The sequence below is a fragment of the Papaver somniferum genome, unplaced genomic scaffold (assembly GCF_003573695.1).
Source record: "Papaver somniferum cultivar HN1 unplaced genomic scaffold, ASM357369v1 unplaced-scaffold_57, whole genome shotgun sequence".
NCBI lineage: Eukaryota > Viridiplantae > Streptophyta > Magnoliopsida > Ranunculales > Papaveraceae > Papaver > Papaver somniferum.
Window position 1 is genome coordinate 3,611,109 of NW_020648415.1, and position 72,089 is coordinate 3,683,197.

The following is a 72,089-nucleotide window of genomic DNA, read 5'->3' on the forward strand; positions in this document are numbered from 1 at the left end:
ATACTCAACCTTGCTGACTGGAGATTCCAATAACAAGTTTTCGAATGAGAAAACTAATTTATGGTGGGTAAAGGTAAACACTATCAGAGAATTTCATTCTCAGTCCCTTCCCTATGGTGTTGATGTGATAGTATGACTGCATGTGGAGGATGACTTTTAATTAAGTCTTAATGAGTTCTATAGTTTCAATTTAAGATTGAAGTGGGATGTAGCAGTAAACACTCTTGATGGAACTCACCTATCTGAATGAGGAAGTGGGTCGCTTCCAATGAGAATGGAGCCGATTCTCTAAAGCATTTTGAGAAACAGGATATGTCCAGGGCCAAAATGGACAAAACGACACGAACTTAGCAACACTTTGAGGATATCATGCATGGATGTTATTATAATTACACCAAACGCTAGCAGTTCAAGACATAGTTCACTGTCTAGCTAGTAGTTCCGGTAACTTCTCACTAAGCAAGGTTCAAGACCTCATGGACACCTTTGCCTAAATGGTATTTTCCGTACTCTGATTTTTCGTTTTTACCGAGATTTCATTCATGTGGGGGATTGTTGGAGAAAATGAGTTATTTAATAAATGATTTTTTGGTCTTGGTGTGGTTTGATCTCATGACCTAAGGGTCTAAAGATACTCGCTCATTTTTGAGTGAATGAAATGGAACTTTTAGTCCCACATTGTAAAAAACTAAAGAGGTTCTCCACTATATTACCATGTTCTCATGGATATGTTGTAAAACAATGTGTGTGGAGCGGGTGGGGCGTACATGTTTCGACCCGTGCCCATGCGCGTGTACCAAGCACCAAGTCCGTGTCTACTTGAAATTATTTTTTGCAAGTTTTTTAACTTGATAAATAGTTTATTTAAGAGTTTTATTTATGGAAAAATTCTTTTTTTGTGTTTAATTGTTTTACAAGAAACAAAACTCGTTTTATAAGAAAAAACCTAAACCTAACTTGATTTGCAGGTTAATTTTCCTATAAATACAACTCGAAAATCTTTTTTCAATATACACAAGCAGCGACCATCTCTAGGTCTTCTTTTCTTCATCTTCTTTCTTTTATTTTCGTGCGGCGTTTTACTTCCATCCCCGTTGCTGAGTTTAAGAGCGGGTAACTTGTATTGTGCTAATACAAGTTATATCGGGCAGTCTTATCCTGGACACATCTTCGCACGTTGGGGTTTAGCATTACTTTAGAGTATACCCGCGAACTAATGTGTTAAGGACAACTTGTTGAACCTGTGATTCTGCCCTCATCAATTTGTTCGTGGTAGAGTTGTTTGGTACGGTTCTTTATATTTATTGTTTGATACATCTAACGTTTCTTCTATTGTTGCAAGACTCCAACAATCTTAACACATTACTTTATTCCTTGTAACAATGGGAAAGAACGACGTTGAAAGACCACAGAAGTTTAATGGAAAGGATTTCAAGAGATGGCAATCCAAGATGTTGTTTTATCTAAGCCATCATGAACTGGATTATGTACTTGTTCCACATGATGAATTGATGAATCCTGAAGCTTTAACTGAGGAGGTGATCGAGTATAACAAGCGGTGCAATTTTCTGGCGAAAAATCATATCATGAATGGTTTGGAAGATATGATGTATGATTTTTACAATGCTAAAGAAAATTTCAGTGCTTATGATTTGTGGACTGCGTTAGAAGAAAAGTATCAAGCGGAGATTGCAGGGAGCAAGAAATTTCTGGTGGCGAAGTTTATGGACTTCAAGAAGAGGAAGATGAACCAGAAATAGAACCTAGAAGAGGTAAAAGGGTTAAAACTTTGAAAACCTATCCTGGTTTCATTTCATACCTAGCCGAGTCTGATTCCCATACTTATAAAGAAGCCATGACTTGTCCTGAAGCTCCGAGGTGGAAAGAAGCTTCAATTAGTGAAATGGATTCCATTCGAGAAAACGGTACTTTTGAACTTGTAGATTTACCTCCAGGGTCTAAGGCCATAGGTTTTAAATGGATTTTCAAGAGAAAATGTAATATAAATGGAAATATTGAAAAAATACAAGGCTAGGTTGGTAGCGAAAGGCTATAAACAGATAGAAGGTATAGACTTCTTTGATACATATTCACCAGTAAGTAGAATTAGCTCCATTATAATGTTAATTGCTATAGCTTCTGTCCATAACCTACAGATACATCAAATGATTGTAAAGACAGCGTTTTTGAATGGTGAATTAGATGAAGAAATTTATATGGAACAACCCGAAGGCTTTGTAGTTAAAGGTTGTGAGAAGAAGGTTTGTAAACTGAAGAAATCTTTATATGGATTGAAACAAGCACCTAAACAGTGGCATGAGAAATTTTATCATGTGATGATTTATAGTGGTTTTAGAATTAATGAATCTGATAAGTGTGTTTATACTAAACTTGTCAAGGATGCCTGTGTGATTGTATGCTTGTATGTTGATGATATGCTTATACTAGGTACAAACATGGATGTTATTAATACCACTAAGAAAATGTTGAATGAGAACTTTGACTTGAAAGACTTAGGCCCCGCTGATGTCATATTAGGGATGAAGATTGGAAAAACTTCTAATGGCTATAGTCTGAGTCAGTCTCATTATGTTGAATCCATACTTAAGAAATATAATCAGTTTGACTGTAAACCTGTTTGCACTCCATATGATTATTCATGCAAACTCATGAAGAATAACAGTGTAGGTGGTAACCAACTTGAATACTCGAGAGTCATAGGAAGTTTGATGTATTTGATGAATTGTACGAGACCAGAAATTGCTTATGTTGTGAGTAGGTTAAGCAGGTATACTTGTAATCCAGGGCAGAAACATTGGGATGCACTAAATAGTGTGCTAAAGTACTTGAAGTAAACAATGACCTTTTGTTTGAATTACGAAGGGTATTCGGCCGTCCTTGAGGGATTTTGCGATGCGAACTGGATAGCAGACTCAGAGGAGTTTAAGTCCACGAGTGGATATGTATTCACTCTAGCAGGTGCGTCTGTATCTTGGAAGAGTTCCTAACAGACATGTATAGCTCGCTCAACTATGGAGTCGGAGTTTATTGCGTTAGATAAAGCAGGAGAGGAGTCCTAATGGCTAAGAAACTTTTTAGAAGATATTCCTCTCTGGTATAGGCCTGTGCCAGCTATATCTATACATTGTGACAACAAATCTGCAATAGGTAGAGCTAAGAATAGCTTCTACAATGGAAAGTCTATACATATGCGTAGAAGACATGATTCTTTGAAATTACTAAACTCCACAGGCGTTATTTCCATAGATTGGAAAAGGTACAAGGAGAATATCGCGGACCCTTTGACGAAAGGTTTGCCCAAGGAGATAGTTAGTAAAGCATCGAAGGGGATGGGGCTTAGGCTCAAATAATTAAACTTGCCATGAAGGATACTCAACCTTGCTGACTGGAGATTCCAATAACAAGGTTTCGAATGAGACAACTAATTTATGGTGGGTAAAGGTAAACACTATAAGATAATTTCATTCTCTGTACCTTCCCTATGGTGTTGATGTGATAGTGTGACTGCATGTGGAGGATGACTTTTAATTAAGTCTTAATGAGTTCTATAGTTTCAATTTAAGATTGAAGTGGGGTGTAGCAGTAAACACTCTTGATGGAACTCACCTATCTGAATGAGGAAGTGGGTCGCTTCCAATGAGAATGGAGCCGATTCTCTAAAGAATTTTGAGAAACAGGATATGTCCAGGGCCAAAATGGACAAAACGGCACAAACTTAGCAACACTTGGAGGATATCATGCATGGATGTTATTAGAATTACACCAAACGCTAGCAATTCAAGACATAGTTCACTGTCTAGCTAGTAGTTCCGGTAACTTCTCACTAAGCAAGGTTCAAGACCTCATGGACACCTTTGCCTAAATGGTATTTTCCGTACTCTGATTTTTCGTTTTTTACCGAGATTTCATTCATGTGGGGGATTGTTGGAGAAAATGAGTTACTTAATAAATGATTTTTTGGTCTTGGTGTGGTTTGATCTCATGACCTAAGGGTCTAAGGATACTCACTCATTTTTGAGTGAATGAAATGGAACCTTTAGTCCCACATTGTGGAAAACTAAAGAGGTGCTCCACTATATTACCATGTTCTCATGGATATGTTGTAAAACAATGTGGGTGGAGCGGGTGGGGAGAAAATACATGTTTCGACCCGTGCCCATGAGCGTGTACCAAGCACCAATTCTGTGTTTACTTGAAATTATTTTTTGCAAGTTTATTAACTTGATAAATAATTTATTTAAGAGTTTTATTTATGGAAAAATTATTTTTTTGTATTTATTTGTTTTCAAGAAACAAAACTCGTTTTAGAAGAAAAAACCTAAACCTAACTTGATTTGCAAATTAATTTTCCCATAAATACAACTCGAAAATCTTTTTTCAATATACACAAGCAGCGACCATCTCTAGGTCTTATTTTATTCATCTTCTTGCTTTTATTCTCGTGCGGCGTTTTACTTACATCCCCGTTGCTGAGTTTAAGAGCGGGTAACTTGTATTGTGCTAATACAAGTTATATCGGGCAGTCTTATCCTGGACACATCTTCGCACGTTGGGGTTTAGCATTACTTTAGAGTATACCCGCGAACTAATGTGTTAAGGACAACTTGTTGAACCTGTGATTCTGCCCTCATCAATTTGTTCGTGGTAGAGTTGTTTGATACGGTTCTTTATATTTATTGTTTGATACATCTGACGTTTCTTCTATTGTTGCAAGACTCCAAAAATCTTAACACATTACTTTATTCCTTGTAACAATGGGAAAGAACGACGTTGAAAGACCACAAAAGTTTAATGGAAAGGATTTCAAGAGATGGCAATCCAAGATGTTGTTTTATCTAAGCCATCATGAACTGGATTATGTACTTGTTCCACATGATGAATTGATGAATGTTGAAGCGTTAACTGAGGAGGTGATCGAGTATAACAAGCGGTGTAATTTTCTGGCGAAAAATCATATCATGAATGGTTTGGAAGATACGATGTATGATTTTTACAATGCTAAAGAAAATTTCAGTGCTTATGATTTGTGGACTGCGTTAGAATCCAAGTATCAAGCGGAGACTGCAGGGAGCAAGAAATTTCTGGTGGCGAAGTTATTGGACTTCAAGAAGAGGAAGATGAACCAGAAATAGAACCTAGAAGAGGTAAAAGGGTTAAAACTTTGAAAACCTATCCTGGTTGCATCACATACCTAGCCGAGTCTGATCCCCAGACTTATAAACAAGCCATGACTTGTCCTGAAGCTCCGTCGTGGAAAGAAGCTTCAATTAGTGAAATGGATTCCATTCGAGAAATCGGTACTTTTGAAGTTGTAGATTTACCTCCAGGGTCTAAGGCCATAGGTTGTAAATGGATTTTCAAGAGAAAACGTAATATAAATGGAACTATTGAAAAATACAAGGCTAGGTTGGTAGCGAAAGGCTATAAAAAAATAGAAGGTATAGACTTCTTTGATACATATTCACCAGTAAGTAGAATTAGCTCCATTAGAATGTTAATTGCTATAGCTTCTGTCGATAACCTACAGATACATCAAATGGATGTAAAGACATCATTTTTGAATGGTGAATTACATGAAGAAATTTATATGAAACAACCCGAAGGCTTTTTAGTTAAAGGTTGTGAGAAGAAGGTTTGTAAACTGAAGAAATCTTTATATGGATTGAAACAAGCACCTAAACAGTGGCATGAGAAATTTGATCATGTGATGATTTATAGTGGTTTTAGAATTAATGAATCTGATAAGTGTGTTTATACTAAACTTGTCAAGGATGCCTGTGTGATTGTATGTTTGTATGTTGATGATATGCTTATACTAGGTACAAACATGGATGTTATTAATACCACTAAGAAAATGTTGAATGAGAACTTTGACATGAAAGACTTAGGCCCTGCTGATGTCATATTAGGGATGATGATTAGAAAAACTTCTAATGGCTATAGTATGAGTCAGTCTCAATATGTTGAATCCATACTTAAGAAATATAATCAGCTTGACTGTAAACCTGTTTGCACTCCATATGATTCTTCTTGCAAACTCATGAAGAATAACGGTGTAGGTGTTAACCAACTTGAATACTCGAGAGTCATAGGAAGTCTGGTGTATTTGATGAATTGTACGAGACCAGACATTGCTTATGATGTGAGTAGGTTAAGCAGGTATACTTGTAATCCAGGGCAGAAACATTGGGATGCACTTAATAGAGTGCTAAAGTACTTGAAGTACACAATGACCTTTTGTTTGTATTAAAAAGGGTATCCGTCCGTCCTTGAGGGATTTTGCGATGCGAACTGGATAGCAGACTCAGAGGAGTCTAAGTCTACGAGTGGATATGTATTCACTCTAGCAGGTGCGTCTGTATCTTGGAAGAGTTCCAAACAGACATGTATAGCTCGCTCAACTATGGAGTCGGAGTTTATTGCGTTAGATAAAGCAGGAGAGGAGTCCGAATGGCTAAGAAACTTTTTAGAAGATATTCCTCTCCGGCATAGGCCTGTGCCAGCTATATCTATACATTGTGACAGCAAATCTGCAATAGGTAGAGCTAAGAATAGCTTCTACAATGGAAAGTTTATACATATGTGTAGAAGATATGATTCTTTGAAATTACTAATATCCACATGCATTATTTCCATAGATTGGACAAGGTCCAAGGAGAATATCGTGGACCCTTTGACGAAAGGTGGCCCAAGGAGATAGTTAGTATAGCATTGAAGGGGATGGGGCTTAGTCTAAAATAATTAAACTTGCCATGAAGGATACTCAACCTTACTGACTGGAGATTCCAATAACAAGGTTTCGAATGAGACAACTAATTTATGGTGGGTAAAGGTAAACACTATCAGAGAATTTCATTCTCTGTCCCTTCCATATGGTGTTGTTGTGATAGTGTGACTGCATGTGGAGGATGACTTTTAATTAAGTCTTAATGAGTTATATAGTTTCAATTTAAGATTGAAGTGGGGTGTAGAAGTAAACACTTTTGATGGAACTCACCTATCTGAATGAGGAAGTGGGTCGCTTCCAATGAGAATGGAGCCGATTCTCTAAAGCATTTTGATAAACAGGATATGTCCAGGGCCAAAATGGACAAAACGGCACGAACTTAGCAACACTTGGAGGATATCATGCATGTATGTTATTATAATTACACCAAACGCTAGCAGTTCAAGAAATAGTTCACTGCTAGCTAGTAGTTCCGGTAACTTCTCACTAAGAAAGGTTCAAGACCTCATGGACACCTTTGCCTAAATGGTATTTTCCGTACTCCGATTTTTCGTTTTTTACCGAGATTTCATTCATGTGGGGGATTGTTGGAGAAAATGAGTTATTTAATAAATGATTTTTTGGTCTTGGTGTGGTTTGATCTCATGACCTAAGGGTCTAAGGATACTCACTCATTTTTGAGTGAATGAAATGGAACCTTTAGTCCCACATTGTGGAAAACTAAAGAGGTGCTCCACTATATTACCATGTTCTCATGGATATGTTGTAAAACGATGTGGGTGGAGCGGGTGGGCCGAAAAATACATGTTTCGACCCGTGCCCATGCGCGTGTACCAAGCACCAAGTCCGTGTCTACTTGAAATTATTTTTTGCACGTTTTTTAACTTGATAAATAATTTATTTGAGAGTTTTATTTATGGAAAAATTCTTTTTTTGTGTTTAATTGTTTTCAAGAAACAAAACTCGTTTTATAAGAAAAAACCTAAACCTAACTTGATTTGCAAGTTAATTTTCCTATAAATACAACTCGAAAATCTTTTTTCAATATACACAAGCAGCGACCATCTCTAGGTCTTATTTTCTTCATCTTCTTGCTTTTATTCTCGTGCGGCGTTTTACTTCTATCCCCGTTGTTGAGTTTAAGAGCGGGTAACTTGTATCGTGCTAATACAAGTTATATCGGGCAGTCTTATCCTGGACACATCTTCGCACGTTTGGGTTTAGCATTAATTTAGAGTATACCCGCGAACTAATGTGTTAAGGACAACTTGTTGAACCTATGATTCTGCCCTCATCAATTTGTTCGTGGTAGAGTTGTTTGATACGGTTCTTTATATTTATTGTTTGGTATATCTGACGTTTCTTCTATTGTTGCAAGATTCCAACAATATTAACACATTACTTTATTCCTTGTAACAATGGGAAAGAACGACGTTGAAAGACCACAAAAGTTTAATGGAAAGGATTTCAAGAGATGGCAATCCAAGATGTTGTTTTATCTAAGCCATCATGAACTGGATTATGTACTTGTTCCACATGATGAATTGATGAATGTTGAAGCTTTAACTGAGGAGGTGATCGAGTATAACAAGCGGTGTAATTTTCTGGCGAAAAATCATATCATGAATGGTTTGGAAGATACGATGTATGATTTTTACAATGCTAAAGAAAATTTCAGTGCTTATGATTTGTGGACTGCGTTAAAAGCAAAGTATCAAGCGGAGACTGCAGGGAGCAAGACATTCCTGGTGGCGAAGTTTATGGACTTCAAGAAGAGGAAGATGAACCAGAAATAGAACCTAGAAGAGGTAAAAGGGTTAAAACTTTGAAAACCTATCCTGGTTGCATTACATACCTAGCCGAGTCTGATCCTCGGACTTATAAAGAATCCATGACTTGTCCTGAAGCTCCGTGGTGGAAAGAAGCTTCAATTAGTGAAATGGATTCCATTCGAGAAAACGGTACTTTTGAACTTGTAGATTTACCTCCAGGGTCTAAGGCCTTAGGTTGTAAATGGATTTTCAAGAGAAAACGTAATATAAATGGAACTATTGAAAAATACAAGGCTAGGTTGGTAGCGAAAGGCTATAAACAAATAGAAGGTATAGACTTCTTTGATACATATTCACCAGAAAGTAGAATTAGCTCCATTAGAATGTTAATTGCTATAGCTTCTGTCCATAACCTACAGATACATCAAATGGATGTAAAGACAACGTTTTTGAATGGTGAATTAGATGAAGAAATTTATACGGAACAACCCGAAGGCTTTGTAGTTAAAGGTTGTGAGAAGAAGGTTTGTAAACTGAAGAAATCTTTATATGGATTGAAACAAGCACCTAAACAGTGGTATGAGAAATTTGATCATGTGATGATTTCTAGTGGTTTTAGAATTAATGAATCTGATAAGTGTGTTTATACTAAACTTGTCAAGGATGCCTGTGTGATTGTATGCTTGTATGTTGATGATATGCTTATACTAGGTACAAACATGGATGTTATTAATACCACTAAGAAAATGTTGAATGAGAACTTTGACATGAAAGACTTAGGATGCGCTGATGTCATATTAGGGATGAAGATTAGAAAAACTTCTAATGGCTATAGTCTGAGTCAGTCTCATTATGTTGAATCCATACTTAAGAAATATAATCAGTTTGACTGTAAACCTGTTTGCACTCCATATGATTCTTCTTGCAAACTCATGAAGAATAACAATGTAGGTGTTAACCAACTTGAATACTCGAGATTCATAGGAAGTCTGATGTATTTGATGAATTGTACGAGACCAGAAATTGCTTATGTTGTGAGTAGGTTAAGCAGGTATACTTGTAATCCAGGGCAGAAACATTGGGATGCACTTAATAGAGTGCTAATGTACTTGAAGTACACAATGACCTATTGTTTGAATTACGAAGGGTATCCGGCCGTCCTTGAGGGATTTTGCAATGTGAACTGGATAGCATACTCAGGGGAGTCTAAGTCTACGAGTGGATATGTATTCACTCTAGCAGGTGCGTCTGTATCTTGGAAGAGTTCCAAACAGACATGTATAGCTCGCTCAACTATGGAGTCGGAGTTTATTGCGTTAGATAAAGCAGGAGAGGAGGCCGAATGGCTAAGAAACTTTTTAGAAGATATTCCTCTCTGGCATAGGCCTGTGCCAGCTATATGTATACATTGTGACAGCAAATCTTCAATAGGTAGAGCTAAGAATAACTTCTACAATGGAAAGTTTATACATATGCGTAGAAGACATGATTCTTTGAAATTACTAATATCCACAGGCATTATTTCCATAGATTGGACAAGGTCCAAGGAGAATATCGAGGACCCTTTGACAAAAGGTTGCTCAAGGAGATAGTTAGTAAAGCATCGAATGGGATGGGGCTTAGGCTCAAATAATTAAACTTTCCATGAAGGATACTCAACCTTGATGACTGGAGATTCCAATAACAAGGTTTCGAATGAGACAATTAATTTATGGTGGGTAAAGGTAAACACTATCACAGAATTTCATTCTATGTCCCTTCCCTATGGTGTTGCTGTGATAGTGTGACTGCATGTGGAGGATGACTTTTAATTAAGTCTTAATGAGTTCTATAGTTTCAATTTAAGATTGAAGTGGGGTGTAGCAGTAAACACTCTTGATGGAACTCACCTATCTGAATGAGGAAGTGGGTCGCTTCCAATGAGAATGGAGCCGATTCTCTAAAGCATTTTGAGAAACAGGATATGTCCAGGGCCAAAATGGACAAAACGGCACGAACTTAGCAACACTTGGAGGATATCATGCATGTATGTTATAATAATTACACCAAACGCTAGCAGTTCAAGACATAGTTCACTGTCTAGCTAGTAGTTCCGGTAACTTATCATTTAGCAAGGTTCAAGACCTCATGGACACCTTTGCCTAAATGGTATTTTCCGTACTCTGATTTTTCGTTTTTTACCGAGATTTCATTCATGTGGGGGATTGTTGGAGAAAATGAGTTATTTAATAAATGATTTTTTTGTCTTGGTGTGGTTTGATCTCATGACCTAAGGGTCTAAGGATACTCACTCATTTTTGAGTGAATGAAATGGAACCTTTAGTCCCACATTGTGGAAAACTAAAGAGGTGCTCCACTATATTACCATGTTCTCATGGATATGTTGTAAAACAATGTGGGTGGAGCGGGTGGGGCGAAAAATACATGTTTCGACCCGTGCCCATGCGCGTGTACCAAGCACCAAGTCCATGTCTACTTGAAATTATTTTTTGCAAGTTTTTTAACTTGATAAATAATTTATTTAAGAGTTTTATTTATGGAAAAATTCTTTTTTTGTGTTTAATTGTTTTACAAGAAACAAAACTCGTTTTATAAGAAAAAACGTAAACCTAACTTGATTTGCAAGTTAATTTTCCTATAAATACAACTCGAAAATCTTTTTTCAATATACACAAGCAGCGACCATCTCTAGGTCTTATTTTCTTCATCTTCTTGCTTTTATTTTCGTGCGGCGTTTTACTTCCATCCCCGTTGCTGAGTTTAAGAGCGGGTAACTTGTATTGTGCTAATACAAGTTATATCGGGCAGTCTTATCCTGGACACATCTTCTCACGTTGGGGTTTAGCATTACTTTAGAGTATACCCGCGAACTAATGTGTTAAGGACAACTTGTTGAACCTGTGATTCTGCCCTCATCAATTTGTTCGTGGTAGAGTTGTTTGATACGGTTCTTTATATTTATTGTTTGATACATCTGACGTTTCTTCTATTGTTGCGAGACTCCAACAATCTTAACACATTACTTTATTCCTTGTAACAATGGGAAAGAACGACGTTGAAAGACCACAGAAGTTTAATGGAAAGGATTTCAAGAGATGGCAATCCAAAATGTTGTTTTATCTAAGCCATCATGAACTGGATTATGTACTTGTTCCACATGATGAATTGATGAATGTTGAAGCTTTAACTGAGGAGGTGATCGAGTATAACAAGCGGTGTAATTTTCTGGCGAAAAATCATATCATGAATGGTTTGGAAGATACGATGTATGATTTTTACAATGCTAAAGAAAATTTCAGTGCTTATGATTTGTGGACTGCGTTAGAAGCCAAGTATTAAGCGGATACTGCAGGGAGCATGAAATTTCTGGTGGCGAAGTTTATGGACTTCAAGATAACGAATGATAAGCCTGTTGTTGATCAATTCCTCGAATTTCAACAGATTTATTAATGAGATTCTTGATGAAGGTATGGTCATTGATGAGACGTTTCAAGTATCTGCGGTAATTGAGAAGTTACCAACTTCCTGGTCAGAGTACAAGAAAAAGCTAAGACATGAAACTGGCGAGATCAAAATGGTTGAATTAGGAAAGAAGATTCAAGTGGAAGAGTTGCTGTTCTCCAAAGATAAGAACGTGTCTTCTGCAAGGGACATGAATAATAAAGCTCACATGACTGAACATAGATCTTCCAAAGCTGGAAAAGGTGAGAGTAACAATCGTAACTCTAAGTGTGGTCCTCCCAAGAAAGGTATGTTTCGAAAACCAGAGTCTAGCATTACTAAAATTAAGGGTGCTTGTTATGCCTGTGGAGTTACTAGCCATATGGAAGTTCACTGTAGACATCGTAAGGACAATAAGGATAATGCAAACTTGGTTGAAAAGAACAAGGATGATTTTTCGTTGTAGTGCTTGAAGTTAATTTGGTGACCAATGTGATGGACTGGTGGGTAGACTCTGGAGCTACCAAGCATGTTTGTGGGAACAGAGACCTGTTCACCTCCTACCAGAGGGTAGGGGAAGTCGAGAAACTCTATATGGGTAACTCATCTGCATCAGAGGTTGCAGGAAAAGGAAAGGTCGGTCTGAAGCTCACATCTGGAAAGACTCTCACATTGAATGAAGTTCTTCATGTTCCAGACATCTGCAAAAATCTTGTCTCTTGTTCTGTTTTAGATGATAAGGGTTTTAAAGTTTCAATTGAGTCTGGAAAACTTATAGTAACTAAGGGGAATGATTATGTGGGTAAGGGTTATAAGACTGGGGGTCTTTACAAACTTAATGTAACCTGTCTTGAAGTGAAATTGAATGATTCTTCTGCTTACATGTGTGTGTCATCGAATGTTTGGCATGGTAGACTTGGTCATGTAAATTACAAATCAATGCATAAACTGGCTAGCGTAGGCTGCATACCCAAATTCACTTTAGATAAAAGTCATAAGTGTGAGATTTGCGTAGAATCTAAGCATGCTAAGAAATCATTCAGGAAGAATGTCCAGAGAAACACTAAACCCTTAGAATTGATTCATTCACACTTAGTTGACATGAAGTCAGTTCAAACTAGAGGTGGTAAGAAATGGTTTGTCACTTTTATAGATGATTGTACGAGGTACTGTCAGGTTTATTTGCTTAGAGGGAAGGACGATGCCTTAGAAGACTTTAAGATATATAAACGTGAAGTTGAAAACCAATTGAATGCTATCATTAAAACTTTTAGGTATGACCGTGGTGGTGAGTATCTAATTCCTATTGGAGATTTCTGTGAAGAACATGGCATAATACATGAAATTACAACCCCTTATTCACCTAAATCCAATGGTGTAGCTGAACGAAAGAACCGTACCCTTAAGGATATGATGAATGACATGTTGATTAGTTCAGGATTATCTTCGAATTTGTGGGGGGAGGCTATCCTCTCAGCCAATTACATCCTGAACAGATTACCCTTTAAAGGATCATATAAAACTCCATATGAGTTATAGAAAGGTAAACAACCATCTTATGATTACTTCAAAGTGTGGGGGTGCTTGGCAAAGGTGGCCATCCCTCCTCCTAAGACAAATAAGATAGGACCCAAAACCGTTGATTGTGTTTTTATAGGGTATCCTGAGCATTCTAGTGCTCATAGGTTTATGGTTGTGAGTTCTGAAATTTAGACATAGGGTTGAATGCTATCATGGAGTCTAGGGATGCTGAGTTCTTTGAGAATGTTTTTCCTATGAAACGTGATTCCCGAAAGAGATGTTTAGATGATCCCCTAAAATTTCCATCATCCAGTCAGTCATTACCTTTAGAGGAAGATGAACCAGAAATAAAACCTAGAAGAGGTAAAAGGGTTAAAACTTTGAAAACCTATCCTGGTTGAATTACATACCTAGCCGAGTCTGATCCTCAGACTTATAAAGAAGCCATGACTTGTCCTGAAGCTCCGTGGTGGAAAGAAGCTTCAATTAGTGAAATGGATTCCATTCGAGAAAACGGTACTTTTGAACTTGTAGATTTACCTCCAGGGTCTAAGGCCATAGGTTGTAAATGGATTTTCAAGAGAAAACGTAATATAAATGGAACTATTGAAAAATACAAGGTTAGGTTGGTAGCGAAAGGCTATAAACAGGTAGAAGGTATAGACTTCTTTGATACATATTCACCAGTAAGAAGAATTAGCTCCATTAGAATGTTAATTGCTATAGCTTCTGTCTATAACCTAAAGGTACATCAAATGGATGTAAAGACAGCGTTTTTGAATGGTGAATTAGAAGAAGAAATTTATATGGAACAACCCGAAGGCTTTGTAGTTAAAGGTTGTGAGAAGAAGGTTTGTAAACTGAAGAAATCTTTATATGGATTGAAACAAGCACCTAAACAGTGGCATGAGAAATTTTATCATGTGATGATTTCTAGTGGTTTTAGAATTAATGAATCTGATAAGTGTATTTATACTAAACTTGTCAAGGATGCCTGTGTGATTGTATGCTTGTATGTTGATGATATGCTTATACTAGGTACAAACATGGATGTTATTAATACCACTAAGAAAATGTTGAATGAGAACTTTGACATGAAAGACTTAGGCCCCGCTGATGTCATATTAGGGATGAAGATTAGAAAAACTTCTAATGGCTATAGTCTGAGTCAGTCTCATTATGTTGAATCCATACTTAAGAAATATAATTAGTTTGAATGTAAACCTGTTTGCACTCCATATGATTCTTCTTGCAAACTCATGAAGAATAACGGTGTAGGTGTTAACCAACTTGAATACTCGAGAGTCATAGGAAGTCTGATGTATTTGATGAATTGTACGAGACCAGACATTGCTTATGCTGTGAGTAGGTTAAGCAGGTATACTTGTAATCCAGGGCAGAAACATTGGGATGCACTTAATAGAGTGCTAAAGTACTTGAAGTACACAATGACCTTTTGTTTGAATTACGAAGGGTATCCGGCCGTCCTTGAGGGATTTTGCGATGCGAACTGGATAGCAGATTCAGAGGAGTCTAAGTCTACGAGTGGATATGTATTCACTCTAGCAGGTGCGTCTGTATCTTGGAAGAGTTCCAAACAGACATGTATAGCTCGCTCAACTATGGAGTCTGAGTTTATTGCGTTAGATAAAGCAGGAGAGGAGGCCGAATGGCTAAGAAACTTTTTATAAGATATTCCTCTCTGGCATAGGCCTGTTCCAGCTATATGTATACATTGTGACAGCAAATCTGTAATAGGTAGAGATAAGAATAGCTTCTACAATGGAAAATCTATACATATGCGTAGAAGACATGATTCTTTGAAATTACTAATCTCCGCAGGCGTTATTTCCATAGATTGGACAAGGTCCAAGGAGAATATCGCGGACCCTTTGACGAAAGGTTTTCCCAAGGAGATAATTAGTAAAGCATCGAAGGGGATGGGGTTATGCTCAAATAATTAAACTTGCCATGAAGGATACTCAACCTTGCTGACTGGAGATTCCAATAACAAGGTTTCGAATGAGACAACTAATTTATGGTGGGTAAAGGTAAACACTATCACAGAATTTCATTCTTTGTCCCTTCCCTATGGTGTTGATGTGATAGTGTGACTGCATGTGGAGGATGACTTTTAATTAAGTCTTAATGAGTTCTATAGTTTCAATTTAAGATTGAAGTGGGGTGTAGCAGTAAACACTCTTGATGGAACTCACCTATCTGAATGAGGAAGTGGGTCGCTTCCAATGAGAATGGAGCCGATTCTCTAAAGCATTTTGAGAAACAGGATATGTCCAGGGCCAAAATGGACAAAACGGCACGAACTTAGCAACACTTGGAGGATATCATGCATGTATGTTATTATAATTACACCAAACGCTTGCAGTTCAAGACATAGTTCACTGTCTAGCTAGTAGTTCCGGTAACTTCTCACTAAGCAAGGTTCAAGACCTCATGGACACCTTTGCCTAAATGGTATTTTTCGTACTCTGATTTTTCGTTTTTTACCGAGATTTCATTCATGTGGGGGATTCTTGGAGAAAATGAGTTATTTAATAAATGATTTTTTGGTCTTGGTGTGGTTTGATCTCATGACCTAAGGGTCTAAGGATACTCACTCATTTTTGAGTGAATGAAATGGAACCTTTAGTCCCACATTGTGGAAAACTAAAGAGGTGATCCACTATACTACCATGTTCTCATGGATATGTTGTAAAACAATGTGGGTGGATCGGGTGGGGCGAAAAATACATGTTTCAACCCGTGCCCATGCGTGTGTACCAAGCACCAAGTCCGTGTCTACTTGAAATTATTTTTTGCAAGTTTTTTAACTTGATAAATAATTTATTTAAGAGTTTTATTTATGGAAAAATTCTTTTTTTGTGTTTAATTGTTTTACAAGAAACAAAACTCGTTTTATAAGAAAAACCTAAACCTAACTTGATTTGCAAGTTAATTTTCCTATAAATACAACTCGAAAATCTTTTTTCAATATAACAAGCAACGACCATCTCTAGGTCTTCTTTTCTTCATCTTCTTGCTTTTATTTTCGTGCGGCGTTTTACTTACATCCCCGTTGCTGAGTTTAAGAGTGGGTAACTTGTATTGTGCTAATACAAGTTATATTGGGCAGTCTTATCCTAGACACATCTTCGCACTTTGGGGTTTAGCATTACTTTAGAGTATACCCGCGAACTAATGTGTTAAGGACAACTTGTTGAACCTGTGATTCTGCCCTCATCAATTTGTTCGTGGTAGAGTTGTTTGATACGGTTCTTTATATTTATTGTTTGATACATCTGACGTTTCTTCTATTGTTGCAAGACTCCAACACCTCCTACACTGAATATTCACTGTAATTGGAATATCTGGACAGAAAAAACAATAAATTTTAAGGAGGAAGGAAGAGAAATTACGGTTAGCTTGTCATTGCAGTAAAGTATACCATTTACAATTGGTCCAGTCTTATATGGCTAAGACTTTTGATAACATTCCTTTGAGCACTCTTATATGTAACTGGAATGCAGTATTGACATGACCTACTTGTAGCCATGTTTTTCTTTGTACCTTGTTGCACTCATGCTTTACGACTGTCTCATTTTCAATATAATTTGCGTTTTAGTCTAAAAAAAATTCCAGCATAATCACCTTTGATAACTATGCTCCAAACTGGATGAAAAGTGTCGTAGGTGTACATTTTAGTTTATAATTAAGAATATATCGTATCTTGGGCATGGTACTGTCTGTATCAACTACAAAATGTCTTTTTTTCTGAAGATTGAGAAAATGTTGTCAGTTTTATAGATTGAACAACGACAAGATCTATCTGCAGTTTACTGTAGCGATTTTGGAGTTTATGTCTGGTGCCGACGGGTTCACTGGTACCATATAAATTAGGTTTCCAGCAGAAGGCATTCATACTCTCAATAAATGGAAGTAGTTTGCTGATCTACTGCTAGTAGACAAAAGGCTGAAAATATAATGTTTATAGAGTGAAAGAAAGATGACCCATTGTTGTGCCAAAAAAAAAATTACTTTTTTTACGAGGGTTCGTGAGACCCTAGATAAAAATAAAAGCTAAAGTATTTAAAAAAACATTATTTAAAAAAACATTATTCTACCGATTATTAATAATGATAAGAGAAATATCAACTAGCCTGCTGATTCTACCAAATCAACAACTAGCCTTGTGATTCTACCAAATCAATAATGAAGAGAGAAATATCAACTAGCTCTCCAAAATCATCAACTTGTTTCCTCAATGGAAATGTTAAATTTCGTTCGTTAAACGTATCTTCACAAGCAACCGAATAGTCATTCGCACCAGTAATTTCGGCACGAGCATCGTAATAAACTTTATCTTTGAAATCTGTAATGGCATCTTCAACAGAACGAGTGGCATCCGCATAAACTTCCAAACAAGTATCTAAAGCTTGCTTAACGAACCGTTCTTTTTTTCCCTCTTCAAGAAGTTTACCAATATAGGGTAAAAGATTGGTTGCATTGTTTGCAATTAACTCCATTGATATTACACCAAGTCCCAAGAGATCTGAAGTCTTACTTTTAGGGTTTGATTCAAGAGCTGACACGCAGAAATCATAACTTAACATGCTATCCGGTGTTGTTGATGCATTCTTGCATAGATCAGCGACTACATCACCATTTGCAACAACGACTCTGTGAAGGTTGAGAACAAGCAGAAGGATTAAGAAAATTAATGAAGATGATTTATTCATGACATAACCTGATCAGTTATCTTTTAGTGTAAATGGAAATTTTGAAATATGGCTAAAAATAAGTCACGTTTAAACGTTATCACGTGGTGTGCCTTAAAGTTCTCTCGTTTATCATTGTTGCTTCATTTTGCCGTCATAAAAGTCATGACATAACCTGATCGGTGATTTGGACGGGGGGAATTGCTTAAGCGGCCATGGCGGTGGGAATGGCTTAAGCGTCCCCCACCCAACGGCAGTGGGAATGACTCAGACGGCCTCCATTCATGGAGGTGGGAGTGGTTCAAGTGGCCTCCTTCCACGGGGATGGGAATTGCTCAAGCAGCCTCCACCCTATGTGATTTTGGCGGTGGAAATGGCTTAAGCGGACTCCATCTGAATCTAGTAATTTATGATAACTCCATATGACTGTCGCACTCTATTTCCTCAAGTACATTTAACACTTGCATTCTTTTTCCCGTCTCACACTTTTCGCACTTAAATACTGGACTGAAACTTATGAGGTAAAATTCATATGAACTCATCATCTAGTGGTTACATGCTGTCCAAATTTTAATATTCATTTCATGCTGAAACTATTATTATCAGGGATTCCATTAAAGAGAACCATATCCATTCTTGCGAGTTGCAATGTATGTAAGTTGCTGAAGACTGCAACTTTCTTTAATGTTTTCATATCATCATACTGTTAGAATGAGTTAAGCATCCGTACGCTGTACAGACTACTTTCTTACTGTTAATCATAGCCACGGAATCTAGGTTTATTACAGTTGTTATCTGTAACTATATTAATTACAGTCTGTTATTCACCTCCTGTAATATTTGTTCTCTGTTGAGTCCGTGAGTCTATATAAGACTCAGTCCTGTACTCTTGTCAGGTTAACATTCATTGAATACAATACTTCGCAGTTTTCACATGGTATCAAATACCAAAAGGAAATTTCAACTTCCTCCTGATCATGTAACTTTACCTAATCTTCAACTTCTCACCATTAAACTTGCAACTTAAACCTAAAAATGGTGAGAACTACTCAAATAATGCTTGCATCTTCTTCCGCTGTCACCAACAACAACAACCTCAACACAAATATGTCTACCGCAACTTTGTTTCCACCATTATTCTCTTCTCACCACCTCCAACAACATCAATTTCTACCTTCTTCATCACAACAACCATCGACACCGTCTTCTACACATCGACCTTCACCGTCCTACTCTTCTCAACCACCACCATCAACACATCAATCTTTACCTTCTTCATCACAACAATCACCAACACCGCCTTCTACACACCGACCTTCACCACTTTTCACTTCTCAACCAATACAATCACCATTATTTACTGCTACTACACAATCACCATTACAATATACTCCTATTCACTCCTCTTATATGCCACAACAATTACATCAAACTACAAATTTTACCTTCCCACAGCAACAGCACAGTCAACATCAACCACCACAACAAACAAATTTCTATAATCCGTTTGTTTTTCATAGTCGATTTACAATTTCGTTTCAACATATCTCCAATTTTGTGTATGGAAAGTTGATGGATCAAATTACTTAGTTTGGAAAGATCATATCTCTTCCATTCTTATCTGTACAAATCTTTATGGTTTTGTTGATGGATCTGTTCATCCTGAGATGCCTACATTGGTGATTAACAACATTCATTTACCTAATCCAAACTATCTAGAATGGTTGCAGATCGAAAAATTTGTTGGATCTTGTATCAATGCAACTGTTGATAGATATTTCTCGTCTGAGCTTCTTGGTAAACACACAACAAGGGAATAGCGGTTGCATCTAGCTAAGCTGTTTAGTGATCAATTTCTTGCTAGGAAGTCAATGTTCCAATATCAACTTCATACTATCAAGAAAGGCTTTTCAACAATCTATGAATTTCTTCATCAGATTAAAACAATTGCTGACTCACTTGCCCATTTCAAGATTCTAATCTGGTAATGTATACTCTTAATGGTCATGGTGAAGAATTTATTCACTTTGTGGTTAGTGTGCAAAATAGGGAACCTCCATTGTCTTTCTCTGAGCTTCGATCTCGACTTTTAAGTCATGAACAATTCTTGAAGGAACAAGATTCAGATTCATATTCCTCTCTAATCACAAATACCACAAATTCTGCATTCTTTGTTAGCAGACAATCTTCATCACAAAATTCTACTTCATCCTACAGAAAACCTATGCCTTCCTTTACACCTAAGCCAACACCATCATTTTTGTTAGAGCATAGCTCGGTCGACCTCGCATGCGTTGTTATATCAAGCATGTTTGTCAATGTTAGTGATCACAACTATGAGTCTTGATTTATAGTCTGCATATCTAAGTCTCGGACTAGCATAGAAAAGTGTAGTTGAGCTCAAGGACTTCATGGAGATTCATTATACAACGACGAAGATCTACTCAAGGAGCCGTGGAACTTCATCAACAAAAAGGTATGTGGAGACTTGAGCTTATCTATCACTCAAAAGTTTATCTCTTCTATATCCTACTTCTAATGAGACAAAAGTCGTATGTTATATAGACTGGATTATACACATTTGATATTTCGAGCCGAGTATATCTCGCCTATCTATATCTCGAAATCATGTGTTTCTAAAGTGTTTCGCTTTGATAGGGTTTATCTTCACCTAATGACGAAAGTCATAATGTTTCAATCACTTTGAAAATCGCTTTGACGAGAAATAGTGTAACAACTGTACAACGTCCTCTAAGAATGTTTCAATGGTTGGAATGAGAGTTTCGGTCAATATAACCAATGGTTGGAAAACCGATCTTATCAGATTATGTATTTTGGTATAACTAATCACGATTCATAGACTTATGATTTGGTATGACCGGTCTTGATAATTGATAGGTGTCTAAAATACCTTGATATTTATCTATTGTTTATGTTGTTGTTTTTTTTTGCTAAGTTTTCTTGTAAACTATGTATCTTATGTTTTCTTTTGAGTGTTTAGGTACTTTGTAGTCATTTATATCAAAAGAAAAAGAAATTATCCATTTGAAGCAAGAAGGGCAGAAGCACGTGTAGGCGTTAATTTGGAAAGAAATTATTTCGCTTTTATTTCTTCATCTCTGTCTGAAAAGCATGTCAGCTTTAGTAGTGCAAATTTATCTGTCTGAAAAGCATAACAACTTTAGTGATATGGACAAATTGAAGAGAAGAAGTGGATCTGAGAAGTAAGAGACGGCTGCTGTTGGTGGAAGAAATCAAAGAAAAGAAAAAGTGTCATTTCTCACGTGCAGGTACTATCGGGAGCACATAGGAAGATAAGGGGTTGTTATTATTGGTGGTGGCCTAAATTCGAAAGCTAGGTGTCTGTGTCCATTTCTATCCCTACACATAACCTAAAAATCAGAGGAGAAATTATTTCTCTTATCATCAGCTTTTATTCTTCTTCCTCTGTTTGAAATCGAAGAAACACGGCGGCAATGAAATTCAGAGGAATTAAGAAATCGATAAATTGAAGATAATTTCTACTGATTTGTAGTAATGACTTTGATCTTGAGCATGTTGTTGAGGGTTTTGGCTGAGATGTAGCCGGTGGTGATTAGGAATAGGAGATTAGGTCATTGTTGCTGCGATTGAAGATGGGTTCGATCTGCTGGACTGGTAGTTGCTGTAAAAAAAAAAAAAATTTGGATTTCGGTTGTGTTCAGTGAGATAGGTTCTGAACAGAGAAGGAGATCTGATATTTGATGCTGACACAAAAAGAAGATATGGGTTTGTGGTAGTATCACCATTTCCTATTAGTGCATCAAACTGATAATTAAATTGAGGTTCTACTCGACGAAGCTCTTCAATAATCTTTTTCACCAGATGACGAGGCATACAGAATCGACCTTGAAAATTTTGATCAGAGTACACAGAATTAGGAAGAAAATAATCGCGCATCAGCTTCTGATGGTAAAGTTCTTTCCCTCGATGCGTATAGCTTCTTGAGAATACTTTTTGTGGCTCTGGAACTCTAGGTATTTGTCCCATATTTACAGGCATCAAAGTGTCGATTATTTTATTATCTTCAGCTTCCTCATCATCAAGTTGTTGCAACCTCCTTCGATGCATTTCTTGTTGTAATCTAAACAGATTCATAATAACATTCCTCTCTTCGTTAGATCTCGCCATTGATGATTATTGAAATTTATAATGAGAATAGAGATATAGAAATTGGTGAAATATATGTAGAAGTAGGTCTGAGGAACTTGGAGAAGTACAAGGGTGTATATATATAGGAACCATCATGGGGAAATAGTCGTTGCAAAATAATTATTGATCAATAATATTAATATCGCCAGCGATACTCACAATATCGCCAGCGTTCTGGATAATAACGGTCGATGGAAACTTTGTCGCTCCGTGGTTTTCCCATAATGACGCAACTCTTTTTCCATGCCACCTGGTATGCCAAAAAGTTTTTTTTTTTTGGCATGTGCATAGAATATGCCTAACATTGTAAATCTCCAAAGAGGTATTGATCTATCATATCAATTTTCATCTTTTTTGAAGGTTAATTTGATTTTTTTTGATGAAACTTTTTTTTATTAGCCTCAAATATCATATTTGTGTGTCACACGCGCGTCATGTCTCTGTCCAACGCATGTCCTGTATCCGACGCGTGGCTAACGCGGAAAAGGCGCCAATATTGTCGTCTCCGTGCTCCACTAGTCTACACGTAATATAGAATCCCAGGTACAATCCATGAAGATATCTAATGGCTTGGAGGAGAGTGTTCTCAGTAGTTAGATTATAAAAGGATGAAGCGGGTTTTACCAGTCTCTCAATCCGGATATCACCATTTTTATATACCAATCATTTTCGTTCTCTAAAACCTAATCATTTCGCTTAGGTCAAGTGGGAGGAGAATCCTTGGCTGTGGTCAGTGGATTTACGTCATTACGTGAACTTTTTTTTCTTTTTTATCGCTTTTGTATGAGTGATGCTATGTTCACCCCCAAGAAAAAACCGAGTTCACTCCTGTGAAGGTGTCGGATGAACGAGGAGAATGCTTTTCTGCATTTCGATAGGGAAAGGCTGAAGTGGGTCCCAGATGATGTGAGGGACGAGATTAATTCCCGATAAACCTAGCATTATTATTTTTGTATCCTGAAAATGCGAGGAGGGTACAACAACCTCACCCAATATCCAGATTAGCAATCTGTATGGACTAACTTCAATATACTTTCAAGAGAATCAATTAGACTCAATCTTAATAAAGTATATCAAAGAGTTTTAATATCTCTATTTCACAATTTAATCAGCAAATCGAACAGATAGAAATCCGTGAGCCTGATTATTATGTGAAATAACTTGAACGGTACCAAAGACCAATTTTCAAGTGTCAATGAATGTAAATCAACAACCAAAGGTTGGATATTTTAATTGATTGATCTTAACGCACAATCTGTGATATTTCAATTATATAACAAAATATAATGCGGAATAGGAATAACACAGACACCAGAATTTTGTTAAAGAGAAAACCGCAAATGCAGAAAAACCCGAGGACCTGGTCCAGATTGAACACCACACTGTATTAAGCCGCTACAGACACTAGCCTACTACGAACTAACTTCGATCTGGACTGTAGTTGAACCCTAATCAATCTCACACTGATTCAAGGTACAGTTGCACTCCTTACGTCTCTGATCCCAGCAGGATACTACGCACTTGATTCCCTTAGCTGATCTCACCCACAACTAAGAGTTGGTACGACCCAAAGTCGAGGACTTTAATAGACAAATATGTATCACACAGAAATGTCTACGATAATAGATAAATCAGTCTCCCATAGATAAACTAATGAGTTTTTGTTCCGTCTTTTGATAAATCAAGGTGAACAAGAACTAATTGATAACCCAGACTTATATTCCCGAAGAACAGCCTAGTATTATCAATCACCTCACAATAATCTTAATTGTATGGTAGTGAAACAAGATATTGCGGAATCACAAACGATGAGACGAAGATGTTTGTGATTTCTTTTTATCTTTCCCTATTAGAGATATAATCTCAAGTCAATTATTCAGTTGAACTCGTACGATAGAAAATGGCAAGATCAGATTGCTCAACTACAAGAGAATTAGTTTCGTCTGGCTTCACAATCCCAATGAATTCTTTCAGTCGTTAACCTACAGGGTCTCGGGAACAAACCTAAGGTTAAAGGAGAATCGACTCTATAAAAACCAACTAGTATCACACAGGAGGTGTGGGGATTAGTTTTTCCAGTTGCTAGAGTTCCCCTTATATAGTTTTCAAATCAGGGTTTGCAATCTAAGTTACCTTGGTAACAAAGCATTCAATATTCACCGTTAGATGAAAAACGTGATTCAACCAAGCTAATATCTTTCAACAGTTAGATCTAAACTTAGCTTGTCACACACAAATGAAATGTATATGTTTATTTAGGTTTGAGTAACCGTACCTAAACGTTTACACTTAGTTAGTTCACAAATAGTTAACCAATGGTTAGCCATATGAACAATTTCATATTAACCGTATTCATCTTTCACATAACTAGTTCAAATGACTCATAATAACTAGTTGAAGAGTTGTTCAATTGCTTAGGTCTTTATTCATAGACACAATTAAAACAAAATCGGTTTGATCCATTTGAATCAATTCATGAACATATATCCACGGTTCACAAAGATTGCATTCCTTATAATTTATTGTTTTAAGTTCATGAACTACCGATTTGAGAAGTAATCATCTTGGGTACGCGTACAGATATGCGTACTGATTAATTATTTTCTGTGGTTGTAGTAATGAAGGTTCAAACTCTCGGATTTGTGAAGGATAATTTTTTTTTAGACTTAATAAAAAAATATAAATATATACAATAAAATATTAACAATGGTGAGAGTTACTGGGGCTTAGGATTCAGCCAAATTCATTTCTTAAATGGTTCAGAAATTAATTCTAGGCAATTATAATTCAAAACAAAATGAATATTAACTCTATTCTTTGCCAAAGTAGATTTTATAAAATATTACTTGTATTTCTTAAGCATGGCATATCAAAAATCCCTAGGACTAAGCATAAACCATCAAATGAAATCACAAATAATTAATTAAAATCTTAATTCAATTAAAATTGGTGCAAAAAGTAAATATAGAATTAAATAAAATTACCACATAGATGAATTAAGGCTTCCTCCATCGCCCCAGTGTTGGGGTTTAGCTCCTCATATTAATCATAATCTCAAAATACATGTATAAAGCTCAAAAGTTGATTAAAGGGAGTAAAACAATTGAGCAGAAAAATTGCAACAGAAATAACAGTTGCAAAGGCGTTGTTCAATTGTTACAAGAAGAACGATACAAATGTTATGCTGTTGCAAGACCCCAAACTACGACCCACACTACGACCAATTATTCTGCATCGTAAACACTGCTGGAGAACGACTGTCAATGCGAGTCCGTTCTTCGTGTTCTTGGCCTTCATCAATGGCAGCAGCAGAAGAAACTCAACTCGTGATTTCTGCTTCCTGCGCTCTCCTCTCTTCTCCCAACTCTCGAAAGCCCCTCTACTCGACCCAAAGAACCTTTATATACTCACATGCATCATCAAATCCCCTGCAATAACTCGTGAAAATCCTTCTTTACTCGGAATATTTTTTTTCTTATTTCGGAGAATAATTTCCAAAAATAACTTCTTCACGCTCCAAATCTCTTCCAACACGCTCCAAATCATGTTGTAATCACCCAGAGTGTTGATGGAGCCATCAAACTCGATCTAAACACGTCCATAACTCTCCAAAACTCGTGTTTTTCTCCTCCCTGTACGTGTGTCTCTGTTTTGAGTTCGTGGCTTCCCTAGCCAATTCTAGCCAAATTTGATCGGACCCGACACCCAAAATATCATCCTTAGGCTTAATCACATCTTCCTGCCAAGTATCAGCCATTTAATCTCCCTATAACACGTTAAAAAATTCGATCAAACTTCTGCCAGTTCTCATGCATGTTTTCCCGCCAAAATTCAGTTTTTGAAATGAAGAAGATGGTGTCCCCCTATCCAAACTGGGGGTGCGAATAGCAATTGGGGTGGAAATAGTAATTTTGGGGTGGAAATAGTAATTTTTCTGGGTTCCTCCGGCACATTTCTGGGACGCTTCCGGTGCATTTCTGGGGTGCTTTAGTAATTTTCTCTGGGGTGTAAAACACTGCTTTTTGAGCCCATTTCACCGCAAGGGCTTATTTCTCTAAAACTTCCTACAAAGACATAAAATAACACAATAAGTACAAAAACGGGCACTAACAGTATATAAAAATGAGATATATTAGACACATAAATGCGTCTATCAAATACCCCCAAACTTATTATTTGCTAGTACCGAGCAAATCAAAACTACAAAATAAAATCCTAACTCACTTTCGCAGTCATCGTCGATTGCATTTAGCATATGCAATAATCCTTTAAACCCCTAGGTGGCTCTAGTGGCCGAGTTATAGTCTCGGGAGGGCTTACCAGAGATATACCCACAAAATCATTACTCCAGACCCTAACTACCTACGAAAAATCTTGGAAAGCACTAAAGAAACTCCTTGGTTGGCATACTTATTAATTACAGGAGGAAGTACCCTGACGCGAAATTCCAATTGATGTATACGAGTTTGCACTCAAGCATACTAAAATTCATATAAGTGACAGAGCTCTACTAAGATAGTTTCACGATGGACATCATACTCGGAGTCAGACTAATCACATGAAAAGATTAAGAAGATGGAAAAAGAAAAATGTAGATGGTTAAAAAGTGAACGGTGTTTCCCATATCTGTCTGAAGGCCTCTGCCAAGGTGAACCTAACCTAAATGACTGAGATACAGATCTGACTAATATTAACACACTGGCATATACAAGGGAACCAGTGGTTAATAATCCTAACTCTAGGTCAACACAACTGGCATATACAAGGGTACCAGTGGTCGACTTTATTAAACACACATTTATTTAAGAACTAACAACATGATTGGACCTTGTGGACCGAAGCGCATGTTTCTTGTCAGCAGATTACATGGTGATTCCCGTGGATCCTGCATTCCACGCTTGTTTAGGCGACGGAGACAGAGAGAACACACACATATTGTTATCCAAGTGTTAGTATTTATTCCGATTGGTCTACTGGTCTGGTCTAATTTTTTTTTTTTTTTTTTTGAAAAGGTAACTCAGTCACTCTATTTCACCCTAGCAAAGGTAACAACTTGAATCGTGTGCCCCACCAAATCACTTGAAATAAAAGAAAACTAAAAATAGAAAGTGAAAAGGACTCGACGAGATATGGCGAAACTATCATGTTAATTCTAACACCTGAGCTCTGTGCTTTTATGAATAGACTCTATAGATGTTTCCATCTAGTCAGATTGGTTCCTCAGCTCCTAAAACAAAAATGTTTCCATCCACTTAGATTGGTTAGTGTTATCCTTAATAGACGTAAATTTCTAGGCTCTGGAGTTTATTTATTGCAACTAAAAAGTTTCTCCCATACCCCCAAACTTAAAATTAACATTGTCCTCAATGTTCTAAAGATGAAATTAAAAGCATACACAAGGAGAGACAGTTATTATTTGAAGCAAAAGAGTGAAGGAAGGATATTACCGGGTTGCATGAGATTGGGTTACCTCCCAAGAAGTGCTAAGTTTATAGTCTTCAGCCAGACTAAGAAAGGTTTAATCACCTCGAATCATATAGCAATAGCCGAAATAATTGTGGGTTATCGAAACCAAATAGAGCTATCACAAGTAAAAGGAATCTGCAACAAGCCAAGAAAATGAACATGTACTGCATACCCTTATCTAGTTTCCTGATTAAGATACCTATGTACCATTGTGGTTCAGGTTCAGGTTCTATGAAAGGATCTTGATAAAAAAAAATTCATTGGATGCACTTCCTCATATCTAAGATCCAACAGTTCAGGTTTAAAAGTCTGGAAAAACTCAATTAAAAATAATAACAACCTGAATAAATGGGGATCCTTAAAGTGAATCAGATTTGACTTACACAGCTGACCACAAAGAGAGTGGTGGACTTCCTTAAACAGATGTGTCGACCCTAATCTCCTAAAGTAATTAGGTTTAGTCTCAAAACTTAATAATTGACACATCTGAAATTTATATGTTCCCACAATTGGTAGAAAAGTTTTTGGTGGGAAAACAAAGTCAATCTTGGTATTATTGCCTGGGCTAACCTCATCAACCAGAGGATGGGTTTCTAACAGTTGAGACTCGTGTTGAATATTATTAAGTTCGGGAAAACGAGTATGAAGATAGTCTTGTAAGATGGTTGAGGCATTGATGTCAAGTCCCACGTGAGGGATTTTTGTTAAAGAACATGGAGAATGATAATCACCCCCAAACTTAGAGTTTTCGGCGTCTCTAGGTAGACTGGTCATAATCTCCCTAATTTCTAGGTCATCAGATTCCTGAAAGTGGGCGATTGATTTTTCTAAGTCAGGTTCATCCTCGCTAATCTCTACGAGTTCATCTAAGACTATTGTTTCTAAATCTTTTGACTCGAAAACAGTACTCTCAAGATAAACTGGTTCCTCTAAACCATCATCGGTTTCGTAATCATCGTCTAAAACGGGGGTATTTCTAGTCAAATCCTCGTCCTTTTGAATAGGTAAATAATTATTAAAATTATTTGGATTTGAACTAGAAATATCGTTATAATCATCATCACCATCCTCCTCATCATAATATAATTTTTGATATTCACGAATTCTCAAGCTTTGTTCCCAACTACATGGTCTATGTTTATAATATTTCTCATAGATCGTTAGAGGTGATTCCTTAATAAAAGTTGGAGTATCCATATATCGCTTCCCACGCATATATTCACCAAGAGTCATTTCCGAAGACGTCTCTTGATAACGAGAATTTCTAGACATATATTCTCGTAACGTCATCTCAGGTGGCGTCTCCTGAAAAGAATTCATCACCGAGGAAACACAAACTACAGAGGAATTCTACACAATCACAAACAAGGCTGACTCGACCAAATCAAACCTATAAATTCTAGCAAACAAAAAACATGATGGCTCCACTTAGATTGTTTCTAGACCAGCTTCTATCTTTCGAAAGGGAATTCGTTGCAATTTTAGAAAACCCCTCTGGAATCAATCTGAGTCAAAGTAAGTTGAATAGAGGCGAGGGAAGCTTAGTAGAGCTTTGATACCCAAGGCCTCACCGCATTAGGCGGCGCAGTCACGCATTCAACTCAGAGAAACCATCATGAACTTTGAAGTGTGCTTAAAGAGCAACCAATATTTTTCGAACGAGTTTACTATTAAGCTCGTTACCCTATCGGTCTCGTTATATTCCAAATTTTAAAGCTTAGGTTCGCGTTCGGTTTTGTTTTCCTAAGGCGGGCAAGAAGGAAACGGTGATGAAATCCGAGTCCTTATCTTGATTTGGCCAGGCCTTGCCCTTTACTAGGAATTTAAAAACAGTCCAGTTCAAGTCCTCAGCATATATTCACCTTAAGGAAAACAGTAAACCCGCTTGCAGGAGATTCGCGGGTGTTTAGAAGTTTACCTCCCGTACCAGACGGGCGAAGAACCGTTGTACTCGACTCGGCCACTGACTTCGGTGTCAGTGTGCGAACCCGAGGGGCCGAGACGATATAGTAATCGTCGTCCTTCCCTGCAAACAGTTTGTATTTAATTTTTTTTTTTTAATTTATTACCCTTCGTAGGGTTTTAAAAATAATGTCCAATATTTAATGTCTGAAAAAAAATGTCCAAAAATAAAAGTTACAAAAATAAAAACCTTAATTACAGTTTCTAAAAAAATAATAATAATAATAAAAAAAATATCTAAAAAATAATAATAATAAAAAAAAATTCCTTCGTCTTCTTTCCGTTCTTTTTGCTTTAAGCTTTGGTCCTAGTCTTTATGAAATCGCCAAAAATCTTTGACAACTTCTTCTTTTTTTTCTTTTCGATCCAAGCCTCAAAACCTGTATCACATAGACAAATACCCAAAGAACGTAAAAAAGAACAAAGAAAAAAAATCTAAAAAAAAAAAAAAATTCTACCTAAACACAATTCCGCGTCGGCGGCGCCAAAATGATTAATTATTTTCTGTGGTTGTAGTAATGAAGGTTCAAACTCTCGGATTTGTGAAGAATAATTTTTTTTTAGACTTAGTAAAAAATATAAATATATACAATAAAATATTAACAATGGTGAGAGTTACTGGGGATTAGGATTCGGCCAAATTCATTTCTTAAATGGTTCAGAAATTAATTCTAGGCGATTATAATTCAAAACAAACTGAATATTAACTTTATTCTTTGCCAAAGTAGATTTTACAAAATATTACTTTTATTTCTTAAGCATGGCATATCAAAAATCCCTAGGACTAAGCATAAACCATCAAATGAAATCACAAATAATTAATTAAAATCTTAATTCAATTAAAATTGGTGCAAAAAGTAAATATAGAATTAAATAAAATTACCACATGATGAATTAAGGCTTCCTCCATCGCCCCAGTGTTGGGGTTTAGCTCCTCATATTAATCATAATCTCAAAATACATGTATAAAGCTCAAAAGTTGATTAAAGGGAGTAAAACAATTGAGCAGAAAAATTGCAACAGAAATAACAGTTGCAAAGGCGTTGTTCAACTGTTACAAGAAGAACGATACAAATGTTATGCTGTTGCAAGACCCAAACTACGACCCACACTACGAACCACTACTCTGGGTCGTAAACACTGTTGGAGAACGACTGTCAATGCGAGTCCGTTCTTCGTGTTCTTGGCCTTCATCAATGGCAGCAGCAGCAGAAACTTAACTCGTGATTTCTGCTTCCTGCATTCTCCTCTCTTCTCCCAACTCTCGACAGCCCCTCTACTCGACCCAAAAAACCTTTATATACTCACATGCATCATCAAATCCCCCGCAATAACTCGTGAAAATCCTTGTTTACTCGGAATATTTTTTTTCTTATTTCGGAGAATAATTTCCAAAAATAACTTCTTCACGCTCCAAATCTCTTCCAACACGCTCCAAATCATGTTGTTATCACTCAGAGTGTTGATGGAGCCATCAAACTCGATCTAAACACGTCCATAACTCTCCAAAACTCGTGTTTTTCTCCTCCCTGTACGTGTGTCTCTGTTTTGAGTTCGTGGCTTCCCTAGCCAATTATAGCCAAATTAGATCGGACTCGACACCCAAAATATCATCCTTAGGCTTAATCACATCTTCCTGCCAAGTATCAGCCATTTAATCTCCCTATAACACGTTAAAAAATTCGATCAAACTTCTGCCAGTTCTCATGCATGTTTTCCCGCCAAAATTCAGTTTTTGAAATGAAGAAGATGGTGTCCCCCTATCCAAACTGGGGGTGCGAATAGTCATTGGGGTGGAAATAGTAATTTTTCTGGGTTCCTCCGGCACATTTCTGGGACGCTTCCGGTGCATTTCTGGGGTGCTTTAGTAATTTTCTCTGGGGTGTAAAACACTGCTTTTTGAGCCCATTTCGCCGCAAGGGCTTATTTCTCTAAAACTTCCTACAAAGACATAAAATAACACAATAAATACAAAATCGGGCACTAACAGTATATACAAATGAGATATATTAGACACATAAATGCGTCTATCACGTACCTTAGCTGCCGGATTTGAGTTTACAAACTCAATAGAAATTTTCGGTTCGAAAACTTTTGTGGGTACGCGTACCTAAGGTGATTGGTTTACTAGATTGCAAACTACAAACTCAACAGAAATTTTCGGTTGGAAAACTTACGTTGGTACGCGTACGGTTACACATACGCAACCTGTCTCCTTCACCAATATCGAGACTTAGTCATAGACCTAGACCGTGACTTAGTCATAAGTAAACTAGAAATCAAGACATATAGTTTTGATCACTAATATTGACAAACATACTTGAGATAGCAACACATGCGAGTTCGACCGAGCAATGCTCTAACATATCCAAAATATAACAACAAGCCAATAGCGGAAGTGAACTGCCCGTAATTAAGTGTTTTGGGGACAAGTAAAATATAGTAGTAGCAATCTTGTTCTCGTTATACTCCCTCTGCCCCTAATTAGATGACCTATACCATGAATAAGTGGAGTGATAGATTAGTTTTATTATAAGAAATATGTAACATTTGATAGCCATGTTTATATTCATTAGATAGGTGTTTTAAAATGTTTTCCGATGATACAAAGTTTACAAAAATCCGTTGTATAGTTTGAGAGATAAATCATTTTTAAATTTACTAGTAAATTTTAACTAGGTCATCTAACTAGGGGCGGAGGTAGTATATTTTACTATTGAGGTATAACAATTTCTAGAATGGTTATTTTACTAGGATGGTTGGGATGACGATGAATAAAGACTCACTAATAGTAGTAGTAGTTATAATTTCAGATGGCGGTGAAGCTTCATCTTTCTAGGCAGCACGGAATATGGATTGATTGTTCCTCCTACACTGAATATCCACTGTAATTGAAATATCTGGACAGGAAAAAAAACAATAAATTTTAAGGAGGAAGGAAGAAAAATTACAGTTAGCTTGTCATTGCAGTTAAGTATACCATTTACAATTGGTCCAGTCTTATATGGCTAAGACTTTTGATAACATTCCTTTGAGCACTCTTATATGTAACTGGAATGCAGTATTGACATGACCTACTTGTAGCCATGTTTTTCTTTGTACCTCGTCGCACTCATGCTTTATGACTGTCTCATTTTTGATATAATTTGCGTTTTAGTCTAAAAACAATTCCAGCATAATCACCTTTGATAACTATGCTCCAAACTGGATGAGAAGTGTCGTAGATGTACATTTTAGTTTATAACTAAGAATATATCGTATCTTGGGCATGGTACTGTCTGTATCAACTACAAAATGTCTTTTTTCTGAAGATTGAGAAAATGTTGTCAAAGTTTTATAGATTGAACTTTGACAAGATCTATCTGCAGTTTACTGTAGCGATTTTGGAGTTTATGGTCCATATAGTCTGGTGCCGACGGGTTCACTGGTACCATATAAATTAGGTTTCCAGCAGAAGGCATTCATACTCTCAATAAATGGAAGTAGTTTGCTGATCTACTGCTAGTAGACAAAAGGCTGAAAATATAATGTTTATAGAGTGAAAGAAAGATGACCCATTGTTGTGCCAAAAAAAAAAATTACATTTTTTACGAGGGTTCGTGAGACCCTAGATAAAAATAAAAGCTAAAGTATTTAAAAAAACATTATTCTACCGATTATTAATAATGATAAGAGAAATATCAACTAGCCTGCTGATTCTACCAAATCAACAACTAGCCTTGTGATTCTACCAAATCAATAATGAAGAGAGAAATATCAACTAGCTCTCCAAAATCATCAACTTGTTTCCTCAATGGAAATGTTAAATTTCGTTCGTTAAACGTATCTTCACAAGCAACCGAATAGTCATTCGCACCAGTAATTTCGGCACGAGCATCGTAATAAACTTTATCTTTGAAATCTGTAATGGCATCTTCAACAGAACGAGTGGCATCCGCATAAACTTCCAAACAAGTATCTAAAGCTTGCTTAACGAACCGTTCTTTTTTTCCCTCTTCAAGAAGTTTACCAATATAGGGTAAAAGATTGGTTGCATTGTTTGCAATTAACTCCATTGATATTACACCAAGTCCGAAGAGATCTGAAGTCTTACTTTTAGGGTTTGATTCAAGAGCCGACACGCAGAAATCATAACTTAACATGCTATCCGGTGTTGTTGATGCATTCTTGCATAGATCAGCGACTACATCACCATTTGCAACGACGACTCTGTGAAGGTTGAGAACAAGCAGAAGGATTAAGAAAATTAATGAAGATGATTTATTCATGTTTTCGTTTCTCTTTACCAAAAACTAGAAGAATGATATTCTCTTTATACAGATTCAATCCATGTACTCGTAATTAATTCGCAGAGTTAATTTTGCAAATCAAACTTTAAAAAGGTAAGAAAGTGAATTATTTTCGAAAGGAAATAATCTTGCTTCCAAATTTGTTCGCATACATAAGAGAAAAAAATTCCGAAATTGGTTTTAAAAATCGTGTAAATAAGTTAGCTTTTAGTGTAAATGGAAATTTTGAAATATGTCTAAAAATAAGTCACGTTTAAACGTTATCACGTGGTGTGCCTTAAAGTTCTCTCGTTTATCATTGTTGCTTCATTTTGCCGTCATAAAAGTCATGACATAACCTGATCAGTGATTTGGACGGGGGAATTGCTTAAGCGGCCATGGCGGTGGGAATGGCTTAAGCGTCCCACACCCAACGGCAGTGGGAATGACTTAAACGGCCTCCTTCCATGATGGTGGGAATGGTTCAAGTGGCCTCCTTCCATGGGGATGGGAATTGCTCAAGCAGCCTCCATCTGATGGCGGTGGGAATGGCTTAAGCAGCCTCCACCCTATGCGATTTTGGCAGTGGAAATGGCTAAAAGCGGACTCCATTTGAATCTGGTAATTTATGATAACTCCATATGATTGTCGCACTCTATTTCCACAAGTACATTAAACACTTGCATTCTTTTTCCGGTCTCACACTTTTCGCACTTAAATACTGGACTCTGAAAACGCCTTTAGGGTGGGGGTTTGCATACGCCGATCACGAAGATGAATATCTACCTTACGTTGGCAGGGACGTAGTTTCTTGCGGGACTTATACGTGTCAGGCGTCCTCTTGACGTTGTAGATGATGATTCCCAAGCAGGCGGATCCAACATGCAACAAAGATGTGCAGTTGCGACCCCTCCCACTGGGCTTCCAAGCCTAAAAAGTCAAGCCCAAATCTTCCTACAAGCCTAATCTTGTTTTCTTGCCAGCTGGTTTCGGAGGAAACCTGTATTGAGGCATACTCAAAATATTTGAGACATATCAAGTTATCAGCCGAACCTATGATTTTTGTCTAGATTCGGCTGATAACTTTTCAGCCGAATATGTTTCAAATCATTTTGAGTATGCCTCAAAATTGGTTTCTTTCGGAGTACAAGCGCTAATCTTGAGATCATCTTAAACTTTAAGGATTTGAAATACATAGGTTTGGGATGCTATTGGGATGCCTACAACGCCCTATATCAAGACAACAAAGGGAATAAACTCGCGTTTAGCTTTTCAAGAAGGAAGAAAATGTAAGGGGAAAACTATGTTAAAAACTACTCCCTCCATCTTCAAAAAATAAGCAGGTTTGAGTGTAAATCTATACACAAGCATATTTCTTAGAGACAGAGACAGTACTACTACTATTGTCTTGCTTGAGGAAAATTAAGCAAAAAATAACAAAATTATTTTTAATTCATAAATTCAGCCTGGGACGGGCTCACAGAAAGACTATTTTTCTACCAAATCAATAATGACAAGAGAAATATCAGCTAGCTGACTAAAATAATCAACTTGTTTCCTCAATGGAAATGTTAAATTTCGTTCGTTGAACGAATCTTCACAAGCAGCCGAATAGTCATCCGCAGTAGTAATCTGCCCAATAGCATCGAAATAATCTTTATCTTTATTTTTAAAAGCTGTAATGGCATCTTCAGCACAATGAGTGGCATCTGTATAAATTTCCAAACAAGTATCTAAAGCTTGCTTAACGAACCGTTCTTCTTTTCCATCTTCAAGAAGTTTACCAATATACGGTAAAAGATTGGTTGCGTTGTTCGCACATAACTCCATTGAAATTACACCAAGTCCGAAAAGCTTGATTTACTCATATTTTCGTTTCCTCTTTCCGAAAAACTTGTGTTGTACTGACCTGATCGATGATGATATTCTTTTTATACAGATTGAATCCATATACTAGTAATAAATTCGTAGGATTGATTTTGGAAATCATCAATCTTTAAAAAGGAAAAAAAAAAGCGAACTATTATCAGAAGGAAATAATCTTGCTTCGAAATTTGGTGTCATACATATGTTAAGAGTTAGCACTATGGTACACTTCATCCCTTCCCTATCCCTCAAATGTAGGGAAGGGATGGCACTTGAAAGGAAGTCACATTATGGTGCCCTCTCATCCTTCCCTACATGAGACGCGTACTCAGTACGCGTATGAATAGTGTCATATGCGTACTCAGTACCCGTATAAGTCAATTGGTTGGCTTGACCTAAAAACGAGCACTCAATACGCGTTTCATAGGTTTAAGTCGACAGAAACAAGGTTCAGTCGACCATTCTTCTTTTTTTCTTCTTCCTTCTTCTATATTTCTCTCCTCCTCAACACTTTCGATTTGAAGACCTTGTTGTGCGATTTTGGAGCTCAAATTGAATGGGTTTGTTCATTACCATCCGGTGAAGAATTTGCCTTCTTTAATTTCGTGGTTCATCATCAAAACCCTCTAAGGTGAGTGATTCAAATTTTAGGGTTTAAATTTGATTTGAATTTGATTATGATTAAATTCGTGATGTTGGGTCGATTATAATGCGTCATTGTATGTTGTTTGATAGTTTAGGACATTGTCGATTGATTATATGGTATTTTATGGATTGAATCAAATAAGGTGTAGTGTATGAATGAATTTTGATATGGATATGTGATATGGTATTATTTTTGATGATTTATGATTGATGAATGGTTAAATTATTGAGGAATGATTAAATGAATATGAATACGGTATTCTTATTGATGATTTAGGATTGTTGTAGTTTAGTAGACAATGTGATGATTTTTTGAATAAAATGGATTGTTTTTTGATGATTTTTGTGAACTTGTGTGCCGTAGATGGATTTCCGCCACAAACTTCCACAAATTTATTAAAAAGCAGTTCCCAAAACACTTTCTTATCCGGATAATTCTGATAACTAATAGCAACATACTGAGTAATCATGTGATGATCTTCCAAAGTAGTAAATCTCGTAATGTGTTTCCTTTTTGCCCTTTGAGTCTCCGACATTGATGAGCAAAACAAAAATTAAAACTCTTAAACAAAAATTAAATTAGAAAGATTTAAGAGAAGAAATCAATTGATGTATGAAGAAGGAATTGATTTGGTGTGATTTGAGTAGAGAATTAGAGTGGTATTTATAGAGGATTTTGAAAAAAAGGCCTTTGGGATCCGACGGTGTAGAAAATGGAACCGTTATTAGTGATGGATGGTCAGGATCGGTGTGAGGAAGGTGTGAACGAGAAACGGTCAAACAAATATATTTAACCAAACGCGTACTCAGTAGCCGTGTGAAATGCTACACGTACTTACTACGCGTATCAACAGCTTTACGGGTACTCAGTACGCGTAAAGCGTAAAATAATACGCGTACTGAGTACCCGTGCAATTTCCCTTCCCTACAAGGGTGATCAGATCTGATCAACCTTGTAGGGGTACACCAAATATCCCTTCCCTACACAAAATCTGAAAGACCATAGTACATGGTAATTTTGAATTTTGAGAGATGGAGAGGGATAGGAAAGGGATATCCCTTTCCATAGTGCTAGCTCTAAGAGAAAGAAACATTATTTAATAATCCAAGATTGGTGTTAAGATCGTTTAAACAACAGAAAAACTCGTGTCCTTCTCAGCGATGGATGATATTCTTTTGTACAGATTCAAATCCATGTACTAGTAATAAATTCGTAGGATTGATTTTGGAAATCAAACTTTAAAATGGTAAGAAAGCGAATTATCGAAAGGAAATAATCTTCCTTCCACATTTGTCGGCATACATATTACGTAAGAGAATAAATTCCAAAATTGGCTTTAAAAATAAATGGAATTTTTGAAATATGGCTAAGAATAGAACCCTATTGTTGGGGCTTAAAAAGTCATGGTCTTTTGGGGATGTCAAGGGTCGCCAAATAGTAATTGGGACACCCCCATCAAATATTTATATAAATGATTAATATGACCCCTCACTTATTTTACATAATAAATTTGATTAATGTTACTAATTAATCATGATTAGCTAATTAATCAACACTAATTCACTTCCTTAAGTTAAGCGTTGAAGTTGAAAATCAAAACAAAAAAAACAGAAGAAAGAGAAGAAGAAGAGGGGAAAAAAATTGGGGAAAAAATGAAAATCAGTGATTCAAGCAAAACTTTTGATGTACGTGAACCCTCATCTTCAAAATACGATAACATATTAATACCCATCAACAACGATCAGTTCTTTGCTAATTTTTCACAAGATCATGAAATTTCTTCTCAAACTCAAAACAATCCTTATGAACCCTACTATGATTTCAAAGGACCAACCCAAGAAGAAGAAGAAATCGAAGAAACAATTGCTCAAGATTACAAGGTATACCTCTATTCTAACTCCTATTTCAGTTTTGAAGCTCAGAGTTTCGATTTTTTCCTTCCGAAAATCCTAGGTTTCCAGCCGCCAGGTACAATCACGGCTGGGAAACCATGAACTCCTGGCCGTTATTGAGTTATACGGCTCACAGTTCATGAACTCCCAGCCGTTACGACACCTTACGGATGGAACGATGGAAAATTCCTAGACGTAACTTGTCAATTACGCCCAGGAATTTTGTACGTGCATGGGAAGCATTTAATAGTGTCGGCGGAGGTTAGGTTTCATTCCGAAAATATTAAATGCTATTTAATGCTGGCGGCGCCAGTTGGGTTACCCAGCCGTAACCCGTTTTACGGCTCATTTTTTAGGTCGTAAGCTGACACCTCCAGTTACTGGAAAATATACGTCTCGGAATTCCAGGCCATATGTCGTTTACGGTTGGGAATAATACTTTTCGACCCAGCCGTATCTCTGATAACGGCTGGAATATCACTTGTCGAATCATCCGTGTACACTTTGACGGCTGGAATATTACTCTTGAACCCAGTCGTTTCTCTGTGTTTAAATTTCTTCTGTGAATAATTATTTGACATATGTCATTTTATTATAGATTGTATCGTACATTCCGGTGGAAGATTAAGAGGTGGTTACTGAAGAGCAAGAGGTGGTTATGGAAGATCAACCCCCACTTGTGCAAGTTTCCGAGGACACAAGTGCTCACTATGCAAACAACTATGAGTGGAAAGATAAGAAAGATGCAAAGTTGTGGGCTCGATCACAAGGGTTGAAAAAGATGTGCATCATAGTCCAGAATAAACAAGTTACAGACAACAATGTTCAAATGGTTTGCGAGTGTAGTGGAAAGTATGAGAGCCACTGGAAAAAGGGTAGTGGGTATAAACCAAAAACCGCGAGGAGGGAGGGAGTATATAATACGAAGAAGACTGGATGCCCTTTTAAGCTTAAATTTAAATTTAACGACGACAACAAAATGTGGTATATGGAAAAAGTCGTCTCGGGTTATCATAATCATCCTATTCCGGAAAGTTTGATCAACCATCCTTATTCGGCAAGGCTCAACCCTTTAGAAAAGGATTTAGTACGCGTGTTGAGTAAAAGACGCACAAGACCAATTGGTATTCTTAGTGTGGTCAAGGTTTTAAATCCACGAAACTCATCCTCATTTGCAACTATCTATAACGAAAGAGAAAAATTTAAAACAGAGTCATGGGAAGAGAGAGTGCTTATGCAACAATTATTGTTTTTGTTTGAGGAGGCAAAGTACTCTACCGCGTATGACAGGAATAAAGAAAGCGAAGTGGAATATCTTTTCTTCGCGAATCCGGAATGTGTACAATTGGCAAGATGCTTTCATCAAATTTCTTTATGGATTGCACGTATAAAACGAACAAGCACAAAATACCGATATTGAACTTTGTTGCGCAAACATCTACCAAGTCGACATTTACCGTTGCGTTTTATTTCTTGAAAGACGAGTCGAAGGAAAGTTATTTGTGGGATTATATCAAAAAGGATATACTCATAGGGTGTTGATTATGGATAAGGAGTAATCATTGATGTGGGCCATACCACGTGCTTTCCCCTACGCGCGTCATCATCTTTTCAGTTTCATATATAGAACAATGTGCAAACTAATTGCAAGAGGGTTATATGGGCAGCAAAGAAGACCGAAATAGAGAGGATCAAAAATCTACCATTGGAGATATAACAAGAAGAGAAAGAAAAGTTTGATATGAATGATAAGATAGCCGAGGTGCTTTGGGCGGAATTTTAAGGTGATTGGGAAGAACTAATATGGTCGCTCACGGAACCATTATATTTCCAAAGGGAGCGTTTTGTAATGGGAAATGGTCAACCTACCCGGATGTTATAACATATTTGAAGAACGAGTTATTGGATCCCCACAAAGAAAAGTTTGTTAATGCATGGGTAAACCGCTATAGACATTATGACAATCAAGGTGGAGTCGGCTCACTATCGGTTCAAGACTAAGTTAAATGGTTGTGATGGTGGATTTGTTGTTGTTTTTGAAGCTATGGTTGAGTATTTCAAGCGCGATCTCGATAAAATTAAAGGGGATTTTGAAAAGAGCCGATCTAGACTCGTTACCGACTATCGGGACAGCCCTTGGATACGGGGAATAAGTTTATATGTTTCTCAATGGGAAATCCTAAAAATTATAACGGAAGTGGAGGCTTGGGAGGAACACAATTTTCCACCGAGAATGATATGTAATTGTCCAATTAAGTCGGCTTTGGGGCTTCCATGTAGGCGTGCAATAACAAATTATCCCACAAGGATGATTCCGATTGAAGGAATAAATCCATTTCGGCAACAACTAACATTTAAAGATCCATCACCAAATCAAGGTCTTGGGGAAGTGTTTTGCGACACGGAGGTACACAAGGAACTTTTGATAAGTATGTTTCTTTACTATCGGCTCAAAGACAACTTTGGTTGTATGAATTGCGGAGATTCAACCGTCCAGATATTAGACAAGAAAGGGCAGAAGCTAAAGAAAGGTTCAAGAAGGTCCACAATTGACTCCTTCAATGCGAAGAGATCCTTGTGCTTATGAGAAGTTGAACGAATTGTACAAACTTAAAAGAAAGGAAATGGAAAAAGGAGGACCAAGCAGAGCTAGTGAAATGAAGGGAAAACGCCGAAAGAAGAATGTGGTTGTTGCATCAAGTTCAAAAAGAAAAGTTGATAGTGGAGTCAAAATTAATGACCCGGTTGTTCCATCTCAACAAGGTTCAACAACTAAAGAATCTAGTAATGTCCGAAGAAAAGTTGGTGGTGCGGTTGGTATTAAGAAATTAGCGAGAAGCCGAGATAATCCTGGCCGTAACTATTCCTGTAATACCAGTTTCATATTTTACTAAGTTACGGCTGAGTTATCAAAGCGTAAACCCTATTTCGGCTATGTTTTCTGCCCGTAATTATGGGTACTGTCACTTCTACGGCTGATAATCCTGGCCGTAACTTTTTCTGTAATGCCAGTTTCAGATTTTACTAAGTTACGGCTGAGACACCACACCGTAAAACTGAATTCGGAAATAAGAATCTCATAAATTAAGAATCAAAACACTATTATCCATTCATTCAAGGTTAATGAAAAGTAACTCTGAAAAGTAAATCACCCAAATCCATAACCTTAAACATGCTAAATGTCTGCATAAACATAAGATGGAATGACTTAAAAAAGTAAATTATCTACAATCATCCACTACGACCAACAATCGAAGGAACATCCTCAGAAGATGAAGAAGAACTGTCGGGAGTTTGGGAAAGACTAGTCCAATCATCAATTTCTTCATCAGTATATAGATCATCCCTCATTGGATTATGTGACTCCAGAAGCCTGAGAATCAGTGTTCTTTGTTCCTCGCAATCCAAATATAAAACCTCTTCAATATTACGCCTCAGTCCCCTGGCAATCCACTTAGCTATCTTGACCTATTTTCACATCATTCAATTAATAGTGGTACGTAATTTGAGAAACGTATACCAAAAAAAGAATCATATACTTAGGCTACGTACCATCATCGTAGCAATATCCCACATTGGTAGTTCCTGGGGTTCTTTCTCCTTCCCGGGGTTCCTAAAAATGATGAAAAACATATCAGAAGATAGGATTACGGATTGGAAATAACATATTACACATCCGTTACAAATAGTATCGTCTGGGAAAAGTGAGACAACCTAACCGTAAACATAGTCTCGGCTTAGAAATATGCGGATGACCAAACTGTAAACAAAGTATCGGCTAGAAAATACAAATAACGGTTAGGAATATTCATTTACGGTTAGGTAACTACCAGCCGAAACACTCATCACTCTCTGCAAACACATGACCACTTACGGCTGGGAAAGTCCCATTTATAATAGTATTATAATGTTGGGTTCTCAACTATTCCTAACCGCGTGAGACAATAACGGCTGGGAGTTCTTGATTTCCTAACCATTAATTGTACATTACGTCCAGGACGATATGCTATCCCAGCCGTTAACGCTTCAGAAAACCATTTTTGAAATCCTAACACCATCAATCGAACCTATTTTTGCAATCTAATGGTAAAATAACTGGTGGGTTTTTCGATTCTTACCTAGTAGGAGTCATTTATGGAGGATTCACAGGTGTTTGAACAGATTGGTTCACCACAGGAGGAGGAGGATTTGAAGGTGTTTGAAGAAATTGGTTAACCACATCTCCATGAAAAGAAACGTCAATAACTTGTCATGATTCAGAACCAGGGTTCAATCGGACGGATCTTGTCAGTCTTGATCTTGCTGCCATCTTGAGAATGAATGGGGAAGAGATTGGTTATTATTAGGTTTTTGAGAGTGTTTTTGAGAAGAAGAAGAAGAATAGAGAAAATGAATGGATTGGTTTTGATTTAGGATTAAGATTAGGTTTTGATTTAAAAAAAAATTACAAAGAGTAAATCTGACTTTTTATTCACTTAAGTCTCCCCTTATCTATAATTTGCCTACCCAAAGCAAAAAAACCCCAAAATGGTCAACCCTTTAACCCCAATAATAGGGTTCTAAAAATAAGTCACGTCTGTTATATATTTCGGAAAATAGGTCATTTGTCCAAATATTTTAAATCATGGTTCAAATGGACGAGTAAAAATTTGTAAGGGTGAAATTGACACCAAAAAAATAACAAGGATGAAACTGGATTCATCCTGACTTAAACTTAAAAAATAGCAAGGATGAAACTGGATGCATCCTGATGTAAATTTAAAATAAGAAAAAGTATTTGAGAATGGGTAGGATGAAACTGTTTACATCCTGGCTATTTTTAAATTTTTGTCCATTTAAACAGTATCAAAATCTAAATGTCCTTTTTATCCAGGAATTGTTGTTTTGATCTTTTTAATCAATTTTGTGTATATATTTCGATTTTATTTTTCTTGATCCGCAGTTCATATATATTTTTTGCAAGTGCAAATTCAATTGAACTACAAAATTAATGTGACCTTAACATTTTTGCTTAATTTTTAATGTTGGACTGGTATCGACGCAATTATCACGTACAAATTCACTATTCTCCTAAATCTTGGGGTGGATTTTTCCTGCATTGTTCATTTCTGTCACATATATCCGTTGTATTCTTGCCATATAGGAGAAGAAAGCAAACTATTTTGGGAGGTTTTCTCGGATGAAAACGCCTCTAGAGTGGGGGTTTGCATACGACGATCACAAAGATGAATATCTAGCTTACGTTGGCAGGGACGTTGTTTCTTGCAGGACTTATATGTCTCAGGCGTCCACTTGACGTTGTAGATGATGATTACCAAGATGATGAAGCTCGTGCAAAACACCGAAATGAAATACCTTGAAATGAGGTAGCAGTTCTCAGTACAAGTGCTAATCTTGAGATCATCTTAAACTTTAAGGATTTGAAATACATAGGTTTGGGAATTTGTTGGAATAAACCCGCATCTAGCTTTTCAGGAAGGAAGAAAAAGTATGGAAAAAAAAATATCACAGGCTAAAAACTACTGTACCACTATTATCTTGAGTGAGGAAAATTAAGCAAAGAATAACAAAATTATTTTTAATTCATAGATTCAGCCTATGGACTCTCACAGAAAGAACTATTTTTCTACCAATTCGATAATGACAAGAGAAATAATTACTAGCTGTCTTAATCATCAACTTGTTTCCTCAATGGAAATGTTAAATTTCCTTCGGTGAACGAATCTTCACAAGTAGCCGAGTAAACATCGGCACCATTAATCTGCTCACTAGCATCGAAATACAGATTGATTTTGGGAATCATCAAACATTGAAAAGGTAAGAAAGCGAATTATTTTCAGAAGGAAATAATCTTGCTTCCAGATTTGTTCCTATAGATATTAAGAAAGAGAAGCCTTATTTAGAATCGTTTGAATAAGTTAGCTTTTATGATTGTCACTTTGCAGACTAATTGGGAGCTACAACTAAATGATTTTCGACTCTTTTTTAGTTCTTCTGCATTATTCTGTTGTTATATGTCAGTGCATGATGCATTACAGTTGCATTGATCCACCTGGCATGTTGACATTTGCAGGCAAAACAGGAAGCAGACAGAGTTTACAACGCTGAGAACTTCTGGATGCATTTTGAGCACTGTTAGCAAACGTATCTCTTCCAATTCAAGAGTCTCCTGATGAAAGTCAAATAGCCAAAACATAAGTGTTGTCTCGTTAGCCAGCTAAGAGTGCTGTTCAGTTTTGGGCGCTTCAGAGTTCAGATATAATTAGCATCAAAAGAGTCACACAACAGCAAACTCAATTTATGAACCAGCACAATGCTAACAGATGGGGAGTGGCTTGTTTGCTCTGAATCTTTGAATTTTTCTCATCGACTCCTACATGTTCAGATGAAACCCATTAACTATTACAGTTCAAAACATAAGAAAATAGGACGGTATGAGAGCACAGCCGACATTTGCTGGCGAAACGAGTATTTCGTGACTTGGAGCTGCTAAATATCCTAGAGAGAGCAGCATTTCACATTCCAGCAATGTGTGTCTGGATTGCGCAGTAAGTGTTGTACTGGTGATGCAGATAATAATCTTCATTTAGTCATGGGAACGAATAGCATTGCCAAGTTTTATGTAAACAGTACTTATTTTGGAATTTATGGACCAATTTAAGGTTAGATTTCTCAGTTATTTCTTTGACATGAAAAAGATGTGTGTTTGCTCAGGTGCATAGTTGTTTAACATGAACTTCGATGCTGAAGCAGACTAGCAAGGCTGAAATTGATAGATTGGTTTCCTGAAGGCTTGAAAATACGAGTTAGGAGATGCAGAATGCAGGAATAAGGTGGAGTCAAGGTACTCCTTTGAAAATTACATACACAACATGAGGAACACGGACTTATCACACCATCCTCAAGCTTCAAGATTACTGTTTTAAACAGGATAACACTATGGTTTCAGTAATCTAAAAATCTCATAGTCTAAAGAATAGTTTGGATGTGGAATAGATAAAGACAGTCAACCCTATAACTAAATGACAGAAATATAAACATCTAAAATATGGTATTCTTTAAGTTAATCGGACTGCATAAGAATGATATGTTGAACCCATCAAAGGATTAATACAGACTGGGACATCCTTAGAGAAGCTCAGACATGGAAACTTGCTACTATCCCACATGAACACGACTGCCAGAAAAACATTTAACTATTGGAAAACAAACGCAGCCACAAGAACGCGAACTTTACCCTAATCAAGCCGCTTATAAATTTTACAAAACCTATCTACGGATGATTCTCTGTGGACTAAGTAAAATACAGTTTTCATATACGCAATATTTGAGAAAATTCAAAGGAGATCAAGATTGCGATGCTTGCAGAATAATGTATTAACTTATACAAATCATATAATTTAGCAATTACCTCAACAGCTTGCAGTTGAAGTAGGAAGAAAAAAAGAATCTTGTTTGTCCTTGTAGATACTGAATAACTGCTTCGAGTAGCTACTAGCTAGCCTCTTGCAGTCTTCTAGTGTGTTAGAGGTGAGTTCCTCCTCTAACTCTTTTGCAGACTTCTTTAAGTCACATTTGCAGTCCCCGTCCATGAGAAATTCAGCCAAAGTTTTAATCCTGTGAAGATACAATAACCATCAATAATGGAATGCAATTGAAAATGAAACCCATGAGAAAATATGAACATAATCCACATCGGTAAACTATTTTATGAAGCTTTTATTCTCCATTAGAAGATGATCGATTATACAGAAAACCTGAAAGTTAAACTAATCCAGCAACGGAAGTTAAAAGATAAGAATGCACTCGGTTATTTCTTCTTTTTCCTCTGTCACGAGGTAAATAAAAAATAGTATTATATCGATAAGGTAGAGATACCAAATGATGTGCAGTGATCATTCCTATTGAACAACCTTTGACTCGAAAAATAAACAGTAATAGCATACTATGTAGCTGATACAACCCTTCTAATTGTTAAAAGGTTATATAGCTTATATGCTTCCAGTTTCCAATTATAACAAAATGAAGGAAAGGCGCAGGGCATTCTTAACAATACCTGACTGCATCGAAGTAATGGAACAAACCATTTGCAGATTTTTTTATAGAAATTTGCTGCCAATAGAGAGCACACATACAGCTTTCATACAGAGCTCAGCGTCCTCTTCAAAAGCAGAAAGCATATCAGCCTCAAATTCCCATTTCACTTCTTTAACTTTGTTGCTATAATTCATCCCCATCCTGTCCATAACCTCGTCAAGAGATTGTGAATCACCAGAACTACCTTAGAAGATTCACCAACACTATCTAAACAAATCAATTCAACCAAGTTCACTACAGCTGTGTTTCCTACCTTGTCATTTAAATTTTCACTCAATTCTAAATGATTCTCAGATGAGGATTCATATGTGGATGTTCTCTCCACCCTCCCATTCACATCATCAACTTTCTGACCTCCACAAGACACATTAGGACTTTCAGAAAGAATGCTCATAGTAGAGAATTCGGCAACTTTATCTTCCACTTGACGATGTGAATTCATTTCAACTTCATCCTAATTCAAGACCTTGTGTCTGGTTTGCAACTCAGACACACGAGAACAGTGCCTTCCTCTAGTGAATTCACCATCATGTTTGCTCAACTCGTTGTTTCCTTCCTTTTCACCGCTGTGAGAAGCATCATTTTGTAATACGAGATTCTACATTACCATTTTCCATCCTCAAGACTCGGCCCTCCAAATCACAAAACTTATTCCTCCAAAATTCAACCTCATCCGGCGCTCTCCTTTTCTCATGTTCCATATCCTTTCCCATCTTTTTCAATTCCCCCTCCAAGTTCTTTCCTCCTTTTTTCCCCAAACCATTCGAACTAGGTTTCTTTTTCTTTCTTGTCTCCTCTTGAAATCCTTCAACTCATCTTTATAGATTCCAGTTCACCCAACTTTCCATGTATCCCATTGTATTTTGATCAAGCTCCGCCAGCAATTCAAGACACTTTCTTTTACAAACCCCCAAAATTTCCTCCAATTTTTGGATTTTTCTTTCACATTTCTGGATTTTTTTTCTTCTCCAAATGATCTCCCTTCTTCACATTTCTGGATTTTTGGATTTCTCACTCCACATTTCTGGATTTCTCCTTCTCCAGATGATCTCCTTTCTTCTTCAGAAGTACAACAAGTAGTAAGAGTTACATACAGGAATTAAGTTTTCCTCCTTTCAGTCTGCTTCTTGAGTTTACCTTGGTACCAAGGAAAATTTCAATGCTGATCACAATAATAGCTTGGATTATGAGCACTACTAACCAAATTCTTGTTCATTTGGAAGGACTAGTTTCACAGAATTATCATCTTGGGGCTTTTTTTTGATCCTCCAATCCAAAATTGTATCCGTAACCCTAAGAGTGAGACTGAAAACCGATAGATAAGAAGTTGAAAGTGTTGGGGAGGGTGTAGAAGAAGAGTGGGTGAGTGGTAAAACAACTGGCTGAAAGTAAAGACTTTTGTTTTGACTAATAAAGCGACTTTGACTTTCTTTTTCTTTTTTACTTTTTACACTTGCATCGAGCAAACATTTAAGCTTCCACCATAAACCGCCCCTAGACTAGAGTCCTAGCTAGACCTTCCAAAATTCTCTGTTTTCTACAATTCTTTTTTTTTTCCCTCTTCTTAAAGACTCGACCCTTTCACCTTCTTCACTCCTATATAATCCTGATCAAAACCGTAACCCTAGCATATCTCATTTCTCATCTTTCTAAACCCATTACAACAGTAAAATCTTCAGTGTTTTTTGTTTGTTCAGTTTCGTAAACACCTCAACAACCAAATATGGTGGAGGAAGTAAAGACGGAGGAATTCAGATGCAAAGAAGGTCTAGTGATCATACCAGAACAAACGCTACTTGAGAAAGCACATCAAAACAAATGGAAAAACACACTCATCGGTAAGCTCCATATAACGGAAAAACTCAGATTCATACAACCATGCAATGTTATTAGAGATATTAGCAGAGCATGGACTGATATTGCTATCCTTAAATTTACAATCACGGAGCTTAGTGGTGATATGTTTGGTTTTCACTTTGAAGACGAAAGAGATATGAAATAGGTTATGGATTCTAGGCCATGGTTAGTCTCTGAACATCATGACAATTATAGACCATACTTGGTCCTTTTGACTGAATGGCATCCTAATACGCCACCTTCTAAGATTGAGTTTAGTGATAGTTATCCATTTTGGGTTCAACTTCATGATATTCCATTTGAGTATGTGTCAAGAGAAATGGGGAAGAAAATTGGTGAAGGTACTGGTCACCAAGTTTTAGATGTTGATGTTGAGGGAATAAATAGAAACGGTAGAAGTATGAAATGCTTGAGAGTCCGAGTCTTGGTAAATGTGAATAAGAAGTTAGTCACTGGATGTTGGTTGCGTACTGATAAGAATCAAGCAAAGAATGTTTTGTGGGTGTCGTTCAAGTATGAAGAATTACCCATGTTTTGTCATAGATGTGGGATTATTGGGCATTGGGAGGACAGTTGTAGATTTGATGTTGAAGAGGATGAAGCTATCAATTATAGTCCTGAAGGGAATGATAGTGAGTTACCAGCAGTACTAGTTGAAGGTCAAGTTCTGAGAGTTGTGGGTGAGAAAGGGTATGGATGGGGGCTCTACGCACGGAGACGTATCCATTTGGAGTATGAAGAAGAGGACGAAGATGAGGAGGAGGTGAGTGATAATAATAATGATGAAGATTTTGAAGGTCTTGTCGATGAGTGGGGTGTTACAAGTAGTAGTGAATCAGATGAAGAGATGGAAACCGAAGAGAATGAAGTGATAGAGGTAAAAAGTGAGAAGTAATAGAGGAATACAGTTGTGAAGAAGCGTTGTTTGAGTCAGTCTCTTGTCAAATTTGGATTTTTCAGTCTTCCGTCTTGTTTTTGTCTTAATGGTTTATAGTGCCTTTTGGAATTGATGTTCTAGCAGTTTTTACTTGAAACTATGCATCATTCTGCATAAAGTGTTTCAGTTGCATGTATTTCCATCATAAGTCTCTACCATTTAGTAGCTCTATAATAAGACTTGACAAATGATCCCAAATGTGGCAAGCTCAAGTTAAATTGGATATCCGTGGACTGTTTAGTAGATATGCATTAACCATGAGTAAGCAGTTTTTTTGTCCATTTACTGTGTGCAAAGTGAATTGAGCAGTGGCCAGTGTTGTATAAATTTAAAGCCTATGTTGTATAAATTGTTGTATTACAAAAAATTTAACAATATACTGACTGATGTTTGTTGATACCCTAAAGCTCATTGATCTGAGGACAAATAATCCCCACTCAGAAGTAATCTTCTATGCTCACAATTTATAGAAAATTCAAAAATCCTTCTCTGCTGGAAACAAAATCATTTACTGAAGAGGTTTCATCCCCAAAACCTACTGATGAGACTCTTCTTTTCCCTCTTCAATCATCCTGCTCGCAAGAGATGGGAACTCGATGGGACTTGGGAATATGTGGATATCAGTTGTTGTATCCTAGCACAGTCGTGATACGACTGCCCAAATTATCTGCTCCGTGGGTCTGGATGGGATACTTCTGGAGTCGCATGCGGCATTGGCTTGTTTATATTGACCGAATAAAACAACAGGCTACAGCTTAAAAGCATCAACGATCTTGAGTGAGAGATGAAAATTTGGGCATGCCATAGTGTTTGTATCATTAGCCAGCTCCGCATACGGTTCTCTGGGTCAGAGTCAAGCTGTCAAATGTTAACTTTGTCTCGTTGTCCATATCAGCACATCACTGGAAAAGCTCTAAACAATCCTAGATAGAGCAGCAGCATTTTACATATTGCGCAGCAAGTGTTGTACTGGTGATGCAAATAGTTAGAGGTTCATTTAGTCTTGGGTTATCTTTGGCATCGCCAACTTCAATGTAAACAGTACTTATATTGGAATTTATTTATGGACCAATTTAACATGGCTAGTTGGGAATATATAATAAGTATTTGGGGTCTATCACTATGTGACAAAATAAGATATTTTGAAGTAAATTGGAAAATCATTATCCAACTATTTTTCTTAATGACTAATTTATTCCTGATTAAATAGTATTAATTCGAGTGATTAGTAGTAAAGATACTGTGTTAGATGTGAAATTAACTTGTGTTAATGAATCATCAAAAAATGAAAAAAATTGAAATTTTTTGAAGAGCACCAACCCAGAATCGGTTTATGTTGACATTGGTATCAACTGATTGTAACTTCAAAAACATACAATAAATTTTGAAAATATGTTTTTACCCAGAATCGGTTTATGTGGACATGAAAATCAACCAATTATCCAGAATCGGTTTATATGGAAAATGAACATAAACCGATTCTGATAAATTTTTCATTTTCTGTCGGTAAATTATATGTTGTTAAAAATGCATCGTTACACGATACACACACTGGTTCCTGACATTGAACAATAGGAATCGGTTTATAAAAGTGCTCATGTAATCCGATTCTACCAAAAAAAAAACAGAAAAACAGTTTTGTCTTTCATACCAGAATCGGGCTATGTGGCATTAACGTAGACCGATTCTGGTTCAGTTTTCTCCAACCAGAATGCCCATCCAGGACATCGGTCTTTGTGGGCATGAACAACAATCATTTCTAAATGAAATGGGTTTACAAGTACGTTGATGTAGACCGATTCTTATAAACCCAGAAAACTTTGATTTCAAAAAATTGGATTTTTAAGTGATTGTGTGTTATTGAAACCTACTTTAGGGGATTGGGTTAATAGAAAACTACATGATTTTAGCTAAAATGAAAAAGTACCTACTTCGGGGGATTAATCGACAATGTTTTTGTTTGAATATGAAGAAGAAAGAAAAAGGGGAGAAGAAGAGAAGAAAAATCGGGTCAAGTGGAGATGAAGATGGAAATGCGTGAATTGTTTGTTGTTTTAGTTTTTATTATTAGGATTTAATGGGGATAAGTTGGTAGTATTAAAATTTTATAGAGGGTAAATCAGTAGACCGATCAAATTTAGACACCCATTATCCTTTTCTATTAGGTGGATGAGGCAACCCATAGGCCCCAAATAATGTGTATAAGAACTAGCCAGGCAATTTAAGGTTGAATTTCTCTGTTATTTCTTTGGCATGATAAAGATGATGTGTTATTTCTTAAGCGCACAGTTGTTTTACATGAACTTCAATGTTGAAGCGGACTAGTAAAGAATAAAATCATATCACAATTACAAATGACAAGGGGAGATATTGTCCAAGGCTAAAATTGATAGATCCCAAGAAGCTTTAAAATACAAGTTAGAACATGCAAAATGCATGAATAAGATGAAGTCGAGGAACTCCTTTGAAAATTACGCATACAACATGAGAAACACGACCCAGAAATTCAGAGAAAAGACATCATTCAAATGGATGAAGGAGTTACATAATGTACGCAACCCTATAATAACTGAGATATACAAGCAAGGTGGTGCTGGAATCAAAAGACCCAAAATTAACTCGAAAGGTTGCACCTGGAGGGACTGCTTTGGAGCTCTGCGAATCGATCGACTTTTGAGTCGACTAAGTAATTTTTTTTCTCAATTATTCAATGATTTCGTTTACTATACCTCTAATCTGTTAATTATAGGCTTATCTTTTGATTTTCTTTTCCTGTTTTGTCTGTTTTTTCTTCATCCCATGGAACATTCTAATATTTTTGTTGTTTAGCTTTATCTTTTCTGTTTATGTTTACATTACCATAATTTGCATATGATATCTTTCACTAGATTTCCTTTTATTACAACTCTCTCCTGACTCGACCTAGTGGATTTTTAAATTTCTTCTTCAAAGTCTCTTATTATCATCATGAAAAGCATCCGGTGTTGGACCTCCTGGTATAATCTTCTTCTTCTGCTATCTGTATTGTTACAATCAACTAAAGTATTATCGGCTCATACGATTGCAAATCATCAGTCTCAATATGGTCTTCAAAAGTATGTTTCAGTATTCTCATTGCATCAATCATGTATATGATCCTAAGAGTATCGGCAATCTTCATCAGTTCAACTCGGTTTGGCCGATTCTTTTGAGTCAAAACAAAAATTCATAATTTAAATTTCTAAACCTTCCCACTTTCATCGAGCGCAAAAAAATCAATTAGACTGGCTGTCTCAAAAACAAAGTGAAAGAAGTTCGTGCTCCTGATAGAATTATCTTCATTTTAAGTTTTTCTCTTCAGAAACAATGGAAGTGTTCTCAAAAAAGGCCCCTGGAATCTTCTTAAATGTCATCTGAATATCAAAATTTATGATCCCTCTATCAAAATGCAAGATCAAAAGTATACTCATCAATAATGGAATGTCCAATTTCAACATCTCCTTTTAGAACATCACTCAATCTTTATAGTTAATGATGCATTAGAAGAGCATGGAGAAAAGATCTAGATTGATCCAGAGAATTGTAAACCAGGAGCTGGAAGCATGATCACAACTAGGTGAAGATTGATTTATCAAAACCTCTTCATAGAGGAGGGTAGTGGAATACAGCTGCAGGTGGAGTAGCTTTGGTTGGCTATCACTGGGAAAGACAGTCACACAATTTATGTAAGGATTGCTACATTATTGATCACAATAAAGAAGAATGTGAGAAATGTAGTTGATGATCTGAGAGTGAGGTGATACACTACTGAGAAATATATCTCTTATATTCATGAGCTAGCCAAAGCCTATGATATAGAGATCATTGAAGATGTAGACTTGATGGTGCAAAGAATCTGTGAAGCAAGTCAGAATCAGCTGAATAAGGATGCTTCTGAGGATTAAGATGAGGGTAGAAAACTCAAGAGATCTAGAAACGATGAACCAGAAGATAATATGACTCAAGATGCTATTATTAACTTCAATGCTGAGAATACTGGAAAAGGACCATCCATTACCGAGGCGGATGATATGGAGTATGATTTGATTGAGGGAGGGGAACATACTGAGAAGGAGGATTTTCCTGACATTGAAGAGACCTTTGCACCTGTGGTATTGTTTTATTTTCACTCTAACTTTATCTTACCTTTTGAATCCACTCTTTTCTTTTTAAGTGCTATCTCTTGCTCTTTTTTTATTATACTTCTATTTACCATAAACCTCTCAGTATGAAGGTTTTAAGTTGGAATTGCCAGGGTTTCTTAGGAAAAGATACTAGAGACTATCTGCAACATCTTAACAAGCTATATGCTCCTTATATAATTTTCTTATCTGAAACCAAGATTAATGATGACATAATCCTTAAGCTATTCAATTTCCTAGATTTACCAAATAAGGTCTATGTTCCTTCTGTAGGATTCGCTGGTGGCCTTCTACTCCTTTGGAAAGACGAATTTTCTTTAGAAATAGTTTGTATTAATGAAAAACTGATTCATGATATAGTTTCTAATGACCCTAGTAAAGGAGAGTGGTTCCTATCTTGTGTCTATGGTACTTCCTATAAGACTGAACAACCTGAGAAATGGTCTTCGATTCTTGATCTTAGTAAATCTGTTAAGACTCCATGGGATCTTATAGATAATCTTAACATCATTATAGACCCTGCAGATAGGAATACTCAATCTGCTAATTCAACACCTCAGGAAGTACTTAATGCCATAAGAAACGCTGGTTTAATTGATCTAGGTTTTAGTGGTAATCCCTATACTTGGTCTAGTAACAAGCATGTAACTAGTTGGTAAATTTAAATCTAGGATTGATAACAATGAACAGACTTTATTTTTTCATGATTCTTTACTCACCCATTTATCCCAAACAGGTTCGGATCATTGTCCTATTTTACTTGACTTGTATAAACCAAATAGAGTAATATGTAGAACTTGGAAATTCTTTGAACATTGGTTGCAAAATGATATGTGTCATGAATAAATTAAAAAAGCTTGGTCTGCTTGTTTCCAAGGATCTAATGCTTTTGTTCTCTCTAATAAAATTTCTAATACAAGACATATTTTGTCCTAATGGAGTACAACCATTTTTGGAGATATTGAAGGTAGAATTCTTACTCTTCAGTCGAATATTTCTCAGCTACACGCTCTTTTCAGATAAAAAAGGCATTAATGCTAATGATTCATCATCCTCGAGAAAGAGATCAGTATATATGCTTGCAAGTTCAAATAGACAAAAGGAAAGAGACCACTATTTCAATGATATGGATAAAAATTCGAAATACTTCCACATCAGAGCAAATAGAAGAAGATCGCGTAATAGAATTGATGCTCTTCTCGCACCTGATGGTACTTCGTGTACGGATAAAGAGTCTCTAGAGGGTCTTGTTAGCAATCACTTTCAAAAAATTATGACCACTTCAGCTCCTGCACACAGTTTTTCTTCCTTCAGAATATCCCTTCCATTATTACAGAAGCAGACCGACAATCAAGAACTAGAATCTATTCCATATGAACAAGAAATTTACAATACTCTCATGACAATGGAACCATAGACAAGTCCAGGACCAGATGGTTTCCCACCCGGATTTTATCAATCTCAATGGACAACTGTGAAAGATGATATTTGTAGTATGGTCGGGTCTTTCTTTCATTCTGGGTATCTTTTCAAGCAGCTGACCAGAAGATTTCAGACCTATTTCTTTATGCAATACAGTGTATAAAATTATTTCAAAAATTATCTCTCTAAGGTTGAAAAAACATATAATCAACATCATCTCGCCTATGCATGTTGCCTATGTCCCGGGGAGATTAATCTCAGAGAATGTATACTTAGTGCAGGATATTGTACAAGCAATGAAGAAAAAACAAGGTTGTTGTGTTCATGTATCTCTTAAGATAGACATGTCGAAGGCTTTCGAAAGATTAGAGTGGAGTTTTCTGATTGATGTTATTAAAACAGTTTGGTTTGGAGATAAATTTTGTCATCTCATCCTGCAATGCATTAGAACAACTCAAATTGAAGTACTTCTTAATGGAAGTGCTACAAAAGCTTTTAACCCATCAAAAGGCATTCACCAAGGAGATCCACTATCTCCATACTTATTCATTCTGGCCATGGAGTCTTTTTCAAGAGCTTTAGCTCAATGCGAAAGAACAAAACAACTCATATGTATGAAAATATCTAGCTCAGCTCCAAAAATAAATTATCTCCTCTTTCCAGATGATATCTTTTGTTCAGTAAAGCAAACCTAGATCAAACTAGAAAGATACTCCAAGTTATTGAGGATTTCAGTGCTTGCTCAGGTCAGATGATAAATTTCAATAAATCTGCAGTGTGCTTCAGTTCAAACATGGACCCTTCCACTTGCCAAATCATCAGTGGTACTCTTCAGGTGCGTGAGATAAATCTAAAAGAAGAGAAATACTTGGGATTTCCTTTCTTTGTTGGTAGGAATAGGACAGTGCCTTTTGCAGTTTTACAGGAGAAAATGGATAACATGTTCACAAAGTGGAACACAAGTGTTAGAGCATTGCTCGGTTGAACCCACCAAGTGTTGGTATGTCAAGTTTGGTTGTCATATTTTAGTGAATCAAAACTCATGTTAAGAGTCGCTTGATTATGCACTAGAGTCAACTTCGTATAGGTTAGCTTGAAAGTATTAGGATATGAGACATTACAAGCATTGTGAAGTCTTGAAGATGTGAAGAAGCAAGGAGATACAACGAAAACAATCATCCTTCCTGTTAGAGCATAGATCGGTCAACCTCGCATGCGTTGCTATATCAAACATGTTTGTCAATGTTAGTGATCAAAACTATAAAGTTTTGATTTCTATCCTATTAGCTGAGTCTCGGACTAGGATAGGAAAAGCGTAGTTGAGCTCAAGGACTTCATGGTGATTCAACGAGAATGATCACGAAGATCTACACCAAGGAACCGTGGAACTTCATCAACAAAAAGATATGTGAAGATTTGAACTTATCTATCACTCGAAAGTCTATCTATTCTTCTCCTACTTCTTATGAGACAAAAGTCGTATGCTATATAGACTAGATCATATACACTTGATATTTCTAGCTGAGTATTCATTGCTTATATTTTACTCGAAATCATGTGTTGGTAAAGCGTTTCGCTTTGATCAGTTTTATCATCACCTAGTGACGAAAGTCATGAAAGTTTCAATCACTTTGGAAATTTTTCTGACGAGAAAGGTATGTTGTTCTTCACGACTGAATATCGCCCTCTGAGAATGTTTCAATGATTGAAATGAGATTTTAGATTATATAACCATGTATTCCTTGAACTGAAGTTTTCGAACTTTGTTGATCAAGAGAAATCGGTAAGATTGTGGAGTTGGCTTGCCAAGTCCGCGAACCCAGTCCTCAGACTCAGTCCGCGAACTGACGGAAGTTCTCGACCGAGAATTTCTGCTGGGATTTCCAAAACTCGTTTGTGTGCTAAGTCCGCGAACTCAGTCTGCGAACCCAGTCCGCGAACTGGCAGAAGTTCTCGACCCGAGAATTTCTGCTGAGTTTGGAAAACTCAACCAATTAACTTAAGTCTGCGAACTTTTTTGTGAACTTAAGAGTTTATGATCAAAAGATGTTCTCTGAACATGAATCATTAATTATTAAGGAATGTTTTATGCAAACCGTGGCTATAATGTTCATGAGCCGATTCTAATCGAATCAAATCATCTTTGTTTCAGTTGTGTCTTGTGTAGTTACATAAGATCTCATAGCAATTGAAAAACTCTTAACTAGTTCATTTGGTTCAATTGAACTAGTTATGGTGAAGGAGAACATGATTAATGTGAGATGCTCATATGGTTGACCTTTTGGGTTATCATGTTGAACTGACATACTTGTACTCGTTTGGGCATGGTTTTCTCAAACCCAGTAAACGTGTACTCAAGGGTGTGTGACAAGCTATGTCTTTCGATCTAACGGTTGAGATATACTGGCTTGAATCTAAATCAGGTTTTCATCTAACGGTGGATAGAGTTTGCTTTGTACCTAAGGCAAAACCCTGATTTGAGAGGTTATATATAGGAGACATATAGCTAGAGAAAAACTTAATCCCCACACGTCTGTGTGATACTAGTGCGCTCGCTAGAGTCGATCTCCATTAACTCTTGAGTTTCTTCTCTAAACTCGAGCTAACGACTTAAAGACTTCATTGGGATTGTGAAGCCAGACCGATACTACTTTTATCGTAGTTGTGTGATCTGGTCTTGCATCTTCTATCATACGAGTACAATCGATTGATTGGCTTGAGATCGTGAGAGTTCTCCGATAGGCAAGATAAAGTAGTCACAAACATCTTCGTATCACTTTTGTGATTCCTCGACAATCCGCTTATGTAATCAGGAAGGATTGTAGAGAAGTGATTGATTAATCTAGGTTGTTCTTCGGGAATATAAGTCCGGATTATCAATTGGTTCCTGTTACCTTGATTTTATATCTAAAGACGGAACAAAACCTAGGGTTTATCTGTGGGAGACAGATTTATCCTTTCAATAGACTTTTCTGTGTGAGACAGATTCGTTTATTATCAAGTATGTGATTTTGGGTTGCAGGAACTGTTAGTTGTGGGTGAGATCATCTAAGGGAATCAAGTACGCAGTGTCCTACTGGGATCAGAGGCGTAGGAGTACAACTTTACCTTGTATCAGTGGGAGATTGGTAGGGGTTCAACTATAGATCAGTCCGAAGTTAGTTTGCAGTAGGCTAGTGTCTGTAGCGGCTTAATACAGTGTGTATTCATTCTGGACTAGGTCCCGGGGTTTTTCTGCGTTTGCGGTTTCCTCGTTAACAAAACTTCTGGTGTCTGTGTTATTTCTTTTCCGCATTATATTTTATATAATAGAAATAATACAGGTTGTGCGTTCGTGATCATCAATTGGAAATCCAACCTTTGGTTGTTGATTGATATTGATTGATCCTTGGACATTGGTCTTTGGTACCGTCTAAGTTATCTCTCTTTGATAAAGACTCGCAGATTTCTATTTGCTTGAGTAAAGATCAAATCGAGAGATTGAGATAATAACTCCTTGAGATGCTTTTTATCTAGATTGAGTCTGACTGTCTAGTTGATTCTCTAGCAAAGTATTTCGGAGTTAGTCCATACAGATTGCTTAGGGAAATATTGGGTGGTGTTGTTAGACCCCCGCTTTTTCAATTGGTATCAGAGCAGGAAAACACGTTAAAGACCTTATCAGTCTGTGTTTGTAGCGATCTGACTCTATGGACAGAGGTGTTATCTCTATTAACGTACCACCAGTCTTCGATAGCTCAAATTACTTATGGTGGAAAATTGCTATGCGAGCTTTTCTTCAATCGCGTGATTTTCAATCGTGGGTATATGTAGTCAATGGCTATGATGCTCCCGTTGTTGCAGCCGGAAACGGAACTGTTCCCAAGAATATTGGTGAATATAATGCTGCCGAGATTCTTTCTGCAAAGCATAATTCTGAAGGGCTGAATGCTATCATACATGCCATTTCCCCAAGTCTTCAACACCATGTTTTTAATTGCACTAGGTCTAAAGATGCTTGGGATATCTTAGAAACTGTATTTGAAGGAAACTCCAGTGAAAAGGAAGCTAGGCTTCAAAACCTTAATTCTGATTGAGATAACCTTCGTATGGCAGATGAAGAAACATTTGATGAGTTTAATCACAAAGTGTCTGAAATTGTAAATGCATCTTTTGCATTGGGTAAGACTATTCCTGAAAAGGACATTGTGATAAAAATTCTCAGATCACTTCGATCCAGATACGAGTCTAAGAAGCATGTCATCGTTGAGGGGAATAACCTTAATAATTTCTCCAGAAACACCTTGGTTGGGAATCTAAAGATCTTTTATCATGAGCATACATCCAAAGTCGAAGGATGTTGCCTTTAAAGCACAGAAGAGCACTAAATTACTTGCCAAAGGTAAAAGTGTTCATGTCTCGGAGGATGATCAGTCTGAGAATGATTTTTCAGATAAATACCTTGACAAGTCGGTCTCCTTGATCACAAGACAGTTTAGAGATCTTCTGTTGAAGAGAAGTAAACGGTTTTCAAGAGACAAACCTAGGTCATCAGACAAACCTCACGGTCGCGTACCTCCTAAAAACAGGGATGCTGACGAGGCTGATGACGAGGACATGCCTCAGTGCTTTAAGTGTAAGGGGTTTGGCCATTTTGCAAGTGAATGCCCTAATCGCAGAAAATACACTGGGAACAAAGGTCTAGCTGTAACACTTGATGAAATGTCTGAAACCTATGATTCCGATGAAGATAGGAAATCAAGTGTAGGGATTCTTAGTGAAAACATTGATTTTGATACTTGTAGCAATACATATATCAACCTCAATGGGTTCAGGGAAGAAGGAAACCCAATTAAGCTGGAAGATTCGATTGATTTATCCTATGGAAACTCTGATCGTGATGTTTCAGGATCTACTATGTGTTTAGCTGTTGTCGCACCACAGATACCTGAATATTATCCAAGATTGACGTGCTCGTTTTGTTCGATGAAGGGTAACGAACTATCAAGATGTTACAAGTACAAGCATCAAATGAGGCACGCTAACAAACTTCAACGAAGAGCATATCGATTAGCAAGAAAGTTGGAACTTGCTCAGAAGACCGCCAAGGTATGTAGGATCTTATCTTCATCAAAGAAGTTGGTTTCCAGGGATAAAATTAGACCATTTGAAAAGAAAGTATGGTCCAATCGTTTTGATAGACAAAAGCCTGAAGATTCCTCTCTTGAGGAAAGTGGTGGAAAAATTGTTGTTCACCACAGCACAAATTAATTGTGTTGTTGTGCAAATCTTGTCTCATGTGTCTGATCGAAAGAGACAAGATCGAAAACGTGCAGGCTTGCAGAAAAGTTTTTCTTTAGGGTTGTTGTTTTTGTCTATTAAACAAAAGAAAGGGTCATTATCGACAATTCTACTCTTTATAGGGTTTAGAGGTTTCGAACCCTACATTCTACTCTGTTTATAGGTTTCGAACCCTACATTCCTTTTTCCTTCTTGATATCCTTTTTATCTCTAGACCTGATGAGATTGTGAATTCCATCCACAAAAATCAGCTGGTTATAACTGTTCTCAAAGAATGTCTATGGAGATAAGTGATGTCAACATGATTGTTAAGCCATCAATCAAGGGAAAAAAAATCTCCTGTAACTCCGTCCCGAAAAAGAAAAAGGAGGAATACAAGAAATCCAAAGGCAGTGTCTTCTAACTCTCATAAGTTCTCTGATGTTCTTGATGAGTTGAAGGAAGTAAGAAAGGAGATTCGTGAAATAAAGGCTTTTGTGTCAAAGTTCTTAGAAATTCAGAGAGTCCTGGTATGACATAGTCAGCCAAGACAGTTCGTTGATATAAACTCCTTTCTTCGTGAACCGTATGTTCCAATGGTTGTTGACAACAAGGAGTTTGGGAATGATGCTGAATTTCTCAAAGGCATTGTCGCCTAAGATGTCTTCTTTTTGGATTAGTTGGAAGAATAACTAGTGCTTTGAATAGCAATGATTGTGACCACACATATCTATTTTTGTTTCATCTTCTTATGTTTATTTTTTAGGTTTATTTCTTTCAATTCTAAAAATATTTGGAGGATGATGATTATTGCAGTATATTCTTGGTTTGTTATATTGCAATATTTTTATGGGATATGTATTGTTTGCGTCCGTGGATTTGAAGGTCCCATATTGCGGTCAAAAGTAAAGTCGTCCATGAATTGGTATTCGTATTGATGAAAGGACGAATGGACTTTTGACATATACAAAAGTTATGCCTATGCAATCATGAAATTGATGGAAAATAGGATTAAATCTTTTGTGTGACAAAGATAAAGTCTATTATGTTGTTATGCATATAATGATGCAAAAATAGAATAGATCCATGTATGTTAACCATGGTATTGATCTTCATTGATCCATCTTGCTATGTTTTTCCGTGAAGGCTCCATTGTGTGTCTTATGTTGAGCACCTTACAACTAAGTCGATTAACCTTGGCTTTGTTGGTTGTTCCGTAAGATGCTATATGTTGAGCATTATGAACTAAATTAATCATCCTTGGTTATTTAGTTTGTACTCCATGAAAAATAGGGGTCTAACAACACCACCCAATATTTCGCTTAGCAATCTGTACGGACTAACTCCGAAATACTTTGCTAGAGAATCAGCTAGACAGTCAGACTCAATCTAGATAAAAGTATCTCAAGGAGTTAATATCTCTCTTGATTTGATTTCTACTCAAGCTAAAATCAATAGCGAGTGTTTATCAAATACAAGGAATAACTTGGACGGTACCAAAGATCAATCAATATCAATCCACAACCAAAGGTTGGATTTCCAATTGATGATCACGAATGCACAAGTTGTATTATTTCTATTATATAAAATATAATGCGGAAAAGAAATAACACAAAAACCATAAGTTTTGTTAACGAGGAAACCGCAAATGTAGAAAAAACCCCGGGACCTAGTCCAGATTGAATACACACTGTATTAAGCCGCTACATACACTAGCCTACTGCAAATTAACTTCAGACTGATCTATAGTTGAACCCCTACCAATCTCCCACTGATACAAGGTACAGTTGTACTCCTACGCCTCTGATCTCAGCAGGACACTGCGTACTTTATTCCCTTAGCTAATCTCATCCACAACTAAGAGTTGCTGCAACCCAAAATCACAGACTTGATAATAAACAAATCTGTCTCACACAGAAAAGTCTATCGAAAGGATAAATCTGTCTCCCACAGAGAAACCCTAGGTTTTGTTCCATCTTTATATATAAAATCAAGGTAACAGGAACCAATTGATAATCCAGACTTATATTCCCGAAGAACGACCTAGATTAATCAATCACCTCTCTACAATCCTTCCTGACTATACAAGCAGATTGTCGAGAAATCACAAACAGTGAGACGAAGATGTTTGTGACTTCTTTATCTTGCCTATCGTAGAACTCTCACGATCTCAAGCCAATCAATCGATTGCACTCGTACGCTAGAAGATGCAAGATCAGATCACACAACTACGATAAAAGTAGTATCGGTCTGGCTTCACAATCCCAATGAAGTCTTTAAGTCGTTAACTCGAGTTTAGAGAAGAAACTCAAGAGTTAATAGAGATCGACTCTAGCGAGCGCACTAGTATCACACAGACGTGTGGGGATTAGGTTTGCTCAATGCTAGATGTATCCTTTATATAGCCTTCAAATCAAGGTTTTTCCTTAGGTACAAAGCAAACTCTATCCACCGTTAGGTGAAAACCTGATTTAGATTCAAGACAATATCTCTCAACCGTTAGATCGAAAGACATAGCTTGTCACACACACTTGAGTACACGTTTACTGGATTTGAGAAAACCATGCCCAAACGAGTACACGTATGTTGGTTCAACATGATAACCCAAAAGAGCAACCATATGAGCATCTCATATTAATCATGTTCTTCTTCACCATAACTAGTTCAATTGACTCAAATGAACTAGTTAAGAGTTGTTCAATTGCTATGAGATCTTATGTAACTACACAAGACACAATTGAAAAAAAGATGATTCGATTCGATTAGAATCGTCTAATGAAGATTATAGCCACGGTTTGCATAAAGCATTCCTTAATAATTAATGTTTCATGTTCAGAGCACATCTTTAGATCATAACCTATTAAGTTCACTAACAAGTTCGCGGACTTAAGTTAATCGATTGAGTTTTCCAAACTCAACAGAAACTATCGGGTCGAGAACTTCCGCCAGTTCGCGGACTTAGCACAAAAACGAGTTTTGGAAATCCCAGTAGAAATTCTCGGTCGAGAACTTCCGTCAGTTCGCGGACTGGGTTCGCGGACTTGTCAAGCCAATTCCACAATCCTACCGATTTCTCTTGATCAACAAAGTTCGAAAACTTCGGTTCAAGGAATACATGGTTATATAATCTAAACTCTCATTTCAATCATTGAAACATTCTTAGAGGGCGATATTCAGTCGTGAAGAACAACAAACCTTTCTCGTCACATCAATTTCCAAAGTGATTGAAACTTTCATGACTTTCGTCACTAGGTGAAGATAAACCTGATCAAAGCGAAACGCTTTACCAACACATGATTTCGATTAAAAGAGAAACAATAAATACTCAGCTCGAAATATCAAGTGTATATGATCTATTCTATATAGCATACGACTTTTGTCTCATAAGAAGTAGGATAAGAATAGATAGACTTTCGAGTGATAGATAAGTTCAAATCTTCACATACCTTTTTGTTGATGAAGTTCCACGGTTCCTTGGTGTAGATCTTCGTTGTTGTCGTTGAATCACCATGAAGTCCTTGAGCTCAACTACATTTTTCCTATCCTAGTCCGAGACTTAGCTAATAGGCTAGAAATCAAGACTTTATAGTTTTGATCGCTAACATTGATAAACATGCTTGATATAGCAACGCATGCGAGGTTGACCGAGCTATGCTCTAACAATCTTCCCCTTTGTCAATTTTGGTGACAAAACTATTAATACATATGGAATACAAAAAAGATAAACTTTAGTGGCTCTTATTACATAGTCCAATCTTCAACGTTCCTTGAAATCTTCGTCCTTCCAAGTACTCCAATGATCCCAAAGGTTGTAAGTTTAGTATCACCGTTGTTGAAGATCCGTAGCTATAACAATGAGAGAAATCGAGATTCTCGATCGTTATTATACAGTGTCATAGTATTATTGTGAACATCAAAGTCCAATTGCATCAAGACTTTAACAATAATACTATGGTGATATGTATCACTCCCCCTTAGTCAATACTCCATCTCGATCATGGAAACCACTCCCCCTTACACAATTATCCGAAAAACATATGTATTTGTAGTGTGACCTACAATATTTCTCCCCCTTTTTGTCAATAAAATTAGCAAAGGTACAAGAACGGGTTCATAATGAAATTTCCACAAGAGACATTATCATCTTAATTTAGATGCAATCTTATAGCCGAAGCTAACAACATTCATCGAGGAGTTTTAAGACGCAAGATAACCCCTATAAAATTCCACAGCCGCACTCCCCACAAGATATTTCTATTAAGCACAAGTTGAAAAGAACTCTCCCCCATTTGATGTCATTCCCAAAGGAACAACAAGAGCGACCTTAATTTCGAAGGAAAAGAAGGATTTTTATTTGGACATCAAAAACTATGAGAATGATTTTTTATATCCAAAACTCAACCAAAATACTCACAAGTAAACCCATGAATATTCTAATTGGAATACACAATTAAACCAAAACCACAAAAGTGATCAATTTAATTGAAAGTGCTCAACATAAGAAAACTCACGGAGCAACAGGCTACGACTAAGTTAATCATATGGAGGTGACTAACTTAACCGTTCAAGTACTCAACATAAGGAAAACCTTACGGAATACGTGACTACATTAACCAATGGAACATGATAGTGTAGCCGTTCATATACTCAACACAAGAGCTTAAGGAATATATGAAAACACAACTAGATTAATTACAAGAGAGCCTATAATTAATCTAATCGAAAATCAAACAACCAAACTAATCACCGAAGTAATCAATTTAATTATTTTGGTCTCAACATAAGAGATTATGGAACCCCGACTAAGATTATCATGGAATATGACAACCTTAACCGTACATGTACTCTACATAAGAAAGAAAACTTATGGAGTACAAAACTAAATAACCAAGGTTGATTAATTTAGTTCATAATGCTCAACATATAGCATCTTACGGAACAACCAACAAAGCCAAGGTTAATTGACTTAGTTGTAAGGTGCTCAACATAAGACACACAATGGAGCCTTCACGGCAAAACATATCAAGATGGATCAACGAAGATCAATACCGTGGTTAACATACATGGATCTATTCTATTTTTGCATCATTATATGCATAACCACATAATAGACTTTATCCTTGTCACACAAAAGGTTTAATCCTATTTTCCATCAATTACATGATTGCATAGGCATAACTTTTGTATATGTCAAAAGTCCATTCGTCCTTTCATCAATATGAATACCAATTCATGGACGACTTTACTTTTGACCGCAATATGGGACCTTCAAGTTCACAGACGCAAACAATACATATCCCATAAAAATATTGCAATATAACAAACCAAGAAAATACTGCAATAATCATCATCCTCCAAATATTTTTAGAATTTAAAACAATAAACCTAAAAAATAAACATAAGAAGATGAAACAAAAATAGCTATCTGTAGTCACAATCATCTTTATTCAAAGCACTAGTTATTCTTCCAACAATCCAAAAAGAAGACATCCTAGGCATCTAAGCAAAGCAAGCTAATAGGAATCAGACTCCACATATCCCAGACATCAAACAAAGATACGGGAAGTACAGGATCCTTGTGAGGCATGAAGTCATCAAGCTTGAAATCAACAGCCTCAGAGAGGTTTACGAAGATCATTGACTTGAGATTTTATGAGACCAAGGTCATACACAACCTTTTCCAACTCAGTTTTCATCATATCAAGACCTTTTAGAGTATTTGCTTTGCTTACCCAAAATACTTAATAAAGTCATGAACAACTTCAGCAGAGACCATATCATCTTTTTTAGCATCTTCATGAGTATAAGCAAAGAAACATGAAGTACTAGGATGATATACATCTAAGAGTGTTCTTTTCTTCTTGGTATCAACCTCAACACCTTTGTCGAGAAATCCTTTTGGAAACCCACCATAGCAAGAAGAGGAGGAAGACATTCTTGACAATCCAAAAGTTACCAGGAGTACACGAACGTGACTTGTAACCCTTAAGTAGTTGGATATTTATTGGGGACAAGAATTTAGGGTTTCATCAAAAACACGTTGACTCGGGTCAGAACACAATCCATTCGAGTACAACAAATACCCATTAAAAATAAAGTCCTTTAAGCATTAAAACAAACTTTTAAACACAGAAAATAAGACTCTAAGCAACATACACTATTGACTTAACCAATACTTGATCTTAGCAGATCTGTCAACACAAGTTTAGGTATGGACGATAAGAAAATAACTTAACTTAACAAATGCAAGCAACAAGTATAGTTGTTTTTAACACAACTTACTCTATAGGATTTTATATGAATAAGTTCTCGAACCTTGTGATTAATTAGCACAAGTACGAGCCACAGGCTCATACGAGGTTTACGTTCTTGGTTAAGTTCGTTTTTCCTCATAATCTTAGGGAGGTTTCCTATTTGACATGAGAAATTATCATAAAATTTACTGTCATCAAAATAAGAGACATAGATAGAATTCTTACAAGATGAGTCTTGACATGAGGAAGAGGATAATCTGTTGACCAGGTCTTTGTACTTTACAATTATCTCCTTGATATCTTTTCTCATCTCATCAATTTTCCTTTCTTCTGGGATGATTTTCTCAACAGGAACAAGGTTGGTTTTAGAGATCGGGCATTGAATCTCCTTGAAATTATGTTTATTAAGACGTTTATTCTGCCTTAGAACATTGGAGGAACTCACTGTAATGACTTTCCTGGTAGCATACACAGGATAGGTACGAAAGCCAATTGGCTCAATTATACGGATGTCAGTCACACCTTTGAGAATCAAATCTAGGGTGTGTTGAAGTTGAACCAGAGAGTTTTTATTCAACTTAGAGTTTCTCATTTGTTTGACAAAATTTTTGCTTTCACAAACAAGACATACCTTTTGATCATCGGAATAATTTGAGGATGTTGTCGCAATATCATCATCAGAGGATTTCCCCTTTTTACAGACTGTCCCAAGTTTGGTGGAAACATTAGGGACATCTGTTTTTACTTCTGAATGAAAAGCATCAGAAGTTCTTGGTATATTAGATTGCTTTGAACAACCTTGAATAGAGAGTTTATTCAAACGGTGTTCAATATCCAAGGCATCTTTTTCGAGGATGGCCTCAAGAGTTAAGCATGAAGACTGGTCTTCAGTGATGCTATGGACTTTGCAATCTCTTACAGTACCAAGAAGGACATTGACATTGCGCTTTAACTGATTTAATCTAACAGCTTGAATTCTAACCAGATTTAGAATCAATTTACTCTCTTCAGTTGTATCCCATTCATCAGAGGAGAAGGCCTCTTTCGAAGGGTAATCAAGAACACACATGTCATTGTTCGTCTGTCTCATCGAACCACAAGGTTTTTCTATATTCGAGATAGAAAGGCTTTTCTCTTTAATAGACTTAGACGAGAGAGACTTTTTATTACTGGTGACACGTTTATCAGAGATAATACTCTTGTCCATAGAGTCTGATCGCTACAAACACAGACTTGTGAGGTCTTTAATGTGTTTGCCTGCTCTGATACCAATTGAAAAACCGGGGGTCTAACAACACCACCCAATATTTCGCTTAGAAATATGTATGGACTAACTCCAAATAACTTTGCTAGAGAATCAACTAGACATTCAGACTCAATCAAGATAAAAGTATCTCAAGGAGTTAATATCTCTATCTTGATTTGATTTCTACTCAAGCTAAAATCAATAGCGAGTCTTTATCAAATACAAGGAATAACTTGGACGGTACCAAAGACCAATGTCCAAAGATCAATCAATATCAATCAACAACCAAAGGTTGGATTTCCAATTGATGATCACGAATACACAACCTGTATTATTTCTATTATATAAAATATAATGCGGAAAAGAAATAACACAAACACCATAAGTTTTGTTAACGAGGAAACCGCAAATGCAGAAAAAACCCCGGGACCTAGTCCAGATTGAATACACACTGTATTAAGCCACTACAGACACTATCCTACTGCAAACTAACTTCAGACTGATCTATAGTTGAACCCCTACCAATCTCCCACTGATACAAGGTACAGTTTTACTCCTACGCCTCTGATCCCAGCAGGACACTGCGTACTTGATTCCCTTAGCTGATATCACCCACAACTAAGAGTTGATGCAACCCAAAATCACAGACTTGATAATAAACAAATCTGTCTCACACAGAAAAGTCTATCGAAAGGATAAATCTGTCTCCCACCGATAAACCCTAGGTTTTGTTCCGTCTTTATATATATAATCAAGGTAACAGGAACCAATTGATAATCCGGACTTATATTCCCGAAGAACAGCCTAGATTAATCAATCACCTCTCTACAATCCTTCCTGACTACACAAGCGGATTGTCGCGAAATCATAAACAGTGAGACGAAGATGTTTGTGACTTATTTATCTTGCCTATCGGAGAACTCTCACGATCTCAAGCCAATCAATCGATTGCACTCGTACGATAGAAGATGCAAGATCAGATCACACAACTACGATAAAAGTAGTATCGGTCTGGCTTCACAATCCCAATGAAGTCTTTAAGTCGTTAACTCGAGTTTAGAGAAGAAAATCAAGAGCTAATGGAGATCGACTCTAGCGAGCGCACTAGTAGCACACATACGTGTGGGGATTAGGTTTGCTCAATGCTAGATGTCTCCTTTATATAACCTTCAAATCAGGGTTTTGCCTTAGGTACAAAGCAAAATCTATCCACCGTTAGATGAAAACCTGATTTAGATTCAAGCCAATATCTCTCAATCGTTAGATCGAAAGACATAGCTTTTCACACACACTTGAGTACACGTTTACTGGATTTGAGAAAACCATGCCCAAACGAGTACACGTATGTTGGAACAACATGATAACCCAAAAAGTCAACCATATGAGCATCTCATATTAATCATGTTCTTCTTCACCATAACTAGTTCAATTGACTCAAACGAACTAGTTAAGATTTGTTCAATTGCTATGAGATCTTATGTAACTACACAAGACACAATTCAAACAAAGATGATTCGATTCGATTAGAATCGTCTCATGAACATTATAGCCACGTTTTGCATAAAGCATTCCTTAATAATTAATGTTTCATGTTCAGAGCATATCTTTAGATCATAACCTCTTAATTTCACAAACAAGTTCGCGGACTTAAGTTAATCGGTTGAGTTTTCCAAACTCATCAGAAATTCTCGGGTCGAGAACTTTCGCCAGTTCACGAACCGGGTTCGCGGACTTAGGACACAAACGAGTTTTGGAAATCCCATCAGAAATTCTCGATCGAGAACTTTCGTCAGTTCGCGGACTGGGTTCGCGGACTTGGCAAGCCAATTACACAATCCTACCGATTTCTCTTGATCAACAAAGTTCGAAAACTTCGGTTCAAGAAATACATGGTTATATAATCTAAACTCTCATTTCAATCATTGAAACATTCTCAGAGGGCGATATTCAGTCGTGAAGAACAACAGACCTTTCTCGTCAGAGCAATTTCCAAAGTGATTGAAACCATCATGACTTCGTCACTAGGTGATATAAACCTGATCAAAGCGAAACGCTTTACCAACACATGATTTCGAGTAAATGATAAGCAATGAATACTCAGCTTGAAATATCAAGTGTATATGATCTAGTCTTATAGCATACGACTTTTGTCTCATAAGAAGTAGGAGAAGAATAGATAGACTTTTGAGTGATAGATAAGTTAAAGTCTTAACATACCTTTTTGTTGATGAAGTTCCACGGTTCCTTGGTGTAGATATTCGTCATTGTCGTTGAATCACCATGAAGTCCTTGAGCTCAACTACACTTTTCCTATCCTAGTCCGAGACTTAGCTAATAATCTAGAAATCAAGACTTTATAGTTTTGATCACTAACATTGACAAACATGCTTGATATAGCAACGCATGCGATGTTGACAGAGCTATGCTCTAACAGGAAGGATGATTGTTGTCGTTGAGTATAACCGTTCACGACTGGTTGTGTTCTTGGTAGAACTATTCACAAAGGCCTCACTTATGTATTGGTATGACTTTTATTAGTGAAACCGATCTTAAGTAATCACCTGAGATGGTATGATCGGGTTTGTGATTTTATGTCTGACCAAATATGGGAAAGGGGAACCGATCCTAGTAAGAGGTGCAGTACATCACAAAGGGGAACCGATCCTTGTATGAGGTGCATCAAGGTTTATAGCAGAAAGGGGAACCGATCCTATGAACATGTGCAACACGTTTTTAGGCAAAGGGGAACCGATCCTATGGTCATGTGAAACACATATAAGTTAGATACCATATATATGTGGGGAACCGATCCTAGTACCTAGTCAACCGAATTTTGGAAAGCTAGTGTGACTATGCACAATACTCACATGGAAGGTGGAACCGAAACTTGTTTTGGTAGAACCGGTAAACCCATGATTGTGATTGAATTCTATTTGATCAATCACATAGTTCTTGAAAGTCAGATGAACTAATTCTAAACTTGTTTGGAAGTGTGGCAAATCGGTTTCAAGGTTGTAAGTGTGAAAGAGAACTTACAAAGTTAAGATGTCGACATACTTTGAACACGTGCTATGAATGTTTATTATTTAATTGTTCAAAGTTATTCCTTAATATCTAAGGGAAGAGAATCCCAGGATCGAAACATAAATAAGTTAAAAATCTTTTAATTAAGGTATTTAACTTCATTTTGTAGGGAAATAAGAATTAGTAATGTGCATTTACTAATTAGAGATTTTCCGAGGGATTTCGATCATTATTTTTGGCCTGAGCATTTCCAGGAATTATGAAAACCGAATTTGTGCTTTAATGAATATCTTGAGAATATTTTCGGTTTTGGAAATTCCTTGGTGTTTAAACTTCCTTGTCTATAAATACTTGAAGTTTGCCTTTCTAGCAAACTAATCCTTAGTAACAACAAGCTTCCTCTTTGTTGTGTTGTTACCTATTCAGAGAGGAGAGTAGCCTAATTAGGCGAAATCTCTTACGACCGCTCATTTTAAGGTCTTCTTTGGGATTGAGAAGATCTAGCGCGTACCGCTGGTGGGAAACTAGATTATTGCGGTTTATCTTTTGTTTTCATTGATTTGATTGACTAACGGTGGTTGAACTTTGATTGCACCTATTTTGTTTATGCTTGAGAATCTTCTCTTATGATACAAGATTCACTTAAACCAATTCAGAGTTTCGACAGGGATCTTTAGACTGTTGTTAGTTCTAAAGACGATCTTGTGATAATCCGTTGTTAACAGACTCCGTTCTGTGCATGATTGATCACAAGAGATTCAAGTGATTGTGTGCAGGTTATTATTGAAGATCTAAGAAGATTTGAAGACGAAGAAGCTATTGAAGATTTCTGATTTGTGGGTTCATAATCTTTGGTGTGCACAATACTTGTTTCAGTAAAAGAGGATCCAATTAATAATCGGTTTATCCTTGTGATAGATTGGATTGATTAATTGAGTAGATCGACATCAACACAATTCTTTGGATTAATAGTGTTGTTGGCTTAATCTTAAACGATTACTTCGATAACTGAACATAAGATAGATCTAAGGACCTGACGAAGGATCGTCTATGTTAAGATAAACAGAAGAGCCTTTGTCCAACTCATATCACTTGGTTGAATAGAGTTGACACCAAACAGATTTTTTGTTCCTTTACTGTTTGTAATACGAACCAAAGGAATTGTTCCAAGTACATGACTAAGGTCGGAGGCGCGGGAATACAGATGGAACTAGGTGAACTATAGGTTTAAGCACCCAGTTTCTAGTTCATATATGCTAAAAACATGCTGAGTGGAATCTTTACCTTGATGTCGTCATCAGGAATCCGTGAAATCTAGCCTCTAGAGAGAGCTCAAGCTTCTTAA

The 72,089-nt window shown here is 36.8% G+C and overlaps 4 protein-coding genes across 4 annotated transcripts; 1 reads left to right on the top strand and 3 right to left on the bottom strand.

The window, feature by feature from the left end:
- Positions 1-17,663: 17,663 nt before the first annotated feature.
- Positions 17,664-18,218, bottom strand: LOC113343327 (putative invertase inhibitor). The gene has a single exon (XM_026587554.1). It carries the CDS (start codon positions 18,216-18,218, stop codon positions 17,664-17,666), a length of 555 nt encoding a protein of 184 aa, XP_026443339.1.
- A 15,311-nt stretch (positions 18,219-33,529) lies between these two features.
- On the bottom strand, positions 33,530-34,084 carry LOC113343328 (putative invertase inhibitor). Its single transcript, XM_026587555.1, has one exon. It carries the CDS (start codon positions 34,082-34,084, stop codon positions 33,530-33,532), a length of 555 nt encoding a protein of 184 aa, XP_026443340.1.
- Positions 34,085-35,572: 1,488 nt separating this feature from the next.
- Positions 35,573-35,914, bottom strand: LOC113343329. The gene has a single exon (XM_026587556.1). The coding sequence runs from the start codon at positions 35,912-35,914 to the stop codon at positions 35,573-35,575; it is 342 nt and encodes a 113-aa protein (XP_026443341.1).
- Positions 35,915-39,146: 3,232 nt separating this feature from the next.
- LOC113343330 lies at positions 39,147-39,908 on the top strand. The gene has a single exon (XM_026587557.1). It carries the CDS (start codon positions 39,147-39,149, stop codon positions 39,906-39,908), a length of 762 nt encoding a protein of 253 aa, XP_026443342.1.
- Positions 39,909-72,089: the final 32,181 nt, after the last annotated feature.

Coding starts and splice junctions, on each gene's coding strand:
- LOC113343327 (XM_026587554.1), bottom strand. CDS start 18,218: ATGAATAAATCATCTTCATTAATTTTCTTAATCCTTCTGCTTGTTCTC.
- LOC113343328 (XM_026587555.1), bottom strand. CDS start 34,084: ATGAATAAATCATCTTCATTAATTTTCTTAATCCTTCTGCTTGTTCTC.
- LOC113343329 (XM_026587556.1), bottom strand. CDS start 35,914: ATGGAGTTATGTGCGAACAACGCAACCAATCTTTTACCGTATATTGGT.
- LOC113343330 (XM_026587557.1), top strand. CDS start 39,147: ATGGAAGATCAACCCCCACTTGTGCAAGTTTCCGAGGACACAAGTGCT.